Source organism: Pan paniscus, chromosome 21 (genome assembly GCF_029289425.2).
Source record: "Pan paniscus chromosome 21, NHGRI_mPanPan1-v2.0_pri, whole genome shotgun sequence".
Classification (NCBI taxonomy): Eukaryota; Metazoa; Chordata; class Mammalia; order Primates; family Hominidae; genus Pan; species Pan paniscus.
In genome coordinates, this window is record NC_073270.2 from 11,882,257 (window position 1) to 11,954,345 (window position 72,089).

The following is a 72,089-nucleotide window of genomic DNA, read 5'->3' on the forward strand; positions in this document are numbered from 1 at the left end:
AGTTACTTGATTTAAATATATTTCTATATTTGGAGTTGTAGTTGTTCTCCAAGACTGCCTGCCCTCTTTCCAGAAATTTTGCTCAGTGACTTGTTTTCAGAAGTAACCAGTTAGACACTTTGTGAAATTGCCAAGGGTGTCTCTCTTAGTTACTAACCAAGTTTCACAAACACTACATTATCATGAGTTAAAAATAAATTCTTTTGAGCTGATTGAAGAAGACTGCTAACTGCTGAAAATATTGGGAGTGTTATGGGTGACACTAAGAAGAGTGCTGATGTTTTCAGCCAATCACATCCAAATCCCTGCTTTTTGAGATCTAAGTCTAGTCCTTGCAGGAATCCTCTGAAATGGGAGACAGGTGAGATGTCAAGGGCATAATGGTAGAAATACAACATTGAACTCATCAAATGATCTAGTTAAGAGCTCCAATTCCATTAACATGCTTCCAACATTCCAGCAGTTGGGAATATTATTTAACTCTATCTAAGCCTCAGTTTCCTCATCTGTAAAATAGGGATAATAAATATCCATTTGATTAATGGACTGTGGTAAGGATTATATTGATAAGCTATGCATAGTGTTTCACATGGCACCGTTGCTTACCACCCTACTTGCTGTTTTCCCATCCTCTGTTGCAGAATACAGTCCATACTTCCCAATATGGCATGCTGGGCCTTCTATGGTCTGCCCTTAGCCTACCTTCCAGCTAGGTCTCTCACCAAGCTCTCTACTGCACAGGCTCTAATTCCTGGCCATGCTATACACCACCATGCCTCACGTTCCCTTTGCTAGAAATGCCCCATTCATTTCCATTCACAAGGCAATTTCCACTCTTCCTTTAAGAATCATCTCAAGCATCACTTTCTCTCAGAAGCTTTTTCTCTACTGACGCATCTCTCCTTCATCTCCTCCAGCCTTTATACTGCTAGCCAAATGTCCCTACTTTTGCCTTAGCACTCACCTATTGTGTACAAACATGCTACTACTGCTGCTAGCATTATTCCTCTGACTAATTCACCTCTGCATCTTTCTACTTTGCTCACTTCTTGTGATTCCCAGGCTCATTTAGTTTCTTTCTTTCAATCAGTATAAAAAAATGATTATGTTTGTTTACATTCAGGTTGGGCCAAGAAGACATATGTACATAGAAATCTTTGAACTTTGCTGATAAGGGAAAGCCTAGAATTCCAAGCCAACTCCTTCATTGAATAGATGAGGAACATAAAGCCAAGAGAAAATGATAGGCTTGACAAAGTCAAAATAACCAGACCCAGATTGTCTGAATTCCAGCCCAATGGCCTTCCAGGAGAGCAACAGACATTGTGAGGAACACAATGTCCCCTGTGACACAGGACACAATGTCAGAAATCAGCACCCATTTTCCTTCTTTGGTTAACAGTTATTTGGTTTTCTTTTGGGAAGTCATGCTTGCTCAACAATAAGTCCTCTTGGTCCCCCAGAGGGTTACTTCCCCAGCCCTAAGGGTGGACTCACAACCCAGGCCAGCTTAATTAGCATGTCTTATACCCTTGACTATAGCCAATGGGTTTGTCAAAGGCATGAAATTCAGCTTGGCTCAGTAAAACTCAATTCCAGAACTTTTGCTAGAATTGTGGTGAAGACTCCGTGTGATCATTAGCCATAAAGATGGCGTGAACCTTGGTCTGTTGGGGGTCACCATGTGGAGGTGCTTAGTTGAGAGTGAAGTTAGCAGAAAGAGAGGAGAGCCCAAGAGAGAAGGAAGTGGAGAGAGAGAAAGGGAGGAAAAGAATAAGGGCAGGGGAGGATGAGAGAGAGCATGAAATCCAGATTTGAATCGCTGGATCCAGCTGTACTTGAAGCCTGCAGGAAGTCCTAGAATTTTTAGACACATGAGCCAGTAATTCTCTGCTCAAATCAATTTGATTGGGTTTTTTATTACTTGTGACTGAAAGAATTCTGAATTATACATGATCTAACTCTCTTCCTTGTTGCACACTTCTAGAGAGATTCTTAATACCTAAATTCTGGAATTTTCAAGCTCTGCTACTCAAATGTCACTACCTCTCTGAGCCCTAGTTTCTTCAGATTTTAATTGAAAACAACTACTTTGTTTTTGGAAATTTAAAATAAGATACACTTGGTTAAGTGCCAGCACAGACTAGGTGGTCAATTAGAGGTATTTATTATGATGATTATGAATTTGATGTATCACACTTTGAGATTCAGATACCACAGTGATTCTCTCTGTGTATGGGGGTTGTTTTTAATTTAACATGTATGATTAAAATTTTAAAGTCACTTTTCAGGCATGTTATCAAGATGTATCCATTAGAACATTAAACATTAATATATTTATGTAGTGCTGCCTACCTGTCAAGCACTCTTCTAAGCATTTTGTAAATATTAACTTATTTAATCCTTTTAAGAAATTGAGGAGGTAATTTCTGGTATTGTTTCCATTTTACAGGTGGAGAAATGGAGGCACTCATGGATCAAGCATTTTCCCAGGGCCACATAGTTAATGTAGCACTTAGAAGACTGGGTATCTTTTTCAATGCCACATAGCAGCACAGCTAGGAGTTGAACCAGGCAGTCTGGTGCTACAGGCCATACATTTTGACATGTGTTTTGTTGCCTCTTGACAAAGTCCATGGACTGTGATCCTGGGACCAACAGCATCAGTATCAACTGGGAACTTCTTAGAAATTCAAATTCTTGGGGCTATTCCCCAAATTTCTGAGTCAGAAGCTCTGGGGATAGGGCCCAGCCAAGCTATGTGTTAACAGACTTTTTAGATCAGGGGTTCCCCCCAACTCCCAGGCCAAGAACCAGTACCAGTCTGTGGCCTGTTAGGAACCAGGCTGCACAGCAGGAGGTGAGGGCAGGTGAGCATTACTGCCTGAGCCCTGCCTCCTATCAGATCAGTGGTGTCATGGCATTAGATTCTCACAGGAGCAAGAACCATATTGTGAACTGCACACACAAGGGATCTAGGCTGCGTGCTCCTTATAAGCATCTAATGCCTGATGACCTGAGCTAGAACAATTTCATCCTGAAACCACCTCCCCCTTCCCCCAACCCCATCCATGAAAAAATTGTCTTCTATGAAACTGGCCCCTGGTGCCAAAAAGGTTGGGGGTGGCTGTTTCAGATTATTCTTACTCAGGATAAAGTTTGAGGACATCTGCCCTAGCTCCTTAAATTTAAGCTATAATTCATAAATTGGGTTCTTACGGTGCATTAGGATAATGCATTGAATAGGTGATTTTTGGATGACTCCTATGTGCTAGCTACCGTTGTACTTGTAGGTGTTACCATGCAGAACAAAAGGTAAAGTATTCCTTGGGAAATAAACAGCCAAATAAAGACTTAAATAAACACAAGATCCCAGCTATCACATTCAATAATTTCCAGAAAGAAAAGAAGTGTGATACCAGAGCACATGACAAGAAGTGGGTTTGAGGGTGAGAGGTGGGGGTGGTGTCATCAAAGTCTTTCTTAAGTGAGTGATGATGTATAAGAAAAAGTTGATGGTTCTGGACATTGGCTGCACATTGCAGTCTCTTGGGGAGGCCTAAAATCCTTTAGAACACATCCCAGACCAATCAAACCGGAGAGTTGGGGTTGGGGTGCAGGCATCAGTATTTATTTATTTATTTTTTTTTTTGAGATGGAGTCTCACTCTGTCACCAGGTTGGAGTGCAATGGTGCAATCTCGGTTCACTATAACCTCTGCCTCTCAGGTTCAAGTGATTTTCTTGCCTCAGCCTCCCCAGTAGCTGGGACTACAGGCGCCTGCCACCATGCCCAGCTAATTTTTGTATTTTTAGTATAGATGCGGTTTCACCATGTTGGCCAGGATGGTCTCGATCTCTTGACCTCGTGATCCGCCCTCCTCGGCCTCCCAAAGTGCTGGGATTACAGGCGTGAGCCGCTGCACCTGGCCAGCATTTTTTAAAATCACCTCAAGTGATATCAGTTTGCAGCCCAGGTTTAAGACTCCCTGAACTTAAGGCTATAGGGGAGATATGCAGGCCTGATGGAAGAGTGACATGAAAGAAGTTAGTGTCAGAACAAAGTGTTTGATAGCACAAAAAAGACCAAGAAGACAAAAGATTTGTGTATGTATAATGCACTTGTGTAATATAATGTATTTACTACATGAGTGAATAAAACAGATTAGCTTTTAATACATGCTATTAAAAGATAAGCTACTAATACATGCATTTAGAGAAGAAGAAATGTTAGGAAAATACTAGTGGAAAATAGGATGTGAAGAGAGGTGAGTTCCTTCCTGTAGAGGAGTTTGCCACTTATGTAAAAAAACGAATCAACATTTATGGAGTGACTACTAAGTGCTCTCTAGCAGATGCCATGAAGACAATCCTTTTCTACTCTCAGTAGTCTCAGGTCTGCTGAGGTAATGCTTCTAGGAAAAACGGTTTTGATTTCAATATAAAATCGTAACTTGATTATGGTTATATGCCCACCTATAGATGGAAGATGGAAAATCTTTGAAAAATGTACTAGCGAACTGGTTCTGCTGATAACTTATTTTCAATACTACTTAAGTAACTATATAATTAGTGGAAAAAAGAATATTGTCTGAGACTAAAATGTGAAATATTAATTGCATTTTTGGTCCCTATTGATAGCCGTCTCTGCATCTACACTCTTGGTAATTGAGACTTTGTGGCTGCTCGTTTGAAGAGATAGAATCTAATTCCCTAGCCTTGTCTCTGGACTGGCCTTATGATTCTCTTTAACCATAGAATGTGGGAGAAGTGATGATGTGCTTATTCTAAGTCTAGGCCTCAAGAAGTCTTGAAAGATTCTGTTCCCTCTTGGTTAGTCCACTGGAGGATGAGAGACCCACGGCCCAATAACCTCCATTGCCTCGGCCAACAGACAGTCAACTTCCAGTCTCACCATTGCCTAGACTACCACAGGGACCACAGACACATAGCGGTGCCCAGCCAAGACAAGAAGAAACATCCAGCTGAGTCCAGCCTAAATTGCTGATCTGCAGAATTGTAAGCTAGATAAATAGTTGTTGTTTAAAGACACTACGTTTTGGGATGGTTTGGGATACACCACTAGCTAACAGGTAAAATAAGATTTAAGAAACTTTAAAATAATTTAAAATAAGACTTTAATACATTTTATGGGATGATTCAGGAGACTCCTTCTGAAAAATAAGCCTTGTGAGGACAATGCTAACTAAAAATACAGTTTCTGAACACAAATTGTACTTTATTGCAGCAGTTAGCCTCTGCTCTTTTATTGTAGTATAATTAGTGTAATATCAAATAAACCTGGTTCAAGCCAAGACAGGGAGGTTTCTAAGTACCAATAAGTTGTCTGTCTTGGTAGAAATTTAAAGGAACATGTTGAGTTTATTATTGTGTGGCATGTTATTTATCAGCAGGAGTGATTTTTGACAAAGAGGCCCCAACATAAATTTTCATTCTATTAAAAAATAATCGCAAAGTCCTGCTCCCAATCCAAGGTCACAAATAATTTAATTAAAGCCTATAAAACAGGACACACAAAAAAGTCACTCTGTTTCCTTCACTCCACAACTTGTATGTGTGGCTTACAATGCATTTACTTTATTATCAGTCTTGACAAACTTTGGGGAAGAAAGCCAGGGGTAACCCACCTAATCCTTTCATGAAATGTCTCTCACATGACTTTGAGTTTGTGGGATCTTTTCTCAGGCCCCCATGCCTGAGTGCCTTTTGCTGATGGCCCTTCCCCATGAGTGAGGAAGTTGGGTCACTAGTTGAACACTAGGTTCAAGAGAGCATGAGAATCATGCTTGCAGCTGCAGTTAGCTGAGGGGCTGGTGGAGATCACTGCTCCATGATTCTATATTCTGAGTTCTGCCATTTTAATGATATCTGTACATGTTTTCTATCTTTGAAGATTCTTGGATTTTTACATATCAGAATCCCAAGGCTGAGATATAAAAATTTTAAAAATTAAACTCTTTGATTTTTAAAACCAGTTATTTGCTAAGTTCATGAAATATCCATTTTCATTAAATGAAGAGGTCTATGTGTCTGAGAATTGCATTGGTTTTCTGTCTGGGGGTATAGTGGTTCTCCCCCTGTCCACTTCTGCCAGTTCTGCCAGCATTATTCTTTCTTTACCCCACAGTGCAGGCTGAGGGGAACACCTGCTCTGCACTCTGGGTCCAGGAAAATATTTCATAGACTCATGGGAAAGACCATGTCTTATGGCAGAATGGAGGCTAATTTGGAGGTTAGGAAACCTTGCTCTAATTCTTGCTCTGCCACCCTTTACTGAATGATCTTGGATAGCTCACCAATTAGCTTCTGTTTCACCTATAGAAGGAAAATGTGGGAGTTGACAACCTCTTATATTTATTTATAGCTACTTATTATGGCAATAATTGGTCAGCATTGGAAGACATGGCCACTATATCTATGATTTTCACTGATTTTCTTTCAAGAGCTAAAATAGCCTAAAGAACCTTAGGATTGCCTCCTGCCCTGGCTCGATTAGCCACCTTTAAGGCTTTGAACTCAAAAAGTCCTTAATGCCTTGGGGTTCATGTCCAGGTGATATTTGCAAATGAATATCAATCCTGAAATAATTTAGAGGTATTTTCATTTAACATGTTTAAAGTGAAATTTTTTTTTTGCTTAAAATGGTATGCTTCAATTATGTGGAGTTTTTAATTATAGAGACTTGAAATAATTCATGTGATTCACTAGTCCTGGAACTTCTTATTAAAGGATAGTGGGCCTTTTACTCCATAAGGCTATCTCTACAGAAACACATCCTCATGTGAAGGTTTAGTCAAGGAGTTTTGTTGTTATCCAGAGCATGCTTCCCTTTAAAGAGAAGAAAGCTTTCCTTTTTGGGAAAAGACTTCTCTGATCAATTTTGGCTGAGGCTTAAGCAATGATTTATGGGTTTCAGTTAACCCATTTGTTATTTATCTAGGCAAAATGAGTTTTCTATTGATTGAATGTCTCCCCTGATTACGTTTAATCTTTGGAGTGGGATCTAAGGATGGAAGAAAGAGACATTCATGATAAATGTAGCTTTTTTTCCCTAGGAAAACTTGGGAGGAAGACATACTATACCACATGGTCCTTTCCTTTTTCTGTGGATGGCAAAAAGATGCATCACTTCCCGGAGCTTATGATAGAAGATGCTCCTTCGCCAGTGTGAGACACTTAAAAGGACAATGATTTGTGCAGGGAACTAACCCTGTGTGCTACATGTCCTTTTGCTCCATTTTACTGATGTGACAATTGGAGCAGAATAGTTTATGTGGCAAATTTTCCCAGCATTTATTTGCACTGCTTACTACATTCACATTCTAGTTTACAAATCTTGACAAAGACAACTGAATAGGTGTTTTGCATGAATGTACTTATTTTGTATTGAAGTATGACACACATGCAGAGAAGTGACATTGTCATAAGCAAATGGCTTGATGGCTTTTACAAACTGAATGTATGTATAACCAACATCGAGAACTAGAAGCAGCTCTTTTTCAGCCCCTCCTTCCTGAAACTTTTCCTCTCCTTCCACCTTGACCAAGTGTAATCTCTCTCCTGACCTCTGGCAGAATAGGTTAGTTTTGCTTATTTTTATTTTTATATGTGGTGAATCTCTAGTGTCTGGGTTCTTTTCCTGAAAGCTGTGTTTATGGAATTCATCCATATCATTGTATGTGGTTATAGATTCTCATTGCTGTGTAGTAGTTCAATGGCATGAATATACACTAATCATTTATCCGTTCCACTGTTGATGTGCAATTGGAGAATTTCCAATTTAGAGCTATTATGAATAATGCTGCTAGAGCCATTCTAATGCATATCTTCCAGTGAACACATATACGCAGTTCTCTTGGGAATATGCCTAAGTGTGGAATTGCTGGGTCATAGACGTACATTTTTAAAAATCGTAATATTAGAGTCGAGTATGCAGAATTGACTGAATTCTAAAACCAAAAGCAAATTTTTTGAAGTGTGAATTTCTGTTTGGGGAAAGTGAATAATGTGAAGAAACATAACATTTTTATTTATGGAAATAAATTTCATGTCCTCTGAGCTAACATTGCCCGTTCTTACGTCTGAATGGCAGGATGTTGAGTGTGCTGACGCGGTCATTTTCTGCGGGGCTGCTCCCAGCTTAGCATTCTTGCCACATAAACTCTTCTAGCCCAAACCTTGAAATACTGCAGGAAGTGGCATCAGCCCTTTTGTGTTCTTTTCCGGCACCAGGTTGCTCATCTCTCCCTGTGCCCATTTGAGGTAATATACTGACAGTTGTCAAGATGAGTCATGGCTCTTTCTCAGACACACAGGGAGACCAAGTTTGTGACTAATCGACAAATCCCCTGGACACAGGCTGAGCCACCAAGAGCCACCCTCGTCCCGGCAAGTTCAGGCCTGGGCTGCAACCTCTGACAGCCAGAGGGGAAAGCAAACATTGGCAGAACAGTTCTGTTTATTTGCTTCTCTGATTTTGAAGACATGCAGCTTTCTCTCACTCTTCTCCATTTCCTCTAAAAAATTTTATTAATCTTAGCTTATTTATGGCCTTTAGCGTTTGTCTGCCTGTTCATGCATGTGCTCAGAATCTAAGGAGAATGGGCGTGAATAGAGGCCTCAGGGGAGATGTGGGCTCAAGCCGAGTCCAAGTGGCCTTTGAGCATTGCTGTCTTCCTGGCCACCTTTCACTCCCTATGACTCCTCTGACTCCTTTGCACAGATGTCGTTGGATTAATATAAAGCAGGACTTGAAAACAATAAAGAGAAATAAGACGTGAACAAGAAGGATAAGATAAGTCTTTAAGTGGTAGGTACTGATTATCTGCATAGATGTTTCAGGTCTCCTGAGATTTTTCTGGAAACCATTTTCCCAACTGTCCCAAGTTAGTTTTCAGACATTACTCTAGAGTTGTGTGTGTATGTGTGTTAGTACAATGTCAGCACTAGGTTTTGCAATCACATATGTGCTGCTAGTTCTGTAGCATCTCCATGGAACTAGCCCTTGCAATTACAACAAAGTCTGATATTGGTTGGCTACAAGTAGGTATTGCCTTGTGTATGAGTTGGGTGATATTTTGAATCCCCGGAATTGTCCTCTTCACTTTGCAACATCCACTCACTCAGAAAAAGCCTTGTATCCCTTGCCTGAAGGGTGGAAGAGGTGGGGGTTTAAATTAGTTTCAAGGGACTGGACAATTTCATTCTCACCTACTGAAAGCACCATGTTTGTTGAAGAGAAACTTTCAGAGTAGGCTCAATTAAGCCCAGACAGTTTGATTTAACTTGTTTTTAATTGTAATGGGTTATTTTTTCTGGCACGGAGCCACCCAGAATTTCATCTGTGAGTTCCCCAGATAATCTCCATCTACTTTCACAATTTTCTCAGCAATATTCAGAATTCCCACTACAGTGGGACCTTCTCCCCTCCCCTGTTTTTGTATTCTTTACATCATTCAAGGGTTTGGAGATTAGAAGGCATCCTCTTGGTGAATTGTGGCTGGGAGAGGGGGTTTCTGCAGGAATACTCTTCACAAATCTACAGTCTGTCTTCAGAGGCCAAACTTGTTTCTTGTAGAACTAGAAGTCTCCAACAATGGCAGGCCCCCTTCCTATATTCAGCAATTCCTTCTGTGTCTCAAAATCAGGGAGTTATTGCCTAATCTTTATTACAAAGAAGGGCCTGTTACCATCTCGGTTGGAAAGAAGAGGAATGGAGGAGTTAGTGTTAGAGAAACCAGTGCCCATTAACCTACCATGGTGGTTTGTAAAGTGTGGTCCCGGATCAGCAACATAAGCATCACTTGAGGACCTCTGAGAGAAGCACACTTACTGAACCAGAAATTCTGGGGCTGGGCTTTTAACAGGTTTTAACAAGCCTTCCAGGTAATTCTCAAACAGGCTACAGTTTGGGATCAACTTCTTTCATCAAAGATTGCTTTTGCCAGTCTTAAATAGTAAGACTGTAAATTTTGGAAGAAGTATCTCTGGGTTTTTCTTCTTCTTCTTCTTTTTTTCTCCATTTTCTTCTGTTTTTCAGTGGTGGTAACTTGTACTGCAAGACAACAGGTATAAAATAAATCCATGTAAAATATTAGCTGCAATTTCCTTAAGCCTGGGCTCTCTTTTTCCCAGTGGAAGACAGAAGAGCTACTGCAAAATATATTGAATGTTTATCCCCTCACCTTGTATATATTTGAAAAACGATTAAGTCTCTAATCTTAAGTTTCTGAACTGAATGCCTTCCAGACCAGGCTATCTCTCTGTCTTGATTTTTCTGAATAAAGTTATTAACTGCCTTTTTTGATGTATTCTTTTGCACGGTGGCTTCAAAATAGTGTTTTGGTTTTCTTTCGTTTCCTTTTGTTTTTTTCTGGAAATTTCTCCCAAGGGATTCTTAATTATGGACCTCTGTTGAGTATATATGATAACACAAAACTCTGGTTATGGCTGGAAAGCACAGAATTCAGAAGAAGGCTGTCTTACCACTGCTACACCAACAAGTCGAGATAGGTGTTCCACAGTTTGTCCATTGCAGGATAAATAGAGAATGGAAGGGCTCACTTCCTGAAACCTCAGTTGATGTCTAACATAGTGCGGGAAGGAGAAGTCATGGAGCAACAAATCATCCATTGTTCATTTCCTTGTCAAAGTTCTGGAAAGCTTTGGTGACTACCCATTTAATTATGAGATTTAAAATCACCTTATTAAAGTATAATTTATATACAATAAAATATTAAATATTAAATATAGAGTTTGATGAGCTTGATGGATGTATACAACTGTCTCACAAATTACAATATATAACATTAATTATTATTATTATTATTTAGATACAGGTTCTCACTCTGTCACCCAGGCTGGAATACAGTGGTATGACCACAGCTCCTTGTAACCTCAAACTCCTGGGCTCAATCAATCCTCGCACCTCAGCCTCCCAAAGTACTGAGATTACAGGTGTGAGCCACCGTGCCCTCCCATAATATATGATATTTTTATCAGCCAGAAACTTCCCGGATGTTCCTTTGTAGCCAGCCCCCCATCCCTGCCCTATGCAGCCACTGATTTGATATCTAGCACTACAGATTAACCCTCCTTCTCCTAGAACTTCATACAAATGGAATCAAACAGTATATACTTTTATGTTTATGTTGACTTCTTTCACTCAACGTAATATAAATATCCAAACTTATGCCCCAGGCTAACATTTTCTTTTCTTTTTTTTTCATTTTTAATTAACTTTGAAGTTCCAGAGTACATGTGCAGATTTGCTATGTAGGTAAACCAGTGTCATGGGGGTTTGTCATACAGATTATTTTGTCACCCCAGGGATTAAGCCTAGTATCCACTGGAAACCACAGGACACTTTGAAACTCCTTCAGGACAGAGGTAATTCACCTGCTGTGTTGCATATATCAGTATTTTGCTCTTTTACATTACTCTGTAGTATTCTATTATATGAATATATCCAATTTTCTGTTGACAGATTTTTGGGTTGTTCTCAGTTTTTTAGCTTTTATAAATTAGGCTTCTATGAACATTTATGTATAAATCTCTTTATGGACATATGTTTTAATTTCTTTTGAGCAAATGCCTGAGGGTGAAATTGCTTAGCTATGTTTAACTTTGTAGGCAACGGCCAATTGTTTTCCAGAGTTGTTGTTCACCGAAAATCTATGAGGGTTTTAGTTGTTCCACCTGCTTGCCAACACACACAGACCATAAGTCTTTAATTTTAGCCACTTAAGTAAGTTTATGTGTCATCTCATTGAGAGATGGTGAATTTTAAAAACCCTCCTATCCTCCTGTGGGCTTCCTTGCTGGTAATTCTAACAAGGGGACCAATCAGCTTAGAGTGTAACGTAGAGATGTATAAAATCTTCCGGTATGAAATTGACAGAGATCACTAGGTCATGTGCACAGCTGATTAACTATCGACCTGTGATCACACTGGGAACTTGAGGGCATCGCTTGTGCCCTCTTTTTTGGAAATTTAATCTGACTGAATATTTTCTCTTTGAATATTTAAATTTCTTTAAAGAAGTTAACAATTAAAGGAAGGCATTGTGTTAGTTTCCTATGGCTGCTGTAACAAATTACCACACACGTGTGGCTTAAAGCAACAGAAATTCCATTTTTAATTTAATCTTTTTTTAAAAAATATTTATTTTTTAAACTTTTATCTTAGGTTTGGGGGTGCACATGCGGGTTTGTTACATAGGTAAACTTGTGTCATGGGGGTTTGTTGTATATATTAGTTCGTCACTCAGGTACTAAACCTAGTACCCATCAGTTATTTTTCCTGATCCTCTCCCTCCTCTCACCCTCCACCCTCAAGCAGACCCCAGTGTTTATTGTTTCCCACTTTGCATCCATGTGTTCTCATCATTTAGCTCCCACTTATAAGTGAGAACATGTGATATTTGGTTTTCTGTTCCTGCATTAGTTTGCTAAGGATGGCTTCTAACTCCATTCATGCTCCTGCAAAGGACATGATTTTATTCTTTTTTATTACTGCATAGTATTCCATGGTAAAACAACAGAAATGTATTCTGCCGCAATTCTGGAGGCCAGAAGTCCAAAATCAGCTTCTCAGGGTTAAAGGCAAGGTGTGTACAGGGCTGTGTTCTCTCCGGAGGCTCTAAGAGAGAAGCCATTCTTTGCCTCTTCCAACTTCTGGTTGGTGGCTGCTGGCATTTCTTGGATTGTGGCTGCATCCCACCAAGACGTTCCTCTGTCTTCACATTGTTCCGTCTTCTGTATGTGGTGTAAACTCACCTCTGTCTTTCTCTTATAAGAGCACTTGTACTCATATCTAGGTCCTACCTGGAAAATCCAGGATAATCTCTCTGTGCCCAAATCCTTAATTTAATCACATCCACAAAGACTCTTTTTCCAAATAAGGTAAGATTTATGGGCTCCAACGGTTAGGACCTGATATCTTGGGAGTGGGGATTTTTCAGCCTTCTACAGGCATTCAGCCTTAAAGATAGTTGTGTCTGAAGTTGAAGTTCTTGTTTCCTTTTGAGGAAGGATGTTTGGAAGAATTTAAAAAAATATATAAATGCACAAATTCCATGAACTATTTCTGCAGGTTCCTATGATCTTCTGGAATCCATCCATAAATACCAGAAATAAAATGCCATGAGGAGGAGAAATAGAGCACAAACCCCAGGTCCACTAAACAGTATTATTTGTTCATAATTCTGTCTTTCCTCTAGCCCTTATCATGGATTTCCTGTAGGTAGAATGTTCTTTTCCCCTGTTGAGTTTAGGTTTGGCCATATGACTTGCATTGGTCAGAAGAATTGAAGCAGAAGTGATAGTATGCCAGTTAGCAGCTAGGGCCTGAAATGGTTTTGCAGGTTTCCATCAGTCCTCTTGGAGCTCTGGTCTCTACTATGAGTTACCAGATCTTGCTTCCAGTAGTCGTTGTTCCTTCTGCCTGGATCCTGGAAACAAGACTTATACCTGACCCAAAGTTGGAAGTCTAGTCTGGCGCCGAGAAGCCCAACTAACTCCTTCTGAAGCAAGTTTACCTGCAGATCCGTGAGCATGAATTAAATAAATTAAATTAAATGAATTTTGTTTTTTTGTCAGGTAGCATTAACACAGCAAAAGCTGACTGATACATCGTATATGAATCTCTATCAGCTTTTCTATTCTGGCAAGCTGTATTGAGCAGTGCAGAAGGAAACCTCAGAGTGTTCATTACTTTCCTTTCCCTAAAATCCTAGACCACCGGTTAAGCAGTCAGCTCCTCATTTGTTTTTCATACTGCTTTTAGAAAATTAGTCAAAAGGGTTTTCTACACTGAAGGCACTCTAGTCCTAAGGAAAATCCCAAATCATGATATTCTAAGTGGTTCTCAACATCAAATGGCTTATAACTCCAAAAAGGAAAATAAGCAAAACAAGCAGCTATTTTCTCTCACTTAAGAGCGAACCACAATTTCACAATATCACAAAGGAAGGGGAGGAAGTCCGCCATCTTTTTCCTGGAATCTGGGGAAACATTTGTCTTTCCTTGTTCTATTTTTCTGCTAGATGCTGATTTCAAGCCCCTTTCGAAAGGAGGTAGAGGGCAGGTAGGAAGAATTGAGGGCTGAAATCCTGGATTGAACATTGGTAAGATGGGCAACTACCAAACTTCCCTCATGAATTCCATAATATTGACTGCACTTTAGTTTCATCCTTAGGCAAAATTTCATCGTGTGCAATGTAAATATTTGCAAAATCTGTGTTGGTTTGTGGTTAATTATGGTATAAACAAAACAAAACCCACAAAAATCAAACAAACATAAAACCCCAGTACACCTCCTCTCCCAATTTCACCTGTTAATCACCATTATTTAATCAATACCAGTTTTCTGTAGGCACTCTTATCAAGTTACAGCCAAAGAGAAATGTTTGTTACCACTAAAATTCCATTATGTGAGAATTTTTCTTTAAATAAGATATTTTTTGTTCAATATTAGAAAAGCAAAGATATTGGGAATTTACCATTGTCTCAAATGAATAATCTTCCCTGAGTCCAGTATTACGGTCTCACTACCCCATAAAATTAGCAGACCATGCTTGGGGAAAATATAAAGAACTGTTGATATAAAGGAAGCTCCAAAATTCAGTGGTGCTGGTAGCATTATAGATAGAAAATTGGTGATTTGGGAGGATGACATGCCTTAGACATGACAGCTTGTATGTTCCCCTTTATGAGGTGGGTGGGGAAATAGGGTGTCTATTATGTCAAACTACCCTCACCTGCAACAGCGAAGGTCTGAACTTTGTTCAGCTGGATATATTTAATGCCATTAAAATGTAACAGATACGAAAGTGGTTCTGTCTCATCCATTTAAAGTTTCCAACATAAATTACTACTTTGCATGGTACACTTAAAGCCAGGTCTGTTTTGTGTCAATGCTAAATGAAAATGGAAAAATAAAGCCAGAGAAGAGGCTAAAGTTCACTGATGCAGTAAAAAGTGAAAAGGAAAGCAAAATGACGTTCCATTTTCTGAAAGGCTACCAGCCCTGCCTTTGATGTTGAGATTGTTCAATTACCACGGAACGTGAAAGATGTTCTGTAATCATTAAATTGTCATTTCCCCCCCATCCTGAATATTGTAGTGCATTTCCTGTCTTAGTGAAGCAAGATAAATTAGGTTCAGGCGTTTCCCTGGAAAGGGCACTTCTCATTCCATGTGATGCTGACCTTTTTTCCTTTCTAATGAATACGGTCTTAAAGTCCTTTTTACCAACTGATGTGTCCCTGTCTCAGAATGGTATACCCATTTTTATGCCTTTGTTAGTTTTAATCCCTTCTAAGACATCATCTTTTCTTTAGTATTTAAGTATAGTTAGATGCTATTTCATGCTGCATTTAAAGTGATGGAGACTCTTCGCAGCATATGCTTGTTTCGGATGAGAGGGAATAATCCTAAAACTTCAGTTATTTTAAAGCACCCACTTTGTTGGACGTACGATCTATAGACAGCAGAAAGAAAAGTGGACTTGGTAATGGTTATTGGTTGGCTCTCAGATTCTTCTTCTTGCCTGTTAAACACATTATGCCAAGAACAAGTCCCAGGACTATTAGCCTTGCTCCAAACATTCCTGTGCACACATGTTAAACACAGGCAAATGAGGCTCAGCGAGGTAGCCCAGTCTGGAGGAGCCAGTTCTGCAGTATGAGGTCCACATGCTAATCCTGTTCCATCTGGTTTCGTCCACCTCTCAAAGTGTATTTTACTTGATTACAAAACAGTCACGGTCAAAATTGTTCGTAGTTATTTCCCACCGAGGTGGTGAATGTCTTGACTGGCTGGATTTTCTGGCTAGATTTCTCCCTTCTCTGTGGATGGTCTCCTGCGCCCATATGCACTTTTGAGTTCCACTCAAGAGCCAGAACTAGTCTTGTTCTTGGGGGTTCAGGACCGTGGAAGAAGTAGTGCTAATGCAACCATATTGCTCATTTCTAGAAAGTGAGCTTCTCTATTGTTTTTGAGACCCAGACTAAATCTTTGTTCCATTTTCCATGGGTTTCTCTCTCAGACCCACTTATACTTGAGTCCTTGTCTTAAAAAATGCTTAGAACCAGTGTTTAGTATGCCTGGCTGCTATTCCAGAGCCACAATCAGGGCCTAATTCTGCACTCTTGGGCTTCACAATTGCCCGAGAGTGCTGCTATTATTATTATTTGCAATAATTAATAATAATAATAGCAGCTACCTATTAATGGATGAATGCTTACTTCAGGTACCTAATACTAAGCACTTTAAATGTCACAATTCTTTCCAAAGTTGAGACAAACATTTTCTTTTTCTTTTTTGTGACGGAGTTTCGCTCTTGTTGCCCAGGCTGGAGTGCAATGGCACGATCTCGGCTCATCACAACCTCTGCCTCCCAGGTTCAAGCAATTCTCCTGCCTCAGCCTCCTGAGTAGCTGGGATTACAGGCATGTACCACCATGCCCGGCTAATTTTGTATTTTTAGTAGAGACAGGGTTTCTCCATGTTGAGGCTGGTGTCGAGCTCCTGACCTCAGGTGATCCACCGACCTCGGCCTCCCAAAGTACTGGGATTACAGGCGTGAGCCACTGCGCCTGGCCCAAATATTTTCATATTAAAAGTTCTGTAGTTGTTTTAACATGCATTAGAAAAGTTTTTATTTTAAAAAGTCATAACTTTATTTTAATTAGACTAGGAAAAAATGTTATGTTTTAAGCCCATGATTTCATGGATATTATTGTTTGTGAGGCAAGGATAAAGGAGAAGAGAGAGTGAATTTAAGGTTGACGCATGACTGTTTTTCTCTTGAAACTCCTGCTGTGGCAGACAGGCCCACAGCTTTCCTGGGGGCACCTCTTCTTTCTCCCCAGTTTTCAGTGGTTGATAATTTCTGAGTTTCCTCAATATCTTCTGTTGGCTTCTCCACCATCGGTTGACAAAAGCTCTGTAAGAAATTCCCTTATTGTAAATATGTAAAGTAATTTCTGTTTTCTTGCTTAGACTCTGCCTGACACAAATTGGTAGGTTGACCATATCTTTATGAAAGGGTAACAAAACTGACGTTTGATGAAGCTTAGCAACTTGCTCAGGATCTTACAACAAACAGGTGATGGAACTAGAATTAAAATCTAGTTCTTTTTGACTCAAGAGCCTATCTTCTTGATTCCTGCTCTTCTGCATACCTTAATTGACTTCACACACTTGCCTGATGTTAGTCGTTTGCATAAATGGCCAATATGACCTAAAATGTACCTCTCCCTGAACAATATTTCTTCACTGGCAAGCAGAGCTGCTCCCCAGGAACCTGGTCTCTGCTCAGCTTGCCCCAACTGGGTCAACTAACCATTTCATCTGGCTGGTGCTTAGGCAATTGTTCAATTATTCAGAAGATTCTTACAATTTTAGATCTGGAGGGATCCTGCAATGATCTCGACTGCATCTTGCAGAATACCAGCAGAAAAGAGATGGCAGAGTCAAATCAGGATAATTCAAGGAGCAGGTGGCAGATTGTATTTAGCAAAGATGGCCACACTATGTGTATATCAACATCCTATGATCCCATTATGATGTGGTTTGCATTCCCCCATCAACAGGAAGGTTCTGTATTCTCTCCCATGAACCTCGGTGAATTAACTGCCTTGATGAATAGAATGCAGAAGTTAAGCTCCATCAATTCAGAGGTGATGCCATAAAAGGCAGTGTGACATTCTCTCTCTCTCTCTCCCCCCGCCACCCCCTGTCTGTCTCTCTCTTTTGGTATATGTGATTGCTTTGGGGAAAGCCAGGTACCACACTCAAAAAACCCCACAGAGAAATCCCTATGGAGAGAAACTGAAGCCGCAATCAATAGCCAGCACCTACTTGCCCATGTGAGTGAGTGAACTGCCATGGAAGTGCATCCTACATCCAAATGACTGAAGCCCCAGCCAACATATACCTGCAACCACATGAGAGACCCTAAGCAAAAATTTCGTAGCCAAACATTTCCTAAATTCTTGAACATCAGGAACTGTGAGAACTAACACATAATTATTATTATAAGCCACTATATTTCAGGATGAGTTGTTATGCTGTGATAGATAACTAAACAGAGGATTTAATAAAGGGATTATATAAAGGGCTGACAATACCGACAAGGGGTGGTATAGTATCTTGGAGCTTCTAGTAACCAGGCTGCTATCACTCCTAGACCTTAGAAGCACAAGGCTGTGGAGACAGGTTCACCTGAGAGAAGCAGTGACCTCTGGTCAAGGGATGCAGCCAGCCCAAGGTGGTCCCCCAGGTAAACAACTGGGAGAATAAATGCCTCAACCTCACTACCCTCTTCCTTCAGGTTGAGGGGCTTCACCCTGGCCATTGGCCAGATCCAACCATCAGAGGATGATTAGACTTTATTAAGTAGAGACACTGGGAGAGTTGATAGGTTCAACAGGAAATACATGCAAGGAAGAAGCAGGCTTTCAACAAGATATGCCTTCTGGTAACTCTCATATTATCTCTAGCTTCAGTCTCACTAGACAACCCAGTGCTGTCATTCTGTAATCCTACCTGCACTGGCCAGCCAGGGCACTGCCAGCTGTCACATTCAACATCTCTTTTCTGTGAACTGTCAACAGAGAGAATTATATTAGTTAGAGAACTCTAATCCATTAAAAGATGCCAGAGAGGACTTTATTAGCCAAGATGTAAAACATCCAATGAACTAAAGGATGAATTTCAGTTTCTCCCTCTTCAGGTTCTATATTGATAAATCCTTCCTGTGACCTTTCATCCTTCTTCTCTAGCTACTTTTCTCGTTCACTCCTTCTTCTACCAATAATCTGTATTGGTCATCTCCATTTTCTCACCATACCCTCACTATTTAAATGCCTAATGAACATGATGTTCCAGCAAGTCAAACTTCATGAATCACTGCACTTTTAATCCCCTGATGTATCTAAATCTATGCGAATTCCTCTCCATCTTCTTTTCACTCACTGTCTAGATAATAAATGAGAGCCATCAGTAAATTTACTAACTTGGTTCTATGTTCTTTTAAAAACATGATTAGAACTTAGGGCTTTGATTCTGAGTAAGTTGATATGAAATCTCATTAGGAGACATAATACTAAATAATGCATGGGGTTGGGCAAAATTTTGATCTCATAGAAACCCTCTTTCTCCTTAAATGACAATCACCATCTTTTATTCATTATTTAGTATCCCAAAGGAAATACAAAATTTAATCAATGACCAAATATCTCCCCTATTTTAAGTGTTAGCTTTTACTCTCCTCAGAATACATCTTATTTAGAAAAAAATCTTATACATTATTAATCATGTTGGCCAAAGAGAAGCCTGTTTATATATTTGCAACAGATGCCATAGATGTTAATAGACATTCATCTGCATTTATGATACAAGAAGAAGGCTATGGCTCAAAGATATAGGTACATAGAAGTTTAACTACGGGTATGCCACTAGTCAGTGGCAGAGATGTAATGACTTTCTTGCCTCGCCAAGATTTCCAGTTCAATGTTATTTCACATTAGACTGTTTTTTTGTCCTAAAAATTGTGTGGTTTTCTAGACCGATAAAACAAACAACTGTTTTGATAAACTTAAACATGCTTCAAAGAAAAATTGTTTTCCTATAGAGGACACAGCGTTTGGCACACAGTAGGTATTCACTAGTTATTTGGAGAATGAATCAAGTGACAGGAACCTTCCAGATAAATTCAATCAGTTCTGCTTCCTTTTTCTTCAAGTCTTCATTGTGCAATGTTATCCTCAATTCAACCCTAAATCTATTTTCCCAGAAGCAGTGAGTGGTTTTCTACAAGTATGCTATTTCTGGGATCTTGTTTGGCTCCAGTATCTTTTTTTTTTTTAAGAGTCTTGACTTTCCAGATTTGAGGAGCAGCTGCTTTTTTGAATAATATACAGGACTACACATGCTTTTTCTGCCTGTTTCTTTCCTCTGAACCCCGGAGGGACTGACATCAAGGATTGTGATTAATGATATTTGAGTATTTCCCTTGCCCTTCTCCACACTTTTGTACTATGAGCAACTTTCTTTAGAAACATTCATCTCCATCTTTGTCTTGGTTTCTCATGTGTTTTTCTTTGCAATGAGAACCTCCTTAGAAAGCCCCCCTTTCTACTCCTTTGCCCTATTTCCTGTTATTTCATCATTGAATATGATTCCCTTCTCTTCTGCCCATTTCGATATATTGATCGTTATTTTTCCCTCCTATGTAAGAAAATGAAATTTGTTGATAGTCCACTATAAGCCAAGTAGTGCTGTAGGCTTTTCCATATATTATCTCTATTAATTCATGCAGTCTTCTGAGTTCAGCAACATTATTTCTGTTTTTCACAGGGGAAATTAGAGGTGCACTGTTGTCAAGTTTGCCCAGATCTACACATTGTAGCAGTCTTATCCAATTCTTGATTTCCTCCCACATCTATGTCTAGTGATATTGAAGGCATGCAATGTTTTGTTTGCCACTTTGGAATTGACAGTACCATCACTGTTTTCATTCATCTAATTGGGAAGTAGGTCAGTTAGAAAGTGGAGCTAGAAATGCTGAAGGGAGAAGGAGAAATAGAAAAGAGAACAAAAGGTCAAATTTTTAATCGTTCTTTTAACCTCAAGACAATTCTGCATAGAGTGTCTCTCAACTTCCAGTGAGTAAGTTCAAAGACTTTACTACTCTATTCTTTACCCAACCCACCCCTTCTCACTCCCAGTAGGTGACCTCACCTCATATTCTCCTACCAAAATAGAGTGATATTAGGCATTTTCCTGACTCTCAGCAAAAGATCAGTGTATATTTCCCCTTCTTTGGACAAATAAGGCTCTCTATGTATCTGGCCATACGATCATTTCCTTTCCTTCCCAGTTAAACTACTTGCCAAACAGCCTCAATTCCTTCTTCCTCATCTTGTGGGCACTTCTCACCACCCCCTATCCTAAGGTCTGACTTGGCTCTGCCTCTCCACTGCTGCTAAACTTATCATAATAACAGTTATCCCCAGCTTCTGTATGGCCCCTTTCATCTTTCTGTAGCACTCACTTGACATTATTTAACATTCCATCTTTGTAACTCTTTAATTTCTAGGTCTCCCTGGCATTTGCAACACCTGGTTCTTCTCTCAGATTTTAGTATGGGCTTATTATCTGCACTAGACCCTTATTAGTTAAATCTCTCCAAAGTTCTGGTCTTCAACCTCTTTCCCTAGTAGAACTCACTGTCATGGTTCAACCACCACCTCAAAATAATAACTGACCCCTCTTTTGTACTTTAGGTTTATATATGGTAATAATTATTTGACATTTCCTCTTGAACACTCAACACATCCCTCAATTCTCTGTCTTCCCCCAACCCATTACAGACCTTTATTTCTTTTGGTAATCTCTTTTTCAGTTAATGGTATCACTGTTTATCCAGTTACAGAAACCAAACACCAAGGTGCTACTTGTAAATCTCTGTCCTTCTTATTGATTCCATCACATCTTGTCAAATCAGTCTCCTAGTCCTCACTAGTCTGTCTTCAAATACTACTTGAACCTGCCCCTTCTACTCCATTTCACACCATTTCTCACCAGTAGCATAACAAAAGCCATCAAGCTTATCTTTCTGCCTCCATTTCCCCTTTCTGTTATATCTCTTCTTGCCAGAGTAAACTATATAAAAAGTAAAAAGTGGGCATGTCTCCTGTTTATCATTCTTCAGTGGCTTCACCTCATAGACATCTAAAATTGCAGATGCATAGCACACTCTAAAAGGGTGCCCCTGGCCTGGCCCTGACCACCTTTCCAGCAGCATTGACCATATGCTCTCCAAAGCCTCCTTGCTCCTTCCTTTCTCACCCTTGAAGCTCTTGTGCAAACTCTTCCTTTGGTGGAAATGACCTTTTTTCGTTTTCTTTTTTCTCTCCTTTCACCTGCCCAAGTCATCTCTATTTTTGAAGAGTCAACTCAGGAGTAATTTCCTCCATGAAGTTCCTCCCAAATCCCCAATCAAGGCTGGGAGTGTCTATCAGTATACCTGGCCCTAAGGAGGAGCTCAATAAATGTGTGCTGAACTCTTCTCAAGCTTCTGACCGCACCACACCTCTTTATTCTTACTTTAATCTCCTAATGATACAGGACATAGAAAGAAATTATTTAGGAAGATAGTGAGGGTAAGAGAGTTCTTGGTAAGGTTTCCCTTTTAACAAAAAGCAGCCCCAAATTATTTCTTTTCTAACAAAGAGCTGCCTGTAAAATCGAGCTACAGAAATAGATAAGCAAGCTGGAAGCTTGCACAGGTGAATGCCAGCAGCTGTGCCAATAACTACCTGAGAGCTAGGCACATTCAACATAGAGGCTCCATTTTCCCTTTTCTTTGTCAACCACGTGTACAGTAAAGGAACAGGCAATGTGGTGCTGGCCAGGTAGAGAATCCATCTGCATTATAAAATATTAGGGTGGGGCTGCCAGCTTCTTCAGGCACTATGTAAACGGCACACCTGGTCCAACCAATCTTTGGGCCTTATGTAAATCAGACACTGCCTCTTCAAGCTCATCTATAAAACCCCATGCATTTCACCACGAAATCAGAAGATCCACTCAGGAGCCCCTTTTTCTCTGCAAGAGAGAGAGCTATTCTCTTTTTCTCTTTCTTTTGCCTATTAAATCCCTGCTCTTAAAGTCACTTCTTGTGTGCCCGCATCCTCCATTTCCCTGGCATGAGACAACAAACCTCAGGTATTTATCCCAAACAACGATGCGGGTATACTAATTTAAAGAGAATATGAAAATTTTAAGAAAAGAATTTCTTCATCTCCCCTGATATCAATCAATTCTTTCTTCATCTGCCTACATCATCTCCTTCTTCCCTTCTGTTACACTAGAGTTACCTCAAAGAGAAACTAAGTAAGATGAACAATTGTAGCAGCTGCATTAATAACCACATAAATATCAAATGTTAGAAGGAAAGGGAGAGATAGGAGGCATTGTTAATGACCTGAAGTACCATGTTTAAATTAGAGAGTTAATTGATGGCATAAAGAAATAGAATAAGCATAATTTTTAGATAGTTTTGTGGGGGATCTTTAGAAGAATCAGAATTAGAAATGAAGATATACCTTTGGGGAATGGTAGATGAGATATGAAAGGGAGATTGGATAATTTCTCTAATGGTGTATTTATTCCCATTATAAGTGTTACTTTGCTGCCAAGGCTGTGTAATCTAAGATAGGCAACTTAAAAAAAAGAGTATTAATACTTATCTGTAAGGGATGTTATAATTCAATGAGTTAATAAATATCTCAAGGTGCTTTCTAATTTTTAGAGTGCAGTTCAACTTTTATTAAGTGAGAGTTTTGGATGCTCTCATGTAAAATAATAATGTGAATTGCTTTCCTGGACACTATCTACTTTGGAATCAATTTCTCTTTCTAATGTTTGTCAGTATGTGAATGGCCAGGACAAATTGGTTTTGCTTAATCCACACAACATGTCATCAACAAAGTAAAATCGACTAAAAGTAAAGTCATCAATTACATTCACCATTGGTGCAGAAAAGATAGTTTATTTAAAAGTTATTTGGTAGCCTTTTTACAAGGTTTCTACTTTTTATAAGAGACTGTGGAAGTCTGAGGAATGCTTCAAGAAAAGAGACAGCTTCTCCCCTGAAGGGGCTCAATACACTGACAATTGACTGTCTCTGTGAAAAGCATTTGAAATGAATCCAGAGATGTGACTGAAAAATTTTAGTACCCAAATACTTATTAATGAAATATTGTCTTCATATTGAGTCAGGAGATACTGATGTTACAGTATAGAATGTTGTGAGAGTTTTCTTTAAATTTAATTTTAATTGATTTTTATAAGCGTGACTTAATGTCTCCAAAAAAGAAAAGGAAATGTATTAAGTCCCCAAAACATTTTAGTTCAGTATTGCATAAACTTGTCTCTTTTTTTCAAGAATAGTCAGACTTTATAAGTGTTTCTCAAGAAACCTCAGGTAAATTGGTGCTGATTGCAAATTGTCTTCGTTTCTCTTGACCACAGAGAAATAGTTTGTGATAGTTTTAATAAACTATTTCCTTATTTGGTAATGGTTTCAGTCTCATCACAGAAATAAAATTACATGTCTTTTTTAGCATGTATCTTATGGTTTGATGGTCTACTCTTGTTTTGTGGGGCTCTGACATTCATATCTGTTACACATGGCCCTTTAACAATGACCCTCTCTTTCTTTTTCTAGAAGTATGACAAATTCTGCACCAGTAATACTGTTTCATCATCAAATAAAATAAACAAGTTATAGGAATGTACTCTGGCTCTTAGGTTCTTAATTACTCTAATTTGGGCCCCAGCTGGGGCCCATCTCTGACAATCTTCACTCCATCAGATAAAGGGGAATTGTTTAAAACTGTGCTGGGTTTGTTATAAGCAATGGACGAACTTCTAAAAGGATTATCTCCAAGTTGATATCTGATAAAAGCAAAATATTAAGGCTGAATCGAAATGAAAAATGTTTTGAGACTTCTCCCTGTTCAAATGGTCTTAATTCATTATCATGGTACAGCTGAAGACATCTTTTATTTAATAGCTTCATTTAGTTGTTATGAAAATTTTGTAAGCAGATTTTTCCAGATATCTCTTATATTGAAGATGTACTGAGTGCCTAAAATCAGGAATTTTTGAAACAATTCAAGAGATAGGGTTAAAAAGTTCATTTCAGTGAAATAGTGAAATAAAGGGCGATGAAGACAGAAAGAAAGATACAGATGAAGAAGAGGAAAAAAAGGAACAGGTTCAAGATAAAGTATGAAGCATAAGTAAAAGTGTACCCATGGGTTTTGTGTGCAAGGTCCTTCTTATTTCTCCCCATGTGATTATACCCAAGTATTCTGCCGAAAAATGCAGTTTAGAGAAGAGATGGAGGATACAAGGACTCACTTAGGAGGCACAAAGACATATATATATATATATATATATATGTATATATATATGTATATGTATACACAAACACCCAGAAACAGAAAGCAAAGCCTGCTCATTAGAGAAAATGTAGAAAACTTTGAAAAGGAGAAAGAAGACAAATAACTGGAGAGAGACAAAATCTGCCCAGCCTCAACAGAAATTCTGTTTTCTTTTTTCTTTTTCCTTTTTTTGTCTATGAATGTTAACTTTTATTTTTTTGAGCTTTGAATTCTATTGTATTTATTATTTTTAAACTTTAAAAATAAGTTTAGAACTATCGATTGAAATAATTGTTAGTTTACTTGATTATATTATAGACACAGAAAAGTGCATAAGTTGTTAAGTGTAGAGCTTGATAAATTTCCATAAATTGAACGCTCAGTCATGATAGCAACTATTTTGCAACCATTTACTTTTTGAAAACAGTTAGGTCACTTGTTCCAGGACCCTTGCCTTAGTCTTCCAGCAGAGGTATTTCTTCCTCCCTTGTGACAAAATTAGCCAGACTCCTTAATGGAATCTGAGGATAGGGAGGGGTTCAGTCACAGAAGCAGTATGGTAACCAGCCTGATACAGGTATGCATGACAGTAAAGGAGAGTGTTGAGGAAAACAATCATAAACATTTAAAGACACCTCTGGGGGATGAGAGCTCCAGGTGCAGCTGGAAGAGGTGAACACTGGTAGCTTCACAAGGGCAGTGGCAATGACAGCCCCAGCACTGGCAGCCCAGTAGGAGCTTTGGGCAATAGCCCAGAGCAGAAGCAGCAGCCTGAGAGCTGGATGTAGGAATGTGCACAGAGGCCTGACTACAAGGGGCATCCCAAAAAGAGGGGAAATGGGTGACCAGAGCAGAACAAACTGGCAGCAACCTCGGCAGGGGCAGGAGTGGAAACGTGGCAAGTCTGAGAATGGACTGAGAGACAAGAGGGAACCGCAGTAGGACAGGGGGTAGGGGAAGACACATTTAAGGAAGTCAAAAGAGCGCTCAACAGCAGCAAGAACATGGATATCAAATACTTGGAGGAGAATAAGAGGGGAAAAAAAGATAATGCAAATTAACTAAATCCTCCTTCTTTACATCTGAGCATGATATGTGGTATGTAAAGCTAATGCATAAAGAAATAGAAAAGATTTAGAATGCAGTTAGAAATATAGAGTAGAAATAGGAATAGAGAAGAGAAATAGATGATAGGATAGAAATAGAAATACAGATTAGAAAGTTGATATAAAAAGAAATGAAAAAATAGAAAAAAACATTGAGTAGGAATAGAAATATAGAATAAAAATAGAAGTAAATAGAAAAAGAAAACCGAGAAAACTACATACTAACATCACTGAGGAACATAGATGCAAAAATCCTCAACAAAATACTAGCAAACTGAATCTAATGGCACATCAAAAAGAAAATTCACCATGATCAAGTGGATTTCATCCCAGGGATACAAGGATGATTCAACATGAACAAGTCAATAAATGTGATTTGGCCGGGCTCGGTGGCTCACGCCTGTAATCCCAGCACTTTGGGAGGCCAAGATGGGCCTATCACGAGGTCAGGAGATCAAGACCATCCTGGCTAACACGGTGAAACCCCGTCTCTACTAAAAAAATACAAAAAATTAGCCGGGCGTGGTGGCGGGTGCCTGTAGTCCCAGCTACTCGGGAGGCTGAGGCAGGAGAATGGCATGAACCCGGGAGGCGGAGCTTGCAGTGAGTGGAGATTGTGCCACTGCACTCCAGCCTGGAGCACAGAGCGAGACTCCATCTCAAAAAAAAAAAAAGTGATTCACCACATAAACAAAATTAAAAACAAAAACCATATGATCATCTCAACAGATGCAGAAAAGACGTTTGATAAAATCCACAATCATTTTATGATAAAAACCCTCAACAAACTAGGCGTAGAAGGAACATACCTCAAAATAATAAAAGCCATACATGACAAACCCACAGCCAGTATCATACTCATGGGGAAAAGTTGAATGCATTCTTGCGAAGAACTGAAACACGACAAGGTTGCTCACTTTCACCACTTCTTCTATTCAACATAGTACTGTAAATCCTGGCCAGAGCAATCAAGAAAGAGAAAGAAATAAGGGGCATCCAAACTGGGAAAGAGGAAGTCAAACTATCTCTGTTTGCTGATGATTCGATCTTATACTTAGAAAACCCTGAAGTCTCCTCTAAAAGATGACTAGATTTAATAAATGAATTCAGTAAAGTCTCAGGTTACAAAATCAATGTACATAAATCAGTAGCACTGCTGTACACCAATAATGACCAAGCTGAGAATCATATTAAGAACTCAATCCCATTTACAATAGCTGCAAAAAAAATAGCATACATAGGAATATATTTAACCAAAGAGATGAAAGATCTCTAAAAGGAGAATTATAAAACACTGAGGAAATAAATTATACATGACATAATTGGAAAGGCATCCCATGCTCATGAATTAGAAGACTCGATATTGTGGAAAATGACCATACTGTTCAAAGCACTCTACAGAGTCAATGCAATTCATATTAAAATATCAATGTCATTTTTTTTACAGAATTAGAATAAACAATCCTAAAATTCATACAGAATCAATAAAAGAGCCTGAATAACCAAGACAATCTTAAGCAAACAAAACAAAATGAAACAAAAAATTCTGGAGGTGTCACATTACCCAACTTTAAATTAAACAAGGCTGTAGTAACCAAAACAGCATAGTACTGGTATAAAAGTAGATTCATAGACCAATGGAACAGAAGAGAGAATCTAGAAATAAAGCCAAATACTTACAACTAACTGATCTTCAGCAAAGCAGATGAAAACATACACTGGCAGAAAGGACATTCTATTCATGAAATGATGCTGGGGAAATTGGATACCTGCATGCAGAAGAATGAATCTTGATCCCTATCTGTCACCATATACAAATATTAACTGAAGATGAATTAAAGTTCTAAATTTAAGACCTGAAACAATAAAAATTATAGAAGCAAACCTAGACCAAGGGAAATAACTTGTGACTAAGCCCCAAAAGCAGATGCAACAAAAACTAAAGATAAATAAATGAGACCTAATTAAACTAAAGAATTTCTGCACAGCAAAAAAATATATAATTATATAATAGATAATTATATATTATATAATATGTTATATAATAGATAATTATATATTATATAATATGTTATATAATAGATAATTATCTATTATATAATATGTTATATAATATATAATATAATATTAAATATATAATATATAATATATATAATATATTATATATAATTATATATTATATAATATACAGTATATATTTCTATATAAATTATAAATATATAATATATAATTATACATTATATTTATAAATATGTATATAAAATAGAGTGAACAACCTACAGAAAGGGAGAAAATAATTTGTAAGCTATACATCCAACAAATGACTGGTATTTAGAATCTACAAATAACTCAAATCAGCAAGAAAAAAAAATAATTTCATTAAAAAGTTGACAAACAACATGAACAGACGTTTCTCAAAAAAAGATGTAAAAATGGCCAACAAACATGTGAAAGATTGTTTAACATCTCTAATCAACATGGAAATGCAGTTTAAAACCACAATGAGATACTAACTTCTCCAGCTAGAATGGCCATTATTAAAAAGCGAAAAAACAATAGATGTTGAGATGGATGTGGTGAAAACGAACTGCTTATGCATTGCTGGTGTAACCTCTATGGAAAACAGTATGGAGATTTCTCAGAGAATTAAAAGTGGATCTACTATTCAATTTAGTAACCCCACTACCGAAAGGAAAAAAAGTCAGTATATCAAAAGGACATCTATGTTTATTGCAGCACAATTTACAATTGCAAAGATATGAAATAAGCTTGAGTGCCCATCACCTCATGAGTGGATAAAGAAAATATGGTGTGTATATACTGTGGAATACTACTCAGGCGCAGAAAAATGAAACAGTGTCTTTTGCAGCAACATGAATGGAACTGGAATCCAGTTATTCTAAGTGAAGTAACTAAATAAACTCAGGAATGGAAAACCAAATATTGCATTTTTAAATTTATAAGTGGGAACTAAGCTATGGGCATGCACAGGCATACAGAGTGGTATAATGGACATTGGTGACTCAGAAGGTAGGAAGATGGATGGAGGATGAGGTATGAAAAATTACCATTTGGGTATAATGTACGCAGTCGGGTGATGGGTGCACTAAACCCCAGACTTCACCACTGTACAATCCATCCATGTAAACAAAAACAACTTGCACTCCTAAAGCTATTGAAATTTAAAAAAAGGTAACATAGATGTGAATTAGAAACAATTAAATGTAAATATAATTATGTTGACTTATGTGGGGAATATTTAGAAGAATAACAAATAATAAAGAGTACATTTTTTGGTCACATACGTCTTTTCTTTCATTATGAATAATACATAATTTCAGTTCTGATATCCTCTTTGATTAGAAGGCTGATTTAAAACCAATTTTAAAGTAGTTTCCTTGAAAAAGCTTATGTTGATCATGAATCTATAATTTTATTGCCATGTGGCCAAATAATATGTTCTGTATGAATTTTAACTTTTAGGAGTTTACTAATTTTTATTTGAAATATACACACACCATTTTTTAATCTCACTATTGAGTCATGCCTTAGCTAGATATAGGAATCTTATTGAAAATGACTTTTCCTGAATAATTTAATGATAGTGCTTCATTATTTTCTAAGCAGTTATTTGAGCTGTTAAGAAGTTGCAATTAGTGACTTTGTCATTCTTTTAAAAGTAATCTGTAGTTATTCTGGCAGCTTTAAGATTACTCTTTTTTTTTTTTTTGCAATTTCATCAAGCTATGTGCATATATGGATTTATTTTATTTTATTAATCCTGTTCAACACTTATTATGCTATTGTTTGTTTTTGGAGACAGGGTCTCCCTCTGTCACCCAGGCTGGAGTGCAGTGGCACAGTCTTGGCTCACTGCAACCTCCACCTCCCAGGTTCAAGTGATTCTCTCACCTCAGCCTCCTGAGTAGCTGGGACTACAGGCATGTGCCACCATGCCTGGCTAACTTTTGTATTTTTTTGTAGAGAAAGGGTTTCACCATGTTGGCCAAGTTGGTCTTGAACTCCTGACCTCAAGTGATCTGCCTGCCTCGGCCTCCAGAAGTGCTGGGATTACAGGCATGAGCCACCACACCTGGTGTGGTTTAATGTAATTAAACCGATGAGGTTTAATGTAATTCTCCAGTCTGGAAATTTCTCACTGATTACCTGTTTGAATATTGACTCTGCTTTTTCCTCTCTAGGCTCCTTCTGGAACTACTATTAGATACTGATGAAGCTACTCAATCTATCTCCTATGTATCTTTATTATTATTATTATCGAAATATAATTAACATAACATAAAACACATCCTACTGAAGTGTTTTTCTACAGTGCTTTAATTCAATTGTTTTTAGTATATTCCCAAGGTTGTCCAACCACCATCATTGTCTAATTTCAGAACATTTTCATCATCCGGAAGAAAACCTTGTACCCATTAGCCATATTACCTCATTCCCCACTTCCCGAGCCCCTGGCAACCATTAATTTACTTTCTACATCTATGGATTTGTCTATTACAGACAATTCATATAAGTGAAATCATACCATATGTGACCTTTTGTGTATAGCATCTTTTACTTAGCATCATGTTTTCAAGGTCCATCCGTGTGGTAGCATAAATCAATAATTCATTACTTTTTCTGGTTGAATAATATTCTATTGTATGGATATACCACATTTGTTTATTTGTTTATCAGTTGATGAACATTTGAGTTGTTTACACTTTTTGGCTGTTATAAATAATGCTTCCATGAACATTCACTTGTAACTTTTTGGGTGAATATGTTTTCAATTCTCTTGGGTACATACGTAGGAGTAGAATTGTTGGATTGTATGGAAAACTTATGTTTAACTTATTTTATTTTACTTATTTATTTTTATTTATTTATTTATTTATTTTTGAGACAGAGTCTTGCTTTGTCGCCCAGGCTGGAGTGCAGTGTCACGATCTCAGCTCACTGGAACCTCTGCCTCCTCCCTAGTTCAAGCGATTCTCCTTCCTCAGCCTCCTGAGTAGCTGGGACTACTGGCGTGCGCTACCACACCTGGATAATTTTTGTATTTTTAGTAGAGATGGGGTTTCGCCATGTTGGCCAACCGGGTCCCAAACTCCTGACCTCAGGTCATTCACCTGCCTCAGCCTCCTAAAATGCTGGGATTGTCTACTTGAGCCACCGCACCCGGCTAAAAATTTATGTTTAACTTTTTAAGATTTTCCGAAGTGGCCACACTATTTTACATTCCCACCAACCATGGATAAGGATTCCAATTTTTCTACAGCCCAGATAATTCTGGTTATTTTCTGTATCTTTGATTTAGCTATCCTAGTAGGTATAAACATGTATCATATTGTGGTTTTGATTTGCATTTCCCTAATGACTAATGATGTTGAGAATCTTTTCATGTGCTTATTTTATATCTTCACTGGAGAAATGTCTATTCAAGTCTTTTGCCCATTTAAAATAGGGTTGTATTTTATTGTTGACTTGAAATAATAACTAAACCATTCTTTATGCCAGATATTTTTATTCTGGACACTGGACTTTTATCAGATATAAAATTTGGAAACATTTTTTGCCATTCTGTGAGTTTTATTTTCACCTTATGAATGATGTCTTTTGAAGCACAAATGTTTTTAATTTTGATGAAGTCCAATTTATTTATTTTGTTTTGGTTGCTTATGCTTTTGGTGTCATATCCAAGAAATCATTGTCTAACACAAGGTCATAAATCCTGGCACCAATGTTTCCTTCTGAGAGTTTTATAGTTTTAGATCTTACATTTAGATTTTTGATCTAAAAAATTTTGATTTTGATTTTTGTTTTGAATAAATTTTTGTATATGGTATGTGGAAGGAGTCCAATTTCATTCTTTTTGAGGTGGCTATCTAGTAGCCTCAACACCATTTGCTTGGAAAAGACTACTCCTTTCCCCTATTGAATTGTCTTGGCACCCTTACTGAAAATCAGTTGACCACATAAATGTATGTGGGGTGGTGGCTGTTTTTCTCAGTCAATCGTTCTTCTCCAGTGGCCTTAAATATAACCCCGACTCATACAGTGGCCCCAGCTCTTGTCTCTGGTTGTGCAAAGGCCACATGTTCCTGCAGGAGTTGAATTTAGGCTACCAGCACCTCTGTCCAGCCCAAAGCTCAAAAGGCAGCACTACCACCTCTTACTTTGTTCTCTCTTCTTTCACTTACTTTCTGTTTTAACATTAACATCTACTTTGTTAGGTGATTTTTTTTGAGTAATTAAAATATTATCTATCTTCTACCCAATATTTTTGTGTATGTATGGGGGGGTGGTGTTTTTGTGTGCTTCCTTTTATGTTTTGACAAAAAATAAATAATACATACAATTCTTAGGTTCTGTGTCAGGTATCTACCATTATGTAATGCTATGAAACGACCACAAATTATCAGCTGCATGCAACAATAAGCACTTACTACTCACAGTCCAGGGATGGTTGGTTGGAAATTTCTGCTGCTTTTGGCTAGGATCGTTTGATGATCTGGGAGCTGGGTGGCTCTTGGCTGATCTAGGCTGGCCTCAGCTAGGATAACAAGGACATTCAACTTCTAGTCAGGTAGATTAGTAATTTCCTCATGGGATTGCAGAGACCAAAAAAAGGCAGAAGCACATTTTCAGTTCTCTGATACTCCTGCTAATATTGTTTGGGTTAAAATAAGTTGCATATCTGTGCTCAGAGTCAGGGGGTTGGAAGGTTATGCTGCTCATGTTGAGACAGCACTGAAAAGTGACATGGAAAAGAGCAAGGATATGTGTAGGTGTGTGAAGAATTGGAGCTGTGTTTTGCAACCATTCGACCACAAGGGTTTAAAAAATATATATTCTATTACTCCATAAGAAAAAAAGAGGACGAGGGAGAGAAACATGAGGAGGATAGAAGTCACTGGTGAGAAATGAAGAAAATTAGGATTACATGATATTAATAATTGTTGAAGCCACCTAATGGGCACATTGAAATTTCACTATCCTGTGCTCTACACTTTCATGTGTTTGAAAATTTTTCACTATATAACAATAAAATGATATATAGTCTATGTTTGTTGGCTATAAAAGTCTTTATTCAGATATATTATGTCAAAGCTGTTATTTATTCAAATCTTTTATAGTTCTAGTTATATTTTTCTACTTTTAAAAAAACTTTTTTAGGTAATTGTACTAAACTCTTCCACCATAATTTTGATCTCCTCTTGGGATTTGCCAAAAAACATTTATAGCATGTCTGAGAAGTCCAGAGGAAGTATATATCTCCTCTTTGCTCCAACCTTCTTGTAGCAGGGTATGTGTTGAATCAGTCTGTCCTGAAATGTGTGAGTGTTTTAAAAAACTGAATACTATTGGTCATTTTTGTTTGGAGATTTCTAAGGCAAGAAGTTTGTCTAAGTACCCTAAACCAGCTGGGCATTGGGGGCCAGTGATAGGACTAGGAAAGAGATACTCATGTCCATTTCAAAGACTTTTGCCCTATGGAAGAGGCTTCTGTTAGCTTCTGTGACCTCTGGTGAGTTGATGCTGGCATTAGCCACTGGGCTGTCTTGCTGATAAATTGGCTAAATCATTAGACATATTCCCAGAAGGGAGTATATGGTGAATGGCTCATATGGGCCCCCGGGAAGGTGGCTGCGCCTCTGAGGGTCCTTTGTGCTAAGGGAGCAGAAAAGGACCTCGCTCGTGTGCTGGATAAACATATTTGTCACTGTTTTCATTATTTCCCTATGTATAGTTTTTAATTTTTCATTACAAAGTCATTTATTTAAAATAGTGTGTATGCACTGGCAACCAATAATTTTCCCTTGGACAGAGTCCTGTGGCAAGGATCCAATGTGATAACATATCAAGTTAACAGAATATTTTCAAAATACTCAAATTTGGTCTCATAAATTACTGAAAATATTCATATTCAGTATCATTGTTGTTGAATTAGATGTAGAAATAGGTGACAGTGGCCTTTTCCTATGCCCTGAAACCTTCTTTTGCCTTATTGCCACCTTTTGATGCAATGCTGAACAGGTTGACCTCTGAATCTTGAAGAGCCCTTTGTTTTCCCTCCTGATATCATGTTGGAATTTGGAAGAACAGTGGGTCTTTTGGTTCACTGCATTCCACTGGGACCCTTCCAACTCCAGCTCATTAGAAACACCCCCGAGCCTGAGGACTAACTATGATGTCATATGTCATAGCAATGAAGTAATTATGGCCGGCCAAGGCAAAGAACAATTTTATTTTTGCTGCTTTGAGAATTTTCTCATATTGCTTCAAATGTAACTCCCACCTTTCAAGTAAAAATTATTATAAGTAGATTCCCAGGGTCAAAAGAACAAGTGGATACTTGTTGGATGGGGTCAACCTGGAAACTGCTGAGATATTTGTATACATATTCCCTTTATCTTGCTTTGGCTCCGTTTTTTTTTTGTTCCTTTGAGGTGTGCCTAATATTATACTCTGTGTTTTGAAAGGCTTTGAGGGAGAAGGCTGCAAGGAGTCCTGTGGGAGGCCCTGGGGTCTTATTAGTCGAAGGAAACAAATCATCATACCTTTAATACTGGCTCCAATTGGCTCCTTTCATGAGTAGTCTTGGAGAGATAATTGCTAATCTGGAATGGACATACTTCTGTAAGTTTATATCAAATACATTTTTTCCATTAAATGATATTTCTCTGTATTCCAATTTTGAGGAAAGTAAGTTAATTTAATTTTTCTTTTTCTTCTGATATACTTTTTAATGAATAGATTGAAAATTAAGGAGTGCCATTATATACACACTACTCACTTTAGATACAGTGCTTTGAAAATTAATGAGTGCCATTTTATACACACTGCTCACTTTAGATACAATGCTTTATATATCTTAACTCATCTCTCAAACAGTGATCTTGGTTGGCATTTTTCAAACTGTGATGAAGACACTTTTTATAGCCCTGTTCAGAATACAGAAGGAGACCTACTCTTCTCTGATCACAATCTAAATGCTACAGACAGAGGACGTGTGGAAAGGTAAAGAAAGTTCCAACATTCAGTAGGGAGAATATCATCACAAGCCTTCCCTCTTTATCTCCTTTTTAACTCTCTTTTCAGATTAGGTTTGTGAGGAGATGATTTATAAAAGGTAATTTGTTGGTCTTTTTTCCCCGGAGAAAACATATATGGTTTTCATCTTAGTCTCTGCAGGGTATGTGACCCACAATATATTCAGAAACCTCCAAAAACAGTACTGCTATTTACTATTATAAATGCATAAAAATAAAAAAACTATACATAGAAAATTAATAAAAGAAAGATATGAATCTTTTCTTTCATGTCTTTAACATGGCAGTACATAAGTATACAATAGAAGTGACATTTTCATTCTCAGTCACCCAGTTTTATATTTCAGAATAAATTTTGACTTCCTTCTCCTTTTTCCTTTTTCTTTTCTTTCTTTCCTTTTTCTTTTCTTTTCTTTTCTTTTCTTTTCTTTTTGATGGAGTCTTGCTTTGTTGCCCAAGCTGGAGTGCAGTGCACGATCTCTGTTCACTGTAACCTCTGCCTCCCAGGTTCAAGCAATTCTGTCTCAGCATCCTGAGTAGCTGGGATTACAGGCACCTGCCACCACGCCCAGTTAATTTTTGTATTTTCAGTAGAGATGGGCTTTCACCATATTGGTCAGGCTGGTCTTGAACTCCTGACCTCAGGTGATCCGCCCTCCTCAGCCTCCCAAAGTGCTGGGGTTACAGGCGTGAGCCACTGTGCCCAGCCCTTTCTCCTTTTTCTTATACTCATACTCAAGCAAATGTTATTTTCTTCCAGAGGTAGTGTATTAATCTGATTTTGCTACAATAATATGGTGTAACAAACAACCTCAGATTCTCAGTGGCTTCCATGAACAAACATCAGTTACATATATATTTCTTGCTTATAGATCTGTCATGGATTAAATATAAACAAAAATGAAGCAAGAAACAAAACTAGTCTTTCAATGAAAAGCTGAAGATACTGAAGAAGAAATGCAAAATCATTTCACAAGAAAAACAAAATCAGACCAGGATCACTTGGCGTACCATCCTAGCAAAATATATCTTCTTGGAGTTGCCCTGACAATGCTCCTCAAAAGCTACTTTCTTCATCTTCTTGCGGGTTAAATACTGGGATTAAATCCTAGCATAAAAATTACATCTAAAATGAAACACAGCTCTTCACCATTGTTGACCTCTTTAACACCTTAATGTCTACTCAATCTGTCGTTCCTTTTAACTTCACTAGTGTATTTTTCACAACCAAAATTTTGGAATGATCTTGAGCTCCTTCATGATTTTCTTTCCTTTAACTCAACAATACCTAGAATTACCTGTACTGTCTTTCACACATAATTTCCTTCCCTGACCTGTTTTCAGAACAATCACAAGTCACTTTTTCTTCCCCTGCCTAGTTCAATTCAAGACAGCGTACTTTTCCTTTTTTTTTCTTTTTTTAATTCTCATTTACCACTCACTTTAGACTCTTTCCTAGACTAATGACATTGTTTCCTAATTGATCTCTTTGTTTGTAGTCTTTCCTAACATTTACTCTGTTATATCCATGATGCAAAAGTTCCCACAGGAGTCAAATTTCTTGATTTTTATTTCAAGGTTCTTAAAACTATGGCTCCACCTGAAGTTCAGAGACATTTAATAACTGATTGGGCACAAAATTATAAATGGTATCTGTCACACACTGGGTCACAACCTAAACGGAGAACCAAACACATTTTTAAAAATTCTGAGAGAATGCAGAATGCTTGTTATGTTCTGGAGAAAGTACTGGCTAAGACATGGATAGGCATCTTTTTTTAATTTTAATGTTTATATTTTTATTTTTATAGTTAAGAATTTTTTAATATGTTCAAAAATGTGACTAGCCTATCAAAGTTATGGTTGCTTAGCATGGTATAGAGAAAAGCTTAAGTAAGAATATGGAATCTCTCTTCTCCCTTTCCTGCTCCAGCAAAAAAAAAAAAAAAAAAAGAAATAATGGGAATCAGTAAAAAACTGCTAAATTAATAAATTAATACAGGCTGACTATCTGAAGTTGTTGGGACTAGAAATGTTTCAGATTTTGAATTTTTTCAAATTTTGTAGTATTTGTAAATACATGATGAGATATGTTGGGGATGAGATTCAAGTCTAAATACAAAATTTGTTTATGTTTCATACCCAACTTATTCCCAGTGCCTGAAGGAAATTTTATACAATATTTTAAATATGTTTGTGCATCAAACAAAGTTTTGGCTGTGACCCATCACATGAGGTCAGTGTGGAATTTTCCGCTTGAGGCCAGTGTGGAATTTTCCACTTATGCTGGCATGTTGGTGCTCAAAAAGTTACAGATTTTGGAACATTTTGAATTTTGAATTTTTGGATTAGGGATGCTCAACCTGTAATAATAGGGATAAACAAATATGCAAAAATTGAGAAGGTTATGGGGAAAATGATTGAAATTTGGCAATTAGTTTAATAATGGCTGTGTAGGAGAAGGAATGGAAAAACAAAGTATGTCTATTTAGTGTTACTATAATGAAATACCTGAGATTGGGTAATTCATAAAGAAAAAAGGTTTATTTAGCTCACAATTCTGCAGGCTGGGAAGTATGAGAAGCATGGTGGTGGCATCTGTTTGGCTTCCGATGAGGGTCTTGCTTGGCAACACACACAAGTCAAAACATGGCAGAGAAGGCCAAAGGGGGAAAAACATGTGTGAAGAGGCAAAACCCATGGGGCCTTCTAATTTTATAAACACCCATTCTCGCAGAAACATTCCTGAGAGAGTTAATCCAGCCTTATAAGAGCAAAACCTCACCATAAGAATGGTGCCAAGCCACTCATGAGGGCAAAGTCACCTTATGACCCAAACACCTCCTATGGGGCCCCACCTCTCAATACCAACACATTGGAGATCAAATTTCAACATGAGTCTTGGTGGGGACAAACAAACCATATCCAAATCATAGCAGGAGATAAATCTTGAAAAATAAATTTGGATATACTTTGGGTTGAGGTGGGGTATTTTGAAAATCAGACTGATTTTAGTCTCTTTTCATCTCAGTGGAGAGATGTCACAAGCTCAAGGCCAAAGGGAATAAATGTATCAGTTAGTTTTTGCTGCTCAACTAACAGCCGAAAATAAATGAATGGCTTAAAACGAGAATCGGTTATCAGGCTCCTGATTCTGAGTGCTAACCATTTGGGCTGGGCTCTTCTGGGTGGCTTTTCTGGTCTTCTGGTCTTGGCTCAGTTTGTTCATCTATCTGTGGTCAGCTGCTAGGTTGGCTGGGGGTAGGATGGTCTAGAATGGCATCAGCTAGTAAAACGTTTCTCTATGCTCTGTAGTTTTGTATCTTTCAGTAGGTAGTATGGGTTATTCACTTGGAGATTTAAGGATTTCAAAAGAGAGTGGAAGTGAGCAAGGTCTTTTAATGTCCAGAGTTAGAACCCACTCACTGACATTTTTGCCATACTTATTTTTTTGGGCAAAGCAAGTCACAAGGCCAGTGAATATTCAATGGATGGCAAAAGAGGCTTTCTCTCTTAATGGAGGAGCTGCAAAGTTATAATTTAAAGGATGTGGACATAAGGAAGAGCAAAGAATTATGTTCAAATGCAACACAAAATTAGTTTTATGCTTTAGGATGATTCCTTTGTTACAAACCATTAAATGCTGAACAGACTATAGAATTAATTGAGATCAAATGAGAGTAAAGACTATAAGATTAATTGGAATCAAGTCACAGTTGAGACAGGATGACCATTGAAAAGGCTGACATAATAGGCCAGAGAAAAATAATATGAGAGTGAAGCACAGCAGTTGGGGTATAAAGGATGCTTGAGGTATTTTAAAAGGAGAACCCCAGGAGTTGGCTCTGGTGGCATTTTTAAAGGGTCTATGGTGTGGTGAAGGGTGAAGATAGAAGTCGTACTCCTGGGAAACCAGTGGGATGGTGGTGCCGTTAGTCAGGATAAGGGACATAAAGAAAGCAGGCTTGGTGGGGATTGGTGGTCCGTGGAAGAGTTGTGATGCTAACTGGTCTTGTATGTGGCTGTGTCTAGAAAGAAATTTGAAATTTAGGTGTGGAGCTTAGTCGTGAAATAGAGAATAGAGCTGTAAATTTTGAAGTCATTCACATATTGGTAAGAACTTGCAGGCAGGAGAGTGCATATGGTGACATCCCCTGTACCCTTAGCCAAGCTGTGCTTTGTATGCAGTAGATGCAAAATCGATCATTTTCTAGCCAGTAGCAAAAACTGTGCAGTCTATTTACCATCTTCAACACCCAGGGTGAGGCTGTTTTATTTCTTGATGAGCTGATTGTAATATAAGAAATTATGGTAAAAGTCAACCAGGAGCAGAGGTTAATATTGGAAAAAAGATTTTTTTTTGAGCATCAACTATGCATAGGCTTCTGAGCTAGGCAGTTTTCCTGTGATACCTCATGAATCCTAACAGTAGTCCTCTGAGTTGGGTGCCTTTATCCCACCTCACAGACTCACAGAGAGAGGGCGCTAGGTTTTGAGGTTATCAGTACTTCTGAGGGTTTTCCAGGTCGACATACACATGGAACATGATCCTAGTTCTCCTGAAGGAGGCTACCACTGGCCTGAGGGTGTGGGTCCCAAGACACACCAATTTGTTCTTATGGCTGGGGGCATCAGTGTATTGGCACACCTGGAACTGATATGTGGCACAGCGGGCCTCTGCTCGCCAGCTGGGAAACTGGGTTAAATAAACTGCCCAGAATAATAGATCTAATAAGCAGTAAAACCTTGACAAGAATTCAATTCTGCTTGATTCCAAAGTTTAGATTATTTCCACTACGTCATGTGGTGACTCTGTCTGGGTGTTCGAGTATAGATTATGGGAATGGTTTACCATTGGCAAGATATACTGTCACCATAGCTAAGATACATGATACCTTTTGTTTTGTAATTCCTAAAATTGGTTCAATAATATGGGATAAGCAAACACTGGTGATGCTTCCTTTTCTTGTAATTTAAAAAGATATTCTAAAGTGATATTAACTAAGACCACAACATAGTGAGGAAATGAGCTATGAATTTTCAAAATCCAGTATATGGATTACAGATACATTTCAACACTCAACATATGTATTTTGATGTTTTGTTTCGTTTGATTTCTGAAATATGCTTTCCATTTCAAAGTGTCTATTAGTTTAACTGTAATAACCAAGCTTTGGCTTAAATAAATGAAAAGACTTATATTAACTATTACACAACTAGAGATTTTTGATAGCTCCAAACCCCTGGGTGACAGATTTTTCTGATCTCCAAGGCCAGCTTGTATTGATAAGGCTACCTGACGCACAGTCTGAGTCTGTACTGGCACAGGAGGTGAATGGCCACCCAGGAGCCACATACTTCTATCTCTGCTCTTAACACTGGTTACATTCCATTGTACCCTTGCAGACTTGAGGAGAAGTCATACTCCCTCGTTTGTAAGTACTTTACTCTTCAGTAGAACATAGGAGAATGAAATTGGAAACCTCTGGCATAGAGATATTGCTTTACTTTTTCCTATCTTTGTGATTTGGAGCAAGTGGTATGACTTCTCTGACTTTCATGTAAAATGGGAGTAAAAATATCCACCTCATAGAGTTTCTGTGAGAATTAAATAAAGGTAATGATTATATAGCATTTAACTTAGCTCTTGGCTTATAGATACAATCATGTGGTAGCAGAAGTGATGTAGTGATGGAGGTGATAATGCGAGAGCTGGCGACAATAGTGGAGGAGGTGATAAGAGTCATGAATGTGGTTCTGATGCTGGTGAATGGTTGGGTTAGTAGTAGGACTGATGATGAGGAGTTGGTACAGGACATAGTGGTCGAGGTAGTGGTATTGGTAGCAGAAGTGAAAGTGTTGCTAGAGTTGGTGGAGGTGATGATAGAGATAATAGTGAGGTGGTGATGATGATGGTAGAGGTGGTGGTGGTGGAGATAGTGAAATTGGTTTTGGAGAAAATGATGGAAGTGAAAGAGGTGACAATAATGGTGGACCTTGTGGAAGTGGAGATGGTAGTGAGTGGTACTGGTTGACATAAAGGGGAGATGGAGGTGGTGATGATAGTGGTAGAGATGATGGTGGAAGTACAATGGAGGTAGAGATTATGGTGGAAATAGTGGTGGAGGAGGGGCTAGAGTGACTGCTGATAATAGTAGAGGTGGAAGTAAAGGTGGTGGAGGTGATGGCAGTGGTGGTGGGGGTGAAGGCAGTGGTTGGTGGTGGTTGTGGTGGTGAAGACAGAGGTGGTAGAGATAGTGGAGGTGGTGGTGATGGAAGTGGTGACAGTGAAGATGGAGGTAGTGGTGGTCAAGGAGGTGAGGGAGGGGGTAGAGAAAGTGGACTTGGCAAATCAATGTGACAATGTCCATAGGGAGCAGAGAAACTGGAACCCATGGTAAATCTTCTACCCTAAGAATCTGAAAATGAAAGGTGAAGAATGTCTGTTCTCAGGACAGCTTTGGTATAATCAAAGGGGCTTCCATTGACACTGGGTTAACAAATGATATCCTTTCCCTGTGTAGTATTAAAAATCGATATCATCTGAGATTCAAATCTAAATTCCTATATGGTCCTTTTTCTTCTGTGGCCTGTTGCCACACTCTCCATTCAAGTTTCCTTCCTTCAAAGACACTGTTGGTTGAATAATTTTTTGCATGTTCATGAACTCACACTCGTAGGTTGTGAGGGACTGAAATCCCACTACAGACATGTGTCTGCTTCTCTGTCTCTTTGATGCATGGATTCCTGTGGTGACATGATTGATTAACTGTGCAAATACAATCCTTTTCTGGACCTTCCATCGTCTCTTTGATGTGCCAGTTTGAGGCAGTGAAGCTGTGGAGAGTCCAGCGTGTCTGTCATGAGCCTTCCCTATATATTAGCACACGGGAAACCTTGCCTTATGACTCGAGGTCTTTGCCTCTCAGTCCTCATATTTAGTTGCTCTATTTTGTTCTTGAAACTGTTGCCTCCTTGGCCGCCTGAGGCACTGATCTCTAGGTCAGTGATAAATTCCACCCAGTTAAGCCACATGACTAATTTCCTCCACCACTTTCAAAACAGAGTTTCTGGGGCTGTGCCTCCCCACCATGGGCTATGTTGCTGGCATGAGAAGAGCCCACTTCTTGCTGGCATCCTACTTTCTTTCCCAGTTCAGAAGGCCATGGCCCCACAGCTTGGCACCACAGCTAGCATGAATTCCAGGGACTTGTCAGGCTTGCCATCGTTTCTTACAAGCCTGGTGTTTGTGCTTGCCTTCCCCCTTGGCAGGTCTGAGAATTTCCACCCTTGTCAATCCATCTTGCATAGCCACAGAACAGACGGAGACCTGTGGTGTCTCTTTAGTGTGTGGGTGACGCTGGAAAACATTCCTGGTACCAAACTGTGGTAAGTGTGCCCTGCCAGGACTTAGGACTTTTGGGAAGTGACTGTTTGTCCCAATTAAAAGTGTTTTATTGTTAAGAAGTGAGCTTCTTGCTGAAGGTCTTCTTTCAACTACCCAACTTTGTTAAGTGAATGCTCATGGCACTCACTAATCTTCCGTCTCTGACAGCCTCCTGGCCAATGAGATTACCAGTTCAGACTATGGAAGCAAAATGCATTTTATTTATTATAATTCTGAGATGTTTTCAATAATGCAAATAGCAGCGACTTTGCAAAGTGGGTCTCATGACCTTCCAGAGGCCTGGGCTAGTCAGCAGCCTGCCAATGCAAACACATGCTGTTCTGAAGCCTTCTTGAGGGCATCCTCTGCCATGGATGGAGCCTCCTCCACTGTCATGTTTGGCCTTCTGAGGAGACAGACCAAAGCACTCTAGACCAAGGCAAGCACCTGTTTGTATTAATAGTGCCTAAGATGATTTGCTTCTTCCATGCTTTGACTATTTCTGTCCTCCCCTTGGGAATAATTATAGCAACTAAAATGTATTCAGCATTTATCATTTGCCAGGCACTCTGCAAAATGCTTTTCCCAGATGATCACATTTAGCACTCAAGCCATGGCATGAGGTAAGTACTCTTCTTATTATTCCTGTTTTATAGATGAGAAACTGAGGCACAGAGAAGTTAAGTGACTTTCCCGAGGTCACACAGCTGGCAAGAGATGAATTTGGAATTTGAATTGACTTAGCCTCTACACCAGACCATCGTCTGGGGTTGGTGATAAAACATGATAAAATGAGCAAACAATGCTAACTGCAAGTGAAGCTTTGATCATATAAATGGAAGGAGGTCTCTTGGCCTTTCAGCTAAAAACACTTTTGAGAAATGAAAAGGAGATGCCCTCTGTCTTAACTTTAAGAGAGTTTGTGAAGATCGTTTTTGTCTGACATTATCACAACTGTAGGCCTGAAGGCAGCCCCCATGACTCTCCTTTCTGCTCAAAGGCAGTGCCTTTTTGGTTGCCTGATTCTGCTGTGCTCATCCTTCTCTTAAAGATGTACAGCTTGTTTCTATGACCCTTTTCTTTCTTTTTTCCTTCATGACTTGTACGGATAGACTTGCCCAGTTTGGAAGAGTATCGGAGAAGTCAGTTTCTTGAATCACTTTAGAGATACCTGTTGGCTAAATCCAAGAGATAGGAGTTATTGCTGAAATCCTGAGTTCAAGATGGCTGTATGCAAGCTGATTTGTGTGTACACACAAATGGGTGTGAGTACATTAAGGAGGCAATGTCAGGAAGTTACATATTGTGTTCTCAACCAAGCAAAGGGAAGAGAAGGGAAAGTTGGTGCAAAACAGACAGGAATTTCTGCATCTAACTTTTGGCCGAATACATTTGAAACAGAAACTTTCCATTGCTATCCAGGGAATGTATCTGAAATCGATTAGCATTTCTGGCACAACCTATGTCAAACTGAGCAACTGCATTCAGTTTGGAGATCTTTTAGATCTTGCAACAGGATACCTGGGAAACAACTGAGAGAACACTGATACTTTTTAGAGACATTATCGGGCTCTCTCTGATGTCGAAATCACCTCTAGTATTCATGAGAAAAAGAGCGCAGCATTGTCGTTGGTCCAGATTGCCTTACGGAAGAGTATTATTCCTCCTTCCATAGGTGTCCCCAAGACACTCACACACAGAACTTCACCATTTGAGCCACAGAGAAGAACTTTGAAGTTGGGTGACCTCAATAGGCTTGTGTGAACCAGAAAAAGATGGAGCTATTCTTAAGAAAGAACATCAAAATTTGTGAAAATCAAGATACAAAGGAGTCAACTGAGAACTAGGTTTTACAATGATTGAAAACTATAGTGTGTCTCTGTAGATGGTGGCTAGAGAGAGTGTGCTGTTTGAAACAGCTGTTATCTTGTTTGTTTTCAAAATAGGTTAAGAGAAGGAGGGAGGGAGGAAGAGAGAGAGAGAAAGAGAAAGAAAAAAGAAGAAGAAAGAGAGAGAAAGGAAGGAAAGAAGCAAGGAAGGAAGAAAGGAAGGAAGGAAGGGAGGGAGGGAGGGACAGAGGAAGGGAGGGAGGGAGGGAGGGAGGAAGGGGAGAAAACTCTCTGAGTTCAGCCTGGACTGGATGTTTGTAACACGTGGCTCTGGGAGGAAGCTATAGTGTGGAGGTATCAATTTGATATAAATGAGGCTGCATTTGGATAGCTTCAGTTCTCATGATAGTGGCTATCTTTACTTTCTTACCCTTGAAAGGCGAGGAAAGGAAGGGATTGGCTCCCATGCTGTTTCCAAAGTCTCAGGACTTTCAAGGCCATCTCTCTCATTAGGGAAATGTAAGTCGGTGATTGACAAGGACCTTAGAGTCATTTAGCTCCATCTGTTCCTCCACACAGGGACACTGGTGTTTTAAGTGAGATCTATAGAAGATCCAAGTGGAAGCTTTAGCTAATCACCTGGCATTTCTGAACCTCTGCCACATGGATATGGAAGGCAGTTTTGCATAGTGTTTTTTCCCCAGTGCTCATATCACACCTTCTAAATGACAGCTTTGCTTATTGCCAGTCTGAGGTTGTGGCTATAATGAAATAAGAAACACTAGCTTTCTGTTTTACAATTCTCCACAGTGTCTAACATCCACAATTGCTTTTACCAGAACCTTGCACATAGTAGATGCTCAATAAATATTGCTTGGTTGGCCATTAATTGGAGAACACAGATAATTGATCTCCTAGATTTCTGGTCATACTTTTGGGACTTTTGTGATGTTCATAGAGTCTATAAATTCAAAGCCTCCAGTAGATTGTGACATAATGTGCTGGAAAAGTAGCTATTATTTTGGTGAAAAAAAAAATCCCCGAAAAAGGTTTTAGGTTTTGGAGTTGGAAGCAAAGAATGACATAGAAAAGACTTCATGAAACTTCCATGTAGAACTCAGGTAAAGTTTGAGTTTTTCCTGTCTGTGACCTGCTAAAAACAATTCAGGTGAGAAAACAGGTGTCTTTATATCAGGGAAAAGGCAGTAAAGCATGTATGTCTTCAGTTCTTACTGGAGATGAGCCTTCATGCTTTGATGGAAGTGTTAGTAGATAAAACTGGCCTTTGCCCAGACCCTTGCTACTAAAATGTCAGAGAGTGAAATTTAAATGTATTTGGTGAAAATCAAACTTGTTATCACTTACTGTTCTGACAGGCAGTAATGAAGGGGAGAGGTGATTAGATTTGACAGTCTAAAGGAAAGGGGGCCCTAATGAAGGCCTATAGGATTATTTTTTCTTTCTTAGAGATTAGTGTCATTGGTACTCATTCTTTATGCATGGTAGACTGAGCAAATGACAGAAGTGCATGAAGGGTACAGTCTTAAAAGTGAGGCTGGAGTCACCTCAGGGAGGGTGACAAGATAAGCACTGAGAGGGTATGGCAAAAAGAAAGTGCTTTTGAATTTACTATTTTTGTTTATTCCTGGGGAGGTTCATTCCCATGGGCAGCCTATAAACCTATTTCCAGTGGCTTGCAAATACTTTTCTCATTTAAGTAGAAACTTGAATTGTCAAATTAGAGTTGAAAACGTTGTAGATCCCCTGAAATGCTGAAAAAGCTTGATTAGATCAGTCAACTTTTCCAATGAGAAGCTAAAATAGGCCCTAAATAAGCAGCCATATGGACCAAAATTGTATATCCTTCAGTCAACTATTGTTAGAAATTTTTCTTTAAATCCATGATTTCTCAAGTTTATTAGCTGTCTTTAGCAGTGTTGTTTTAAAATAGTTTATTCAATTTTCTTTCAGTAGAAATAAACATTTATTCCTTAGAGTCATAATGATTATTCAACCTGTATTCCCTTGGCAGTTCCAATTTTAACTATTGTGTTATGGTTTTCCCACTGACCATAAAAATGTCCCAGATAGCCTAATATTTTCTCATTCATGCTGTCTCCCATGTGTGGAAGAGTCTGAACCTCACATCTGGAAGTAGCAGGGCAGTAATTTCCCAGACCACATGTCTCATTAGGGGGCAGGAGACTGAAAGACATGGGTACCATTCTTAGACTGGGGAGACAGAAAAAAGGTGAGTGTGTAGTGAAAAACTGAGCAAATGATAATGATAGGCTGAGCTGAAAATTTGTAAAAGCCCTAGGGCTGAAGGGCTCTTCAATCATTATGTGTTCCCTGCTGTGTGAAGCTGGAGGGTGTGTGCACACAGGAAACCTGCTTCCATTCAAGACTCATTCTCAGATGCCACAGATGCAATTTTCAAAGTAATGGGTACACCAATCACCAAATTACTTAACAAGTATTTACTGAATATCTGCTAAATATTAGCCACTCTTCAAGGCACTTGGGGATACAAGAACAAAGCAGAAAAGCCCCCTTGTCATGGAGTTTATCTTCTGGTTGAGTGAAACACTCTATAAGTCAATTTTAAAAGTACACGTAATGTGTCATATGCTGACGAGTATAATGAAGAAACTAAATCAGGATGAGGGGCTGAAGACTGAGGAAAGAGATATTTTAGATAGGATGTTCAGGAAAGGCTTTTTCTAATGAGGTGACATTTGAGCTGAGACTTAATGTAGTGAAGGAGGAAATGATGTGCATCTGTGGGAGAAGAGGAAAAGGAAGAACCAAAGATCTAAGGTGGGTATGTTGACATATTCCAGAAACAGGAAAGACTTTACTGTGGCTGGACGGGATTAAGAAAGGAGAAGACCATTAGAGGTTAAGATCCACGAGGTCATGGGATTCACTCATGTGGAACCTCCTAGGATTCTTTGGTAAATGTCATGGGAAGTCACTAGGCCAACAGGATGATCAGAACTGGTATTTATCAAGGAGAAGGCTCCAGGGGAAGGAATCCCAAGCTCACAACTAGACTGCATAGGCTTACAGTGCCTATTACACATTCAACTGAAGCATTGGAGAGGCAATTTGTTATGGAAGGTTGTTGTTTAGGATAGAGATATGGGCTGGAAACAAACATTTGTGAGTCAGCAGTGTGAAAATAGTGACTAAAACAAAGAGATTGGATACAATTAATTAAACAATGAGGTAATTAAATAGAGATGTTTACCAGTTCTTGATAAGAGCTCTGGGCTAATAATCTATGTATGGATTGATACAGCTTTATATCATTGGGCTCAGTCATTTAAAATGAGGAAGGTCACCACCCTCATACCTTGAGTAAGATCCAGCTCCCTTTTTACTCTTACTACCTCCTTTCTAAGGAGGAGGAGGAGTAAAGTTGATTTTTCATATCCCCAGATACTGATTGGAACACTTGTCACTACAGGGCAGAGTCATTGTGCTTTAAAAGGCATGCACTCATAGTTCAATCCTATGAATGGATTTAGAAAGATGGTTTTACTCCTTGGACTTGACAGGCCATTTTTCTACTTCCTCTATGCTCTTTTCCCATGTGGCAGCCTGGCCTACAGAGAGTGACTTAAACTTCAGAAGGGTGGTCTAGACCAGTCTGGTGATGTTTTATTTTCCAGCATTCCACCCTGGGTGGTGCGAGCGTTCAGCTCCTTTTGTCCCACAGCTGGTTGGCTAACTGTCTTGGTGCTTCTTTTGAAAAAATAATCATTTCTGGATTTAAGGAAATAGAATGGGAACACTCATATTGGCCAAGAATCCAGATCCTTCAATTAATTTTCCCAGCAGAGAACTGTGCATTGGGCAGCACTGGCAGCATGCTCATAGCACTTTTACCCATTTTAGTAATTGTCCATGTGTGTTGCTCCCTGGGTGAACCTCAGAGAGGAGGAGAGATGAGGAATAGGCTTTAGGTACCAAAACCTGAACAGAATCCTTCTTTTAAAGACAATGCTAGTAAACATGTGGTTTCCTGAATATGATGAAACACCTTAAAGTAATGCAGGCTTTGTAGATGGTTTTGACTCTTCCTCCCTGACTAGACTAGTTCCTTCGGGGCAGGGATTATGTTTTGTTCACAGATGTATTCCCAATGACTAACATGATTCTTAGTCCATGGGAAGCACTCAATAAGGCTTGTTGGATGAGGAAAGGAGATAGTGACCCTGGCATGATCTATTTTCTTGGAAAGGGGAAAATATCATATTCTTACGAGAAGCCATTTCTTTCTCCTTTTTATTATGGCAGGAGAATTCACCTCTCCACCAATGATCCTTTTATTTCCAACTCTCTGGAGTTAACACCTGGGGGTCTGAAGGTCATTTGCTGCCTCACCTGAATTTGGAAATGTCTCATCATGCATCCTTCCAGCTCTTCTTGAAATTCTTAGATTATAGAATAGACTGTGATCTGATATTGAAAGATGATGACTCTCTACTTCACTACACAAACCACCTGTAGCCTTCAGTTTGGTCAACTCACTGCCCCAGGGACACTGGTGGATTCTGACCGCATGTGTACTTGATTGCATGCTTCTTTGGGCTAGGTGAATTGGAGGTTCTTCTTCTCTTAGATTTTACCCCTTCTCTGTGGTCTGAAATCTCTAGCTCACAACTTTCTTAGAACACTTGCGGAGGTTGGAATCTGTCTCACTTTCTTGGCAGAAACTAATTGCCTCCTTGTAATGTTAGTATACTTTAGTGCAGAGCTTCTCAAGCTCAGTGTTGACCAGAATCACCTGGAAAGCTTGTTAAATATTTTTGGGCCCCACTCCCATAATTTTTGATATAGTAGGTATCGAGTGGAGTCTAAACATTTGCATTTTTAACATGTTCTTAGGTGATGCTGATGCTGCTGATCTTGGGACCATGCTTTGAAAACCACTGGGTGGCTCTCAATCCTGGCAGCTCACTGGACTCACTGGAGGAATCTTTTAAGGGCTGTAATGCCTGCACCTCAATCCAGACCAATTTAATTAGAAACTCTGGGTGTGGGACGCAAACATTGGTAGGTGTAAAATAAACCATCATTTTCTTCTCCTGGAATTACCACAGGTCTATAATAAAGAGACTTCTGCCTTATTGGCAGTATTAGGGACAAATACGTCTCTGAGATGGTGCCTTTTTAAAAATGCCAATGGACCTTATTTCTTTAGGACAGTGGTTCTCAAAGCATGATACCTTAACTAGCATCTTCATCACACATGGGCCTCATGCCAGACAGATCTACTGAATCAGTGACTTGCGTTTGGAACCCAGAAATCTATTTAACAAGCTTTTCAAGTGATTCTGATGCCCACTCGATCCTGAGAACCACTATTCAATATAAAGTGGATAGCTGGCTTGATAGTTAAATCAGTCATTCTCAAATATAGCTGTGCAGTAGAATTGCCTGGGGAACTGTTAAATATATACAGGCTCCCCAACCTCAGATATTCTGATTTGATTGTCCTGGGTGGGCATTTGTACTTTTCAAAGCACTGCAATTGATTTTATGGTACAGCCAGGGTTGTGCGATGACTGAGATAAATACTGTTTTGTAACCAATTAACCTAACCACTTACAATGGCTGCGGCTCTATTTCTACATGAATGAATAGATCTTCTGGCTGACCAGATTTGTTATAAAGGAACATGTCAGTTAAAGTTAACATCACCAAGTCCTGTAGGGGACTTGGAGTAAAGTATGTATGAAGAATACTGCTTGGAAAGTATAGTGGTAAACACTACCTGTTGACTATGGCTACAAGTAACATGATAGAGTACTTGAGGATTTGAAGTGTAGAAGAAAAGGAGGGTGTGGTAGATTAATTGAAAAAATGGCCACAGTTATTCACCTCCTTGTATCCATACTTCTTTGCAAGGTGATTCTGATACTTTTTCCATGAAAAGGTCAAAATTATTTTCCAATCCTTAAATCTGGGCTGGCTATACCAATAGCACATGGCAGAAGTAACATTGTGCCATTTCTTGGGCCAGGCTTCCAGAAACTTCATCCACATCCACGTTCTCTCTTGGAAACCCATTGCTGTTTTGAGAACTAGCTCAAGCTAGACTCCTGGAATATGAGAGACCAACATGGAGGAGAGCTAAGTCCCAGCTGAGGGGACTTAGTCAGTCAGTTTTGGGTACTTTGATCACAAGCAACAGAAAGAGAAACTCCAACTGTCTTAAATCCCAGCTGAAGGACTTAGCTCTAGATTTGCATTACTTGGCATTCTAGATTTGCAACCCAAATCAATCCAACAGCTAACATGGGCACATGAGGGAGCCTACCTGAAATCCAAAGAACCAACCAGTTGGGTGTAGCCCAAATTGCTGACCAACAGAACCATGAGCTAAATAGATATTGTTTTAAGTCACTAAATTCTGCATAGCTCATAAGGTAGAAAGCCTAACTGATACAGATGATATGAAATTAATCTATGTATTCTTAACCTGAACTGGTGAGAGTTAACATAAGACTTAGTGGTTTACTAAAAACTGGATGTAGGAAGAAGAGAGTGTAAGTGTACAGTGCCTGAAATCAGACAGCATTAACTCCTTTGACAACTTAACACATCAAAATCAAAGGCTTTTTAAAAATACATGTAATCAACTAAAATTTTTCATGAAAATTATTTTTGTCAGCAAATGAGGGAAAGTTTTGTGATTCACAAGGAGGGGGACCTGGGTCACATTGGTAACAGAAAACTTGTAGCACTGAACAGGAGAGCAGAGACCATAGCATTAATTTAGTAAATTTCAGTGCTATGTAAAAGGAGATGATAACCTGCTTAAAGGGGCTATAATATTTGTTTGGAATGAATATCAAATGAAAGAGTTGCATCAATCTGTCTGGCCTTTTAAGCTTCTCTCTGACTATAGGAAATGCCTTCCTGTGTATGATGTCAGCTGTTTTCTTCATTAATAGATGTGTGGCATATTTGTATTTTTGTTTTCCTGCTGGAGAGAGCTTGTAGCTCTCTCTTGGTTCTCAAAGGGATTACGATTACCAAAAGCCATCTCTTATCTCAGGTCAAGAATCCCTAAAAGAGTAACAGAAAAATTCCAAGTATGAATGCAGGATGATAGATATGTAGAGTGTGGACAAATGCTAATGCTTTAAGGATTTAGACGGTACCTCTCTTGGGCCACCGGTAGAAAAAGAGGTGTAATTTATGAGGACCTTGTGCCAGATATTTCATGTGTGCCGTTTGATTTAATCCTCAAAAATGCTTTACAAGGTGGTTGCTGTTATCTTCATTTATAGATAAGCACACTAAGGCTAAAGATTACGAACTAGTCAGTCAGTTTGGGTACTTTGATCACAAGCAACAGAAAGAGCAACTCCAACTGTCTTAAATAATACAAGAGATCAGCTCATGCAATTGCAAAAAGGTGAGTTAGGCAGAGCTTCAGTTATGGTTTGATCAGGGCTTCCAATCATTTGTTCTGAGATTGTTTTAGCTTAGTCTTTCTCCTTGTTTTGGTTTTGTATTCTAGCCGCTTAGTTTGTGGTAGCTGCAGCAGGTCCAAGCCTCTGAATTGTACATATCATTTAGAATAAAAAAAAATGTATAAAAGGCTTCAGCTTCACTAAGACCGAAAAAACTTAGGTCACATGTCCACTTCCGAATCAATTGCTGTGGCTGTAGAAAACCATACTCTAATTGGCTTAGGCCTTGGTTGTGTCCACATTTAAAAGATAGGATGGCAATGACTTTATACTGATTAGTTTTTGTTTTTGTTTTAAAGATGAGGTCGTCCTATGTTGCACAGGCTGGTCTTGAACTTCTGGACTCAAAGTATCCTCCCACCTAAGCCTCTCAACTAGCCAAAAGGGACACACCACCACACTAGGCTATAATGGCTATACGGACTATTTTAAATGATCAAGTATATTACCTAGGTCATTCCCATCTAGAGCCCTTAGCTCCTACTCAGTAGCAGACAAAAGGAACAAAGGCCGTTAATAACCACCTTGTCTAGTAGGTGGTGAAAATAGCCTTTGAACCATTTTATCTCCAACTCCACCCACATTCTTTCCCTTATGCCTACACGGTCTTCATCCAGGAAGTGAGACTTGTGCCGGACCATCAGGGTTGGGCAAAGGGAGGTGATCTTAAAATGTTCACTAACTTGTAAGAGCTTTTGAGGTCTACAAATGAAAAGCATGATTGTACGTGAACTCTGAGAATTAACCGTAAGGGTTGTCCCTTTCTCCGTTGGTAGAGTTATTAGAAGACTAGCAGTCATTTGTTCTACTATCCTGACAATTCAGGGAATTTTTATAAGCAGTGATTTTTGTAAAGGAGGGGTTAAAATGACTGCTTAGACGTTGACAGTCTATCTCTAATAATGCATGTTAGAAGAGAGAAGACAAAGCTACAATTCAGCTGCTAGGTCTTGGTGATGTCATAAACACTTATGACAGCAGTAGAACTTTAAGATTGAATTACCTTCTTTGTACCCACTGAAGGAGCAGGCCTTGCTGTGTATAACACATTGTGTAAGCTAAACAGTGTTTGGCGGTTTTCACATGGCACATGGGAAGAAGGGAACTTGATCTGTGAACCCAGAAGATCATGAATCTGATAAGAAGAGAGATAATTTAACCCCGAAAATTGCTTTGGTCTCTGATATGTTATTTTCAAATTAAATAAATTAATATGTGCTGACATTTTCCTACCCTAATCTTAAGGCATCACAGTTTGATTAGTCTAATGATGAGTTTCAAGTTGAGCATTTCATTATGTAACTAAAAACACCATAGTCCAGTATCATAAAGTTAGTTAATAATTTTAAGTGCATTAAAATTTATAAGTCGAAATTCATATAGTAGGCAAGGGGGAGAGAATCAAGCCTGTTTCTTTTTCCTTAGCAATGGAACATTTGGTAGGAATATTACCAATTGAATATTCCAGGAGTAGAAAACACGGACAGTTTATTCAAGATTTGAATTAACAAGGCAAAAATACCAGCTTTGAAAATCAAGCGAGTTGTAGATGGTATATAATTGATGTCTTCAAAGCCAAGGAGAAAATGAAGTTAACAGAACAGACGGTTGAAAATATTATTAAAATGAGTTTTTTAATAAAATTCTTTTTATTTGTGGTCACTTTTTTGATGTTCTCATTTTTACTTAATATGAGCTCACTTAAAGGCAAGATTTTTCTCTTATTACCTTTTTTCAGGAAAAATTCAGGGGGACTAAAAAAATGAGTCATGGATTGCCTTAACTCATGGATAGTTACTGAGAAGATACTTCAACCATCAAAACATAACAAAATCTGTTTTAATTACAGTTTTGTATGTTTTTTGGTGACAGTTTTTAAAAAGGAGACTCATAAAAGCCATTTGGCTATCTGTAGTTGTTTATAGCAGAGCTGAACGTGAAATTAAATCCAAGTTGAGGACAGACCAAAGATTCACTAAGGAAACACCCAAATCATGCTTATGTATTGACTACTGTCAGTGTTCAAAATGCAAAAAGAAAACTCATTAACTTAAATCATATAAATATATAAACATATTTAATACTAAACAAGATTTTGTCCTTCAAGATTGATTTGTTGCATTTCAGAACACTGGTAATTACTGAAGGACTTGATAGTTTCAAAAATAATAACGACTTCCGCTTTTGTCAATAGTAGCAGATCTTTGATTTTGCTGTTTTAATTCATATATACTATCAATAAAATTCATTTAACCTTCTCAGATGTGTACAGTGATCTTATTCCTCTAAAATCATCCATACATTAAAAGAAGAAAAACGATCTGATCAATTGTTGTATTGCTTTTGAATAAAGAAGTAACATTCTAATAAATTCATTATAGAGATGGTTTCATAGACCCAATGGGCCCCAACTATTAAAACAATGAAAGTTTCTTCTAGAAGTTCTTGCTGTATTCACTTTTGTCTTTTCCAGGATAATTGTGACTTTCTTATATGTAAAACTTCCCCTTCCAAAAATTTTTCCCAAAGGTAAACTTGTGGCTTGGGGTGAATTGAACTGGCTAGCCTAAGCTTGGCTGAATGATGGTGCCAACCCAGGTAGCTAGAACCTGTGAAATGTTCCCTAGCCCACGAGGCCTTATCTAGTGTAAATGGAATGCAGAAGTTATTAATGATGTACTTTGAAGCCTAGTGCCCTGAGGGCACCGATTCAATTCCTGCCTATACCTAAGAGTTAAGTCCTGGAAAAATGGTGTTGCAGACAGAGGGCTGTGCAGTGATTTATGTGAAATGAGTTGGTGGTTTAAATCAAGAGCTTAGTTGACCAGAGTCCAATTCACAAAAACCACCAGTACAATTTATACCCTTGTTGGCAGTATCTTCAGAGAGCAACTTAATGTTGAATGACTGAATGATCATCTTCTACTCTGATATTTCCTGTGAAGCTTAGAGAAGAAAACACGCTTTTTGGATGACTAAGGTTTCTGCTCAGAAGAAATGAAAATGCTCACTTCCACAGTATCATTTGTCAGAAGGGCTCCATTAAACCAAAGATGCTTTATAAAGCAACTCCTCTGCTTATTTCTACCAGTACACTTTACACAGAACTGAGTTTTACACAACCATATAATGCTTTGGTTTTTATAGATTATCATTTATTGGAGGTGAAGTGGAGCAAATAAAACTGCAGGTTTCTGTATAAGCAGACATCTAGTACTGAAGAAACAATGAGAAATAATCTTTCTTAAAAAGGACACTTTGAATTTTAGAGTTAGAAGAATGCTTAAAATAGGAAGGAAGATATCAACATTTAATAAAACAACTCCCATAAGGAGTTATTATTTTATTTTACAAAAGAAGAGTTTAAGTACATTTGACTAGTATCTCATAAGAAACAGAATTGGGTCTAGAATTCAGTTTTTAAAATGCTCCTATTAAGCATGCTTTCTTCCCTCCCACAACCACTCTCTTTCCCTTCTTTCCTTTCTTCCCCAGTTAAAAATAAGGACAATTTTCTTAGACAAAAAGCAAAATTTAAAACAATTAAACCACTTAGATCATAATTCATTTGGCCAAATCTTCTTGAGGATCAGCCTGAAGGTGTTTTGTTGGAAACATAATGCTATACACAGCCTGATTCTTGCCACAAGGAGTTTACAATCAAGTCTAGAGTGTGATCAGACCAGATTTTATTCCTGAAAGTAGGACAGAGGTAGCAGTTCACACTTCAACTGCTCTGTCAGTCCAAAGCAAACTGAAGTTTCTACCATCTAGAAAACTCTGTCTTTCACCCCAGGCCAGGGCCTGTCCCTTTGAGGGTAGATAAACCATCTGAGGTCTCAGGGAGACTCACTGAGAGTGCAGAATGCCAGGGACACAGAAATGGCTGCACCAGCTGCAGACTTGGGGTGGGGAAAACTTACATAGTATGTACACAGTAGAGTCAACTCAGGCACAGATTGGTAACTGCTCAACACACACACACACACACACAAACTACTTTTGATTTGTCTGCCTCTCTTCTAACCCTCTTCCATCCTAAATTTCCAGTACCTCTCTGCAGCCACTCAATTCCCTAGTACCTTCTACCTAAGGCAGGAGCAATCTGTATGCTTCCTTCTTCATTGTAAGTAATCAGATTTTTCCCAGGAAATATAGCACATCTATTAATACAATCAAAGGATCCTAGTGAGTTAATACACACCCCCCTCTCACATTTTGCCTTCTTCCCCTCAGCATTATTGCCTTAATCTAGAAGCATAATTCATATGATGTCATTAATAAAATAAAGAATCATTTAAAGACTAAGAAGAAGGGTGGTCCATCAGTCAGACTCCCAGTGGGAAACAGAAGTCTTAATCAAATGAACAAGAGTTTGAAGAAGTTGTATTTACAAAGGGACATATTTACAAAGGTAGGTGGAGGATAACCACCAGGTAAAGTGAAGTAACCTGGGGTTAGTGATCTGTTATTATATCATAGCTACCCTTACACTTGAAGGAATTGGGAAAAAGAGTCATTATCAGATGATCCCACAAGGAGTGGACCATATAGAAGAGGCCAACTTGATAGGGGCATAAACCTTCATCTTAAAAAAACATCCTACCTGAGGTGACTTCGCAGGGAGGCAGCCTGAAGACAAGATACCTTGTCTTGTGTTCCTTCTTCCCTTCCCTTTCTTCTTGGGGTTCCCACTGGGTGAACCCAGATGGAAGCTGGTGGACAGAGGACTATACATATCACAGCATGGAGAAGGGTGGAATCTAAGACTCCAGGGGCAAACAGAAGATAATTAGCACTTGGACATTTGTCAACAGGTGGAAATTTCGACAGACTCCTTTAAATAATGTAGTAGAGGCTCCTGCCTATTTCTTCTATTGTGCAACTGATCCCAAAGTTTCAGATTTAGAAAGTGAAGTTGTGACTATAAAACTTTACACCATCTGATACAACTGGTAGCTGGTGGTGTCTTTTGCTGAGGAGTGGCAAATAGCAAGTGGGCAAGTTTGCTGAGGATGTGAGGGATCAGTTTCAGATGTTTGAGTTTGAAGTTCCATTGGGGCATCCAGTGGAGACATCCAGGTTGTTAAATAACTGGGTCTGGAGACGAGATTGGGGATGTAGATTGCACAGTGGACTGCATTTTTCATTGCTGCCCTGGAATGGCTGAAATTAATGGTATCATAAGCTTGAAGTATATAATGAATCTCTTGGTAATGGCAGAATCCAGGCCAATTCCCTTTCATCACAAATAGAAAGCTCTCTAGTTGCTTTAGTCAGAAGTTGTGCATAGGGGAGCCAGGGGATATGGTGGGCAAAAAAAGGCAAATTTCCTCTCTTGGCAAATGGGACCAGAAATGAAATGAAGATAAAAATCTAGAAAAACATTACCTTAAAGAATTTTAGAAATTAGGGAAACATTTTAATAAACAAATAGACAATACAGCATGACGAATAATAGGTGTTCTTTTAAGTAAGAAAATAATATTAGCCACTATGCACCAAATATTGAATATGAGTCAGCACAAATGAGCAGCTATTACCAGAGAGAGCAAAAGCCAAAAAAGCAAATTTTGAAATTGTATTAAGGAATGTAAGTCATGGTTAAAAGCCACATTTAACTACTAGGTAAAGTTTAGAGAACTTGGTGAGCATCCAAATATTAAATGAACTGCTTTAGAAAATGCAAGATGCTGTATTATATCATAGGTAAAATTTGAGGTTGAGTTTTGGGTATCATGATATCAGCTAATATATGCTGCTGATTCTGGTTGCCTAGTCTGCCTGTGAAATAAAGTAGTTTTAGAAGTTTTGCCATTAAAGCTGCCCAAGTTTTACAGGCTAAAGCTGTGTTTCTTTCCATTTATTTTCACCACACATTTTAATTCTAGGTGCCTTGCATTTAGGATTTTACTTGACTTATTTTAATACTTATTTTGAATTAATGAGTGATCAACTTGGCATTGCAAGCTTTCATTAATAATTAAGGAAGTATTGGACATAAACCTGCTAATACAATTTTTTTTCTGAAGAAAATCCATTGCTTTTGTTCTGCAAATATCCTTTATATTAATTCAATAGGTGCAGGCTTTTACAGCCCTCATTGTCTATTGCATAAAATGTCAATTATTATTTTGGAAGGCTTTAATGCATATTATTAACCTAAGAAGCTGTTATGGGCAACATTGAAATACTTCATACTGTCTCATCAAAATCTTTTTATATAGTAAAAAATGTGATTTGCTCTCAGCTAAATACCACAAGTTTGTAGACATGCCAACTGGAAAACATTATTCTTTATCACCACCCCATGGGAGTGAGTGGGGGATGGGAGAAACCCTTCAAGGCTTTTGAAACTAACTGAACAAAGTGTGTTGGGAATTTTCCGAATTCTATCATATCTTTTTATGGGTAACCCTATGACTAGGGCTGTCCGTATGTGCAAACTAGTTTTAAGAATTATTCGTTATAAAAGAGAAACAAAGGATTGATTTAATCCTTTAAGTGATGTTAAATAGCTGGTTTAATGAGGTTTTAAGCCAGTTATTTAAGCAGCATATGAACATCACACCTGAAAAAAATACATGTTGCACATCAATATCCACACCGACATGTTTCAAAGAAATATCCACATCTCTTCACTCTACTGAAGCTGTAATCTCTCAGATGTTGCCAGACTGAGATTTTAAAATCCATGTGTTATACAGAAATTTCCGTTATAGTGACATTCCCATAGTCCCCTTATTTTAATGATCATCCATTAAAAGTAATTTATGTGTTTAGCATTATTTACCCTAGCTCTAAGCCTGGCTAACATATACAACTGTGTGATAATAGTGAGTTTAGCCCCAAGAGTATAAACTATAAAAAATTTTTAAAACCTTAATATAAAAGAAGAAAAATGATGTAAAAGATCATGTAACTTCATGATAAAGTAGAACATACACATTTTTTTCCTTTGGGGCCTTAACTAAATTTCTGATTGTTAAAAACTTATATTAGTGTTTTTTAGTAGATACTGATGTGCAACATGCATTTTTTCCTTTAGAGCCTCCATTCAAAAGATCTTTAAAAAACTTATCTTTCTATAAAGAGTGCTGGTTACATCATAATGCTTCTCTATCCTAAAGCACCATTAATAGACAATTAATGACAGTGATGACAGTCAGTCTCTTTGATTTCTGAAGATGATTAATATTGATTTACGTATTTCCATTTATGCTTCCAAATGTGCCCTTTGCGTACGTGTTCATGATTTTGCTGAGATGAGCTTTTCTCTTTCCCTACACTTTCTTCTTCCAAAAATTACCACACTCTCAACCTCTCACTGTCTCCTTCTCCCTTATTATTATCACCATTTTTTGGCGGGGAGGGGCATGGATTTGTTCCAAATCTTTAGCCATGCTTAAGAAGAAAACAGATGATGCCCTACTGAAAAGGAGTGAGGGAAAAGTGGCACAACTTGCTTTTGCACATAGTAAATAATACCAATTACTTATTGCAGTGTTTCCTGAATGGAGGATGATTCCCACTTACGGAATTGATAATTACAGATTGAGGAGAGATGGGATATGGCTAACACATGCACAGGCTGCTGTGACTCTATGTGGTCCCTGTGGTCCCTCAGTTGGCTGTCCATGTCTGGAGCATCTTAGGAAATGGCTCACCTGGAGTAACTGATTGAGGTCCAGTCAGGTAAGTACTTGGTTGTCCATAGAAAGGGATGAAGGCTACCTGGATGGGTAACTCCCTAAGACACACTCATGAGGACAAACAACTGTCTCGAACAATAAGTTACATTCCTATAGCATCATGTAATTGACAAAACATCTTTATTTTGTTGATCATTATCATAGCCTTTCAAGATAGGTATTATTACTTTCTCTATTTTACAGGTGAGTGAGAGTGAGTTCCTGAGTCATTAGTTACATAGCTGTTACCAAGATCACTCAATTACATATACATCAGCCACCCATTCCCCATCTATACTGTCAATGAATCTTTAAGAAAATAAAAACTTTCGCTTAGGCAGAAAAATACTTTTATCAGAATTAAGGCCAAAAAATAGCTGGCAACATTTAATTAAAAAACAAACAAAAAACCAACCATCATATCTGCCTGGGGCATCACTTCACTGAGCTAAAAAGAAAATCAGCCACACAAAAGCTGACTTATTCACAGGTATTGCACCACAAGAAGGCATCCATGCTTCCACCCAAGTCACTCAGAGGAAAGAAGCTGTTGTGTGTTACATTTTCGGGTAGAGAAGAGAGCACTTAATGAAGTTTTCATAAGTGAATTTTCATGCCACATGCATTCTCTGTGCATAATCCTTTGGAGTAATGTTAAGCATATACTGGCACCCACAGTAATATTTTATTGTCTTCAGCTTGCTTAATTAATTTTCTTTCAACATATGTTCATATAACGCTAAAAATGTTCCACTAAGCCAGACATCAGGATATTGCTGAATATGCAGATACTTATTACACATAGATGAACTTAAACCTATTTTGAGCCCATCTACCCATCAGTAGTGTTTGTGGTCTTGTGATACTATCTGTGACCCAATTTTAAGTGTGATCTCTTTTATATGTGGAAACTAAATAAGTTCATCTCATAGAAGCAGAGAGTAGTAAAGGTAGTAGAGGCTGGGGAGGAGAGGAAGAGAAGGGGCAAGGGGAGATATTGATCAAAGGGTACAAAGTTTCTGTTAGACTGGAGGAATAAGTTGTAGTGATGGATAGCACTGCATGGAGACCACAGTTAATAACAATTGTATCGCATATTTCAAAACTGCTAAAAGAATAGATTTCCAATGTCCTCACCACAAAAAAGTATGTTGGTGAGGTGATGGATATGTTAATTAGCTTTAATGAATCTTTCTATAATGTATACATAGTTCAAAACATCACATTGTACCCAATAGATATAAAGAATTATTATTTGTAAATTAAAAATTAATTAATAAAAAATTAGAAAGTTGCTACTTCTCAAATGTACTCACAGGTTAACTTTTTCATGTGGAAAAGCAATGTCAGTTTCATCACAAACATCCTTCTAGTTGGTCAAGTAGATTATTTAACTTGAATTAATATACTTTTTTTCCATGAGGCTAATAAAGACATTTTAATTAAAACTAAAAGAAACCTCCAGTTTTATTTTTCTTTTTGGTTTTCTGATTTAGTCTTTGTAGGTAAGAAGTTGTTCGTTATTGACAGAGACAAAACATTCTAATGAGTGATGGAATTTTTACTCTCCATCTAAATATCACGTTAATATCTAACACAAAACATTATTGTCCTGTTTCATATAGAAACTGCAAGTTTATTTTGTTTGAAACATGGGGAAATAAACTCCTGTTTTGACCTTCTCTTTGTTGTTCTAGCTGTGTGTCATTGACACTGGCGTGACTTGCCATGGGAAGGTGTAATGAGGCAAGACTGGGATTGTAACAATTATTAACCTACAAATACGCTATGGCAAAGTCAAGGCAAGCCAGAGTGACACTTCTAAATATCTCAGGAAATAGTACTCATGTTTGAATTACTCATTTTATTAGTTCGTTTTGATGAATATGGGAGAAATTAATAACTTTTTAATATAAAGAGTAACCTAATGTCATTAATTGGGCATTTCACATGGGCTGATAGATTGCCCCTCCCCACCCCCGCCCCTTTGGTGGTAATTTATTGAGCTGGGAAAGCTTGAGTTCGGTGTAGCATCTGGTTTTCAGTGATATCCTGCTGGTCTTATCCAATTTTCCAGCTGGGAGCATGAGGCACAGGGAGGTCGAATGACTTGCCTAAAGGTCACCTGGTAGCTCAACTGGGATTATAACTCAAAATCTTTCTGATTTTCCCATCCTTTGCTCACTGGACCACAAAACTCCCTTGATCCTGTCTTCTCAAGCTTGCCTGAGCAGGAAGCAAATGTTTAGGCCTAGAAAAAAGAATCCCAAATTAAGTACTGGCCAAAATCATCTTTAAAAATGTGTGAAATTTCCATTGGTATAACTCTTAAGAAATACCTCATTTTCATTCTAACACCTGAGAACGTGTGTGACCATGGGAGTGTTGTCCCTTTCCAAGAGGTCACCATGGGAAAGTCCATACCTATCACTGTTTGGATGCTGCTTTGGCCAAAACATTTTAGGAACTCCAAAATTTGATGCTTGTGGTAGAATACAACCACTTGAATATATAATGGACCTTGCTCATATTATACTCAGAAACAGGGCACTTGACTCCACCAAGTGCTATAAACCATCTGGCTCATCCTGTAGTAGAACGCTTAGGCTTGCTCCTCCCTCAGCCTGCAAATTTTCCCCGGGATTTCCTCATGGCTGGCAACTTTTCATCATTCAGGTCTTAGCAGAAATAATACCTTCTCAGAGTGAGACTTGCTCTAACCTCCTGATGTAATGGCTTTCTTTGTCCGATGGCCCCATTTTTTTCTTCATTACATTTATCAGCATTTACAATTATCATTGATTTCATCTTAAAAATTCTGTATGTCCTAACTCTGAGCGTAGAAGTCTGATCTGTCTTGTTTTCCAGCATATCCTAGACAATGTTTGATATATAAAAGAAGCTCAATAAACACTTTTTGAAAGAATGGATAGCCATTCCTGGTAAAAGAAGGTCTCTCTTCTCCTTATTTTTATTATCATTCAAAGAGTTTCAAAAGGGATGCCCATGGGGTAGTGAAGGCGGATGGAGATGACCCTCAGTCAGCCAGCCAGATCAGGTGAATTAACCTCGAAGGTCAACAGGATGACTGATGACAGCTGTCCCTGTCAGATCACCCTCTCATCCATAGCTTCGGCCTTGGAATTGCCCTCAGGCATGGCTTGTGACTGGTGGAGGAAAATCAGTCTTGTTATATTTATAGTCACACTTCATTTTTGATCTAAATTCACACTGCCCACTTTCATCACCCATCTCATTTATACAATTGATACTTAATGATGACTGGTCACTTCCAAAAGCCAAATCCATACTCACAGACTGACGAATATGCAGAATATAGAAGAAAGTCTCCCAATACCTGAACAGGAATTTCCCAAGTTTTTGTATTAACAGACAGAATATGTTATAATCTCCCAGAGTGATGCCTTTAAATAAATCTCTTCTAAAATATTTAAGGTTGTCAATGTTTTTAAGAAGCCAGCCAGATTATTTTCCAGACTTGCTTGATATACACTAATTTGTGACTTTTTAGGGGAAATAAAACTGTATGGTACATAAATTCCTGCTGCTGGTGATGCTACACAAGCTACTCTGCATTTATAAACTGATAGTCGGGACATCATTTTATAGATCAGGAGAAAGGACTGCAGAGTGACTTTCTCAAGAGATGCTTCTGTGTTATTCTGGCATCCCAGTGAGTTCTTACTGTAGACATTATGGAAGAAAGGCCCAAGCACCTGTTTACTCTGCCTTGCTATGAGAAGTCATTTCTGTAGTGACTGGCAATTTCGCCAACAATGTGCAAAACTGTAGAAAGCTACTGCATGGTGGCCTGTGTGACTGTGTTGGAGAATTGGAGAGCAGTGATCTCAAGCAGTGAGCAGTTTCCCTTTCACTTGGCAAGCAGTCCTCTGGGGACATTTTGAGGTTAATGGAGAAAGGCAGAGTGACATAAAGCACCTGTGGTACCATTCTTTTTGACTTTAGCTGCTCTAATAAAAACTACTGCTGCGTGCTTTCATTGATTCAATGTCAACGTTCTGACCAACCTGGTTATGAGACGTCTAGTTCAGAGATATAAACATGCAGTTATGACAGTCACAAAACTTCTAACTCCTATGACAATCTATAACTGTCTGGTTGTGTGAAGTCAAGCCCCAAATTCATATTATTAATACAAGAAAGCATCTAACCAACAATTAGAACTAAAATGAATATTGAAGTTAACTTTTCTTTGATCTGCATATTTCAGGACAGACACCTGAAATGTTCTTCTTAGATTCTTTCACGTGGTTACCCAGACAGACTGTACCCCTTTATTGTGAAAAGTGTAGTAAATAACTTGTTGGCTTTTTGAGTGGTCCAGTCATTCTCTTGTCTTCCAACAATTATTTTGTTTTTATTATTAAGAAAGAATTATGTTGTGCTCACACTCATTCTGGAGAAGTCAGAAAGTCTCTCATTGGTAGGGTTGGTATTGAGAAAAAAGAATGTCCCATTAAGGCATTTTTTTGTTCGTTTTAAACCAACAAAAATGTGATCTTTTCTTCTTTTTTCATAACTTACGTTAAAGCACCACCCAATATATTCCAGGTCCCCAGAGAGTCATACAATTTCTGTCATTAAAGTGATGCTGGGAAACCAAACTGGGGATTATTTTAAAACAGAGGCATATGTCTATATTCGGAAGATAAACCCCAGACACAGTTCAAACAGGACACACCAATAAGTGTAGTATAACCTCAAAAGAGAGAAAGCATGTTTCTTAAGATCGTTTTCCTAATATCATCACTTGGATTTTGCACTTTGGTTATTTCTTTTGAGAGATGGCCCTGTGTTATCCTTCAATCTTTCATAGAAGTGACTTTGGAGAAGGAATTGATAACTTATTTCATATAGTTGACAATGATCTTTTCCTTTTCATTCAGATGAATGATTCTGTAGACCCATTTCCTATTATTGATCATGTTGACACTAGAAGGACTCTAAAGATGGGAGAAAAGTTTGTGAACAGAGCTACTGAATTACAGCCAAGTCATAACATCAAGAATGTGCACTCGGTCAGTGCCTGATTGATGATGTTTTGCAACACATTGTGTGACATCATGGGAAAACTTTCATTTTTATTGCTTTTAGGAGTAAACAACCTGATTCCTTGGGAAATACTTTGCACTATTTTTTCTATAAAGAAGCACTTTTTTTGTCCCCAGGAAAGACTGTTTTATAGTTGTTTGATTTTATGAGGAATAATCAGAGGGTATGATTGGAAAAAAAATAAGAAAAAATGAAATTCCTTCTGATCTGATTCTTCATTTATTCAACAATATCTATTGATTGCCTACTAAGTTAAAGTGCAACATAGAGTATTATCTTAGATAACAAGTAGTTGATGTAGAAGTTGTATGATGATTCCATTCTCTTGTGGAAGTAGAACTAGCAACAATTATGGTATAGTTATTGTTGTGGTCTGAATGTATCCTCCAAATTCATATATTGAAACATAATTGCCAAAGTGACAATAATAAAAGATAGGGCTTTTGGAAGGTGATTAAGTCATGAGGGTGGAGCCCTTATGAATGGAAATAGTGCTTTTATAAAAGAAGTGTAAGGGAGCTATTTACCTCTTCTGCCCCTTTTGCTCTTCTGCCTTTAGCCATGTGAGGACACAGTGTTTGCCCCACTGGAGGACGAAGGAACAAGGCACCATCTTGGAATTGGAGACCAGAGCCCTCACAAGACATTGAGCCTGATGTTACCTTTATCTTGGACTTCACAGCCTCTAGAATTGTGAGAAATAAAGTTCTATTAGTCATAAATCACCGAGTGTTAGGTATTTCCTTATAGCAGCACAAATGAACTGACAGTTACATCCAGGATTTTAATTTGCAATGGTTCCCACTTCCAGCCCCAAACTTGGCATCTCATGAAATAGAATAAATGAATACCATTTCCAGGGAGGAGGAAAGTACAGATTCTGGAGTGTCAAGATGGCTATGATAATTGATACTCTTTGCCCCATATTCCTATGTAGAAAGAGTAAAGTTGGAGATACATTGGCCACACGATTTTATCTATCTCCACAGGCAAAAAAAAATAAGGATAGATGTCCTCCACCTTTTAAATATCTTGAAATGTCAAGAAAGAGAGAGACATCTGAAAGGCACAGAAAAAGCGGGTGGGTAGGAGAGAAACTCAAACATTAATGGGGAATAGAATTTCTCTTGCACTGTCCACAATACATATGTTTGTTAAAAAGCAAGAGGCGGGGAAGACATGCATGCCTGATATTGAAGAAAAGCCTGTTTGTGCCTTACACACTGGAGAAATTGTTCAGGAATAGTTCATCCATGTGAAAATATGACCCATGTCATTTTGCCAGAGTCATTAAGACACTGAGCTGCTGAGTAAGGTCCGATTGGGTAAATTCAAGATTCTGGGGGTGTACATACTTCCTAGTGCCCAGTTTTTCTAAGATGCAAAAAAAAAATGTCAGTGGAAATAAGGTTATGGAGTGCCACTTGCGTGGGTGAGACAAGGTCTCGATAGGGTGGGAACCAGCCGGATCTCAGACATGGCCCATTCTTTTAGATTCTTCACCATTTTCTTAGTGGGCAAAATGAGAAATAGAGAATAAATACTCGGCACCAGTAGCAAGAAGAGAACAGTGGTATTTACAGATGGGAAAGAGGGAAAGGTTACAAATCATTTGTGAAATGAATTTCCCATTCTCTTTTGACTATTGTCATATTCATGTTTCATAAGCTCCAAAACCGTCTGGAGATAAAATTCAGATCATTTGTTATAAAAAGAAATGGCCTTTTAGCGGAGCTTAGAGGACATGAAAGCTACATTTGAATGAATAAATATTCAAAGGCGGGCAATAAACATTGAATAATGGACAAGCATTTCTTTAATACTGTGGAGAATTGCATGAAGTTTGAGGACATCCTAGAAGAATTCAAAATAACTAATTGAAAAACAAATAAAATAACTTATCATCTAGCAGTTTTGGTTTGAACTAGGTTAGGATAAATGATCAGTTCAGTCTCAGTGTTAATTTTTTAATAGTTGAATTGACATTTGTGATGGGCAGGCTTATTGCCAGTGTCCCAGGCTCTCTCTTACGCAAGAGAGTGATAGAGCAATCATGCACTTCATTCAACAAATACAAACAAAATCTTATTAATCTACAATAAACCAGACCTTTAGTCTCTCGGGACCTCAGTTTCCTTATCTACAAATTAATGGTGTGTGACTATTTGATTTCCAAATTTTGTTCTTTGAATTATGTAACACTTTCCACCTTCAACATTTCAGTAAAGGGGTTTTATAATTTGAATGCAGGTCTTGGAAGTATTTGTATTTCTAAAAAATATATGTAAAATAGTCCCATTATAATCTTTTGGGAATACTATCTAAGTATGTATGAGAAGAAAAATTCCTGGGTTTCTGATTAGCTGCTAACTATATTCAGAGTTTCTAGAGTTTTTAACATTTTAATGTAATGGCAGCTTACTTTTTTATCAGGAAAGGAATTGGGCATGGTGGACCTGGCATTGAACCTACATGGACCATTCAGTTTTAGTGTGGCAGGTTCCAAAATGTCCCCTAAATTAAAGGCAGAGGATTTATTTTAAAGGACTCCTTTGAAAGGGATATATCTTTCTGCTTTTCTGTCTTAAGGGCCTGCAGGCATGCTTCAAGCTACTTAGATTAAACAGCTTGAGAACTCCTAGTTATAAAAGTTTTTTTTTTTTTTGTCAAGAACTAAGATGTGGTTTTCAAATCAAATTGGCAGGTACTTGCAGAACCACGGCTCTGAGCGAAGGAGTGGAAACATGAGACTCGTATAAAGATCTCACCACCATTAAGAAGTTTCTTTTGAGACGCTGGTATCAGCCCACTGATAAAATGTCATAAAATAACTGCCATCCCCACCTTTTATAAGAGCAATCCTTGGATTAGCCAGAGCTGCTGGATTGTAATAAGGAAATGTGTGTTTAAAAGATGAATTAAAGGAAAATATGACCTTCAGGTTACTCTGGTCTGTTGATGGGGTCAGGGGAAGGAAGGTTCAAAACCTCGTAGGAGAGGGGTCAGACTGACACTGGATGTGAAAGTTCACAAGTCTGCATTATAAATAATATAAGTAGGAAATGAGTGTTTACCCCTCTCTAATGTTAGCAAACTGGAAGGATAAGATGGCTTCCTTTTGACGCGAAAAAGATCTAAATGTGAGATGCTATTTTAAACAATGAACAGCTGTTTCATCTTGAACTAAAAAGAACAAAGAAAACACCATCAGATCTACATAGAATATATTGTGGTTTCCCGTGTGTGTGTGTGTGTGTGTGTGTGTGTGTGTGTGTATGTGTGTGTGTTCCCCTCTTCTTTTTTTCCTTACGATAATTGAAATGTCATTTTATCCTGGATGTTTTCTTTTCCAACCAGGGACATGAAAAGTTAAAATATTAAAGAATTTCCTTTTCATCATTTTGAACAAAAACAACTTTTCATTGCTTTAACATGGATTGTTTTCTTTGTTAATCCAACAGAGATTAATGCTTGGAATGCTAAAGTGTGTACTTAAGGGAAAAATCATGATGGTCCATGGGTAATATATTTTAGGTGGGACTAAAGCAACAGAGTGGCATTCTATCATAGTCTAAGAGATTTTCCCCTCTGGAGAACAGCTGTAAACATAAAGGTAGTTTAAGTCAGTGACTTCAGAGATTTCAATTATCCAGTTAATGCCTGGGAATACCAGCACTGCATTTACAGAAAAATTTAGGCACTTATGTTTAGATGTTAAGAAAATAAATTTCTGATTTTCAGAGCAAACAGTTTGGAAATTTAACTCAAGACACCTCAGATCAATATGTAAGTTGTTATAAATGTGCATTAATATATAAAATTATTTGTCTTAGTTTGAATTTTGTACTGGAAGTTGCTGAGGCTGAATGCATAGAACAAAATTTTACGTATTTAATGAGCATCAGTTTTATTTAATTTTAATTCTCCATAGATATTATTTATGTTTGACATCCCAAATCTAATTTTTGGAAAAAAGTTAAAATAAATTACATTAAACTTTATTCTTCCAGGTAAGAAAATACACACACACACACACACACACACACACACACACACAATTTAGTTCATTTTACCTGGAAACATATTCCATTAACTAAGAAAGGAAACAAACACACTCAAAAGTTTATTTACGTTATCTGTTTCTAAATGGCTGGCACACAAGATTGTGGCCTTTTGCGTCCTTATTTTTTTAATTTGAAGGAACTATTTTGTTTATCTCTTTTTGGTTATATAGCTGCAGAAACTATGTCTAATATTTTAGACTGTTTCTAGCTCTCTTTTTTAACTCATGACACACAATTTTAGTTAACTTTTCCTGAGGCTTAAGTCTTTCTAATTTTTGTTTTTGTTATAAAAGATTAATTTATTTAAATTAGGAACAGGAAATTCTAGGCCAGAAACCACTAGCTTTCTTCAGATATAGATCTAAGGATAATAACTTGTAAAACTTTAAAAAAAGAAGAAAGAAGAAAAAAATTGTGCATGATTTTCTTTTTTAATCCAGACTTGGTTATAGAGCACATTCATAAATTGTCCTGTCAACCTCTAGGACATGAGTTCAACTCCAATTGGTTTAATGGCCACAAATGTTTCCTTAGAAGAATTCCGGATTTCTGGATGGAGGAAAGAATGTCAGGGATTCTCAGGGCAGGTTGAAAATCACCCCCCTCCCCCCAAGGTGGTCTTGGGCGGTAATCACACCCCGCTGATAGGATTTGGCAGTTAAAATAGATGGAGGTCAGCCTGTCATTTTGTCTATTTAAATAAGTCACTTGTGATTAAGGATAAGCAGCAAGTTTTCTTTTTTTTTTCTGTCTCACTTTTGAGACCTTTACTTGCATCTACTTCTCTGGTGTTTCTCTTCTTCTTGTATATTTCTCGCTTTCATTCTCTTTGGCCTTTTATATGGAAATTGTTTGTGTTTTTTTCACCATACCCCCACTTGGAGATATGAAGTAGGGGACAAAATATAGAGAGTAAAACTTGGTATTCAGACTGAGACTTTTACAATAGTATTATGTATTTTGTAACATGCAGAGAGAGTCTAAACTCAGGAGTCTCTGCCATTTCCTTCTTTGTTAGATAAGTCACTAGCATCTACATTATGTAATCAAGTTCATAGTAATTTCTCCATTTGCTCGGGTCCTTTGGTAGAAAACCTTATTTTAAAATTAATTGATGTATAATTTTGTGCAAATACCCATGAGGGCTGCATTTGCTTTTAGGATTTTTCTTGACCACAAAGTATCTTCATGTGATCGTGTACTTTTTCAAAAATAGATTGGCTGTTACACAAAGTGGAATCAATGATATATAAGTCTTTGCATCTGCCAACCACTTTGCTGAAATTGTTTACCAAATGTCACCCTGAAATCCTGTTTCTCTTTCTCAGAGGTTTGGCATTCAATGCTCTTCCACCTCTTGATTCTTCCTGCTACCTGGCCCATATGGAAGGGAGGGCTTTCAAAAAGGCAACAACACCTTGCTGAGTGAAAATGAACTTGAAATAAGTCCAGCCACCTCTTGGGCTTTGTCTTATCCTCTGTTCACTTTTTTCTCTGTTCATTTCTGATGCGTCTGGCTTTGTACAGGTTTAAGATGATGGTGCTAACCTCAGAAGCATTCTGTAATTCTTGCTTCCTCCCTTTGGGCAATAATCTCAGGACAGTGAAAGTGTGCATATCCTGGAAATGCCAAAGGGTTAGAACCACCAGGGCAATGCTTAACCAATGGCAGACAGGAGTTAGAGCATCATTTGGGCAGACGATTCTGGAGCTTATTCTATAGGACTCTTCAACATTTCTCAATGTGGTTGAGCCCCAGTTGGTCAGAGTTGTGGTCTAAATGCACTGTGAATCAGGATTTCCCAGTCTTCTGTTCCTATTCTTGGTATCATTTCCTCAAATGCACAATTTGCACAAAGCTCTAGTCTCAGAATCTGCTTTCCAGGAGAATTTGGTCTAAAACAAAACGAAGAAAAATGAAGCCCTAAGTGATCTTCCTTCTAATGTGATTTGCTGCCTCATATTATGGTAATTAAGTATAGATTTATCTTTCCTAAGAAAAAAGTTTGCTTCTTAACACTGGGGACAAATATGGTCAGCCACTGCTTTATGGCAAGCTCTCTGCTGGGACCGAGGGATACAATGTTGGAAGAGAAGAGGCCACTGCTGTCTAGTGTTTATCCTCTTTGGATATTTCCTTTATAGAGGCTCAACAAATTGCTTTCAAAAGCAACCAAAAGATATTTCTTAAATTCACATATAATTCCTTCGGTTAAAGATGTTATACCTGTGTTTGTCACAGGACACTATAAATAACCTTTGACAGAAAGCAACTGGGTGCTGTGGGAATCAAAAAGGAAGCCAAAAGTTAAAGCCCACCAGGGCAGGGTTTCTCCAGATGTTTTGAATGAGATTTAACATGAAGCAAAAGGCCTGGATTGACAGAGGAAAAAGAGAAAGGCATTGCATGGACAGAGAATGGGAAGAGAGAAGACTTTCAGTTCTAGACTGTGGATACCTAAGTACAGATGCATAGAGCCACTCTTCCCTGACTCAGGTCCTACAGAAAGTGACATCCTATGAATGGTTGATAAGGGATAAGTGTTCCACAAAAAATAAAGTTTTGGAATAAAATAAATTTGAGAAAAGTTGAATATTACATTCAGAATTCAGAGATTCTCAGCACACATTGCCACATTAAATATCCCCGAGAAGTATTGCCATGAAAAAAATAAACCCCCAGAAAACTAACTCTGTGGAAGTGAGCATTTTCAAGACTATTGTGACTATGACATCTTTTGCAATTGGATGTTGTTCAATCATCTTGAGGCACATTGGTATTCTAGAAAGTGGATTTTAGAAAATTCCGGAAGACAGCAAGCAGTCCTGCAAAATTTAGCAAGGATTGGGGATGGAGCATGGGAGTGCGGGAGAACTTCACATACTATATAGATGCATTTGGGTTTGACATGTCAAGCAATCAGATGCTATTATGTCACTCCAGGAGAAGGCACAGAGAAACCCCTATTTCTTGTAAGAGAATTTAGCAAACCAAAATCACTCTTCCAAGTTTATATTGGCATTTTCATAGTGCTGTTAGACTTACCATGTCCATTGTTGAAAAAGCAGTGTAAAGGGGGATTTTATAGACTGATGCCTGTGTTTAAATCTTAACTTCCTCGCTTCCTTATGACTTTGGTTTCTTAATGTCTCCATGCTTCTGTTTCATCACTTATAATAATTATGGGCATGGTGATAATGGCACCTAACTCACAGAGTTGTTGGAAGAATTAGACACGATGAAATAACTACAGCACTTAGAATGTCTAACACAGAGCATGTGACTGAGAAAACAGAACACATTTATTTTTAGAAGAATAGTATTGTGTGATGGCAAAGGCACAAACTTAGGGACAGTCAGTCCTAAATTTAAATGCTGTCACTGTA